The sequence below is a fragment of the Euprymna scolopes genome, chromosome 29, assembly GCF_053919585.1.
Source record: "Euprymna scolopes isolate OS-2025 chromosome 29, ASM5391958v1, whole genome shotgun sequence".
Lineage (NCBI taxonomy): Eukaryota > Metazoa > Mollusca > Cephalopoda > Sepiida > Sepiolidae > Euprymna > Euprymna scolopes.
The window spans coordinates 1,792,599-1,864,687 of record NC_136510.1 but is presented as its reverse complement, the minus strand read 5'-3'; the positions used below and the strand labels follow the sequence as shown (position 1 = coordinate 1,864,687).

Below are 72,089 nucleotides of genomic sequence, written 5' to 3'. Positions count from 1 at the left end.
CACCTCCCACCACCATTAGACATACACTGCCATAACTCTCCTTTTCTTCTTTATTTATGTTATTTATTTAAATCATAACTTACTTTCCTTTCATTTTACCTATTGTTATCTACCTAATACATTACTAATGTATTAGGTTGAGAAGAAAGTTCTTGCAGAATTTTTCATTTTGATTTCAAATGATAGGTTTTCAAATAAGTTTTCGTTATAATACCTTTACTTTATATATCATTTTAAAATGCCTGTTTCGCTCTATCCAATCGTTTAAATTACAATCGTTTTAAAACAATTATGTTTTCTTTTCAGAACTTTAATACAAAATGGAAAAAAAACAAATTCACACAATTTTCTTATTTCAATATTGTGAACTTTTTCAGCAGCTTTTCGGCCTAGCTTGAAAGCTAGGCCGAAAAGCTGCTAAAAAAGCTCACAATATTAACAAAGCGTTTGGTCCAGGAACCACTGCTGAATGCACAACACAATGGTGGTTTAAGAAATTTTATGGCGGCGACAAGAGTTTTGAAGATGATGCCATCGGATGTTAACGATGTTCAATTAAGAGCCTTAGTCGAAGCCAATCTATGCACAGCTGTTCGGGAACTTGCTTATGAATTAGACATTAGCAACATATACAATGATTTTCAACCACTTGAGAGAGATTGGAAAGACAAAAAAACTTGACAAATGGATGTCTTACAAATTAAATGCCAACCAAAAGAAAAGCTGTTATGAAGTGTCATCTTCCCTTCTTTTATGCAACAAGAATAACCTGTTTCTCGACTAGATTGTGACTTGCAATGAAGAGTTCTTTGCGACAACTGGCGATGCTCAGCTTAGTGGTTAGACGCTGATGAAGCTCCACGACACTTCCTAAAGCCAGAGTTGCACCAAAAGGAAGATCATGCTGACTGTTTGGTGATCTGCAACTGGTATCATCTATTACACTTTTTGCAATGCAGGCGAAACTATTATGGCGGTGAAGTACTGTCAACAAATGAATGAAATGCATCAGAAACTTCAACAACAACACCCAGCATTAGTCAACAGAAAGGGCACAATTCTCCTCCACAACAATGCCTGATCACACATTGCTAAACCGACCCAGCAGAAGTTGAACAAATTGAGATACAAAACTCTGCCTCATCCGCCATACTCTCCACACCTCTCACTTTCCGACTACCACTTTTCAATCATCTTGACAACTTTCTGCATGAAAAATACTTCAAAAACTTTAGTGCTATTGCAAACGTTTTCAGCGACTTCATCGCCACCAGAACGCAAGATTTTTACGTTACTGGCTTAAAAACACTCGTTTTGCATTGATAAAAGTGTGTTGATTCTAGTGGTGCTTATTTCGATCAATAAATTATTGGTTGAGACGAGATATGTTCATCTGAATTTAAAAGTTAAAAACTGCAAGAATTTTCTTATCAACGTGATAATTAACAGTAAATTTTATGTCAAGCAATGTTTAGCAATATGAAAAACATTTTTGAATAAAATAAATAATAGATAAGTCTATGTGGCATGTGTATGCAAATATGGTGATGTCTGGAAGTGAAACTGTATGGGTTGTGGACATGTGTTGCATGAATAGAAATGCTATGATGATCATGTAACGTGAGTCTTAAAGATTTAATGACCTCAGAGGAAGATTAAATCTGGACATTATAGGGAAGTGCAGAACAGGAGACTTTGATGGTATGGTCACGTCGAAAGAATAGATAAAAGTTTGGGAGTTAGTAGATATAGGACATTTGAGGTAGCAGATTCAGTTCATAGAAAAAGGTCAAGATAAACATCGGAAGAAGTGATAAGAGTTGAGGAGGGATCAATAAAGACTTGGTCAGAGATAGTCTAGTCAATTTTTACAAGGCATTTAAAACATGTCAAACTGCTGCTGCTGATGATGATGATAAGAAGAAGAAGAAGAAGAAGAAGAAGAAGAAGAAGAAGAAGAAGAAGAAGAAGAAAAGTTTGTAGTAACATTTATGTTTCTGGATTTTTGAGATTAGGATTTATAATCTATAACAGACACGAGGGGAAAACGAATAAACACATACCCAAAGCACTGGCAGAGGAAGACGCCCAGTCTGTAATGAAATGGGGACAAAAATGGATGATCACATTCAATGCTGCCAAGACTAAGTGACTTTCCTTTAATAACAAGAAACCTCAACCACTAATAGCCATACATTACCCGAATATACTTTATTCAAACTCCCCAGTTTAACATTAACAGGGAACATGAGTTGGAACAGATACATTGAGGGTATTGCCAAGGCTGCTGCTCTCTACAATGCTAAAATGTTACTTACTCTTGAAAGTATACTGTACGTCTACAAGGCCACCATTCGCCCATGTATGAAGTATTGTTATCACACTTGGTGCATCTGCTACAAGTCTCTCACTCCTAGACAGGGTTCAAAAGAGAGTCGTCAACCTAATAATAGGTCCCACACTGTCAACTAGATTTCAACTGCTATCCCATTGCTGAAATATTGTATCCCTCTGCCTGTTTTACAAGTGTTTTAATGGTAGGTGCTCTAATGATCTACAAGCCTTTGTACCACTTCTACATAAATACCACTGACAAACCCAACAAGCAGCAAAATCCCACCCCTACACAGTAGAGATCCTCAGATGTAAGAAAGCCTTCTACTCAAATAGTTTATTCCCTAGGACTGTTAGACTTTGAAACTCCCTTCCAGACTCCTACTTCCCCAACTGTACTGACATGCAGAAGTTCAAGTGTAATGTAAACAGACAATTTGCTGCTCAACTCCCTGCATAGTACCGCTACAAATTATGTCCAAGATAGTATCAGCCTATATCAAAGTGGCCGCTGTGCCTTGTTTTTGGTGAAAATGCAATAAAAAAAAAACAATTTGGATTATTCAGACTTCTGTTCTGATCTCAAGTGTTTTTCCCACAATTTTCCGGTTGATGTAACCTCCAACCTTCTCCAGGTGTATCTTGTCGAACTCAGAAATCTTTCCATTAAACTCGAGAATCTGTACAGAATTTCAAATGGAATTCTTCACTTAATCAACAAGGGTTGCATATTCTTGTTCTGTCAGCCATGACTGAGTAAAAATTTTAAGTATTTAACAATTGTATTGTATCACTCACACTGAGGATTGAACCTTTAACCTCCTGAAGACTCTCACTTAGAACTAATTATGACTTAGTACTTTATCCGTTACGCCACATAATATAGGGTGTCGTTTTTTTAAGGCAGCAAACACTTGTCTCGCTGAAAACACTATCAATAATTTCCCCCTACTCTTTATCTGTGCCTAAGCCTAAATCTAGATTCCATGAACAAAGTTTTTTTCTTATAACTGCACACCTGTAAAACTGTCTTCTGTTTGCTTGCTTTCCAGCTGACTACAATATGGTCGTCTTCAAGTCCAATGTGAACAAGTACTTGATGAGCCGTTCCCCTTAACTTACCAAATGTCCACTACTAATGATTACTCTATTGCCTACTGTACACTCTTTAACCCTTATCCTCGAGTAGCTTCTGGGCCTTGATAAGTGGTGATTCATATGTAAAAAAAAAAAAAAAAAAAAAAAAAACTTTAAATTAAAATAAATCACAGAAAAAATATTTCTATTATTCAAATATGTGGTTTATTCCAAAGATTAATTTTTATCATTTACAACCGATAATTGCTAAATCTGCAATTAAAAAAAATACGATTGTCATTTAAAGTTTGATGCCTTAAAAAAAACATGCTATATATTATGAGAAACGTTATAAAAGTAATACTTCCTGTTTTTTTATTCTGTCCAAATAGATCAGAGATGATTACAAATTGCATTATTATGATGACTGAACTTATGCATTCATGACCTGAAAGTTTCATCTTTCTGTTGCAGATATTGATGATATGAACCCCTGTCATGGATGTGTGTCAGAAGCAGAGATACGCCATTGAATTCCTCTATGCAGTAAAAATTGAACTGATCAACATTCATCGAGGCCTTTTGAACATTTACGAAGTTGATACAGTTGATGTCAGCACAATTAGGAGATGGGTTTGTTGATTTCAGAGTGGCAACAGAGATTTGAGTGACAAAGTGTGCTCCGGACTTTCACAACCAAGGCATCAAAAAAGGCTGGTAAAAGGGCATTGAGAATGGTTGTGTAGAAAAATAGATTTGAGAGCACAAAAGGTCACTCGTTTTAATGGTACCTCTCCCGTCTCCTTGCTCTTCAATATTTTATTTTTTTAGTTAAAAAATAGGAGGCCTTACTTTTGGAACGATTTTCGTAGTAACATTGTTTCTGGCAGTATAATTAGCTTATTGTTAAGCTTTACCAGATTCTTAAGCTGCCTGAGGAAGAAGTATGGCAGACAATATTGGCCTGGACAGATCCATTAAGAGGATTTTTTTTGCTTCTGAGCTTGATTTGATTCAACATCTTTTCTGTTTACCAAAATCGCTTTTTCATCTAAAAAATTGGTAAAAAAAACATGCCTTCTTCTATGCACTCTTTAGCGATTCATGTAATGGAAATCACATCAGACAAGGTATGAAGCCACTTGCTATAAAAAAGTACTATTTCAAAATACAAAAAATAGCTATGTTAGATGGATTGATTCCATTCCAGAAAACAGAAATTCTTCCTCCTTTGTCAGAAACATCACTCATAGAATGTGAGAACTAAAGGACAAAATAAAGGAAGGAAAAATGATGAAATTGCTGAAAGTAGGGACAAAAATGGATGGTCACATTCAATGCTGCTAAGACTAAACTTCTTTCCTTTAATAATTACAAGAAATCTTCTCAACCACCAATAGCTATGGTTAATGAGACATTACCTGAAAGTAATCCGTTCAAACTCCTCGGCTTAATGTTCACAGGGAACTCAAAATACAATTGCAAATTATGTAAGACTTTTACTCATGGCTACAGAATGTTATAAAATAACACGAGCGTATGGAAGCAAGGAGAACAAACGAAGTAATTTGGTTTCAACCTTTATTGAGGGTCAAAGTGAATAAGCATATATATCCTCAATCAAAGCCGGAACGGTCAGCCGGGCGTCAGGAAGGCCGGAATAGGGGTTAGAGAGGTAGGGATCCTGGCCTGATCAGGTTCGGGCAGGTACAGGGGCCTAGAGGCTGGTACGGTCTAGGGATGACGTCCGGGACTGGAACGAGCGGTGATATGGTGACTAGGCGCTTTGAATCAAACTGCTGTCGCTGAGCTGCCGCTGCTACTGCTGGATGGAGCTGAAGGGAACGGCTATTGCTGCTGCCGCTGCTGCTGCTAGAAAGTTGAGGGGAACGGCTGTCGCTGCTGCTGCTGCTGGGAGGAGCTGAAGGGAACGGCTATTGCTGCTGCCGCTGCTGCTGCTAGAAAGTTGAGGGGAACGGCTGTTGCTGCTGCTGCTAGAGGTTGAGGGGACGGCTGTCGCTGAGCTGCTGCTAGATGGAGCTGAAGGGAACGGCTATTGCTGCTGCCGCTGCTGCTGCTAGAAAGTTGAGGGGAACGGCTGTTGCTGCTGCTGCTGTTGGAAGGTTGAGGGGAACGGCTGTCGCTGAGCTGCTGCAAAGAATTGAGGGGAACAGCTGTGTCCGCTTCTACTGGTAGCGAGGCGACCTGCTCTGGCCAGCGATCTGCTGGAAAAACTGACTTTCTCTCTGACGGCCGGCTTATTTATACAGCACGTGCAGACGTAGTAAAAGGCACATCGGCTCCGGCGTCAAAATGGCCGTCGTATTTTTTATTTGTGTTTGTTTTTTGTGCTTTAATGAATTGTAGAGAATTATCTGTTTGGTGTGTGTATGCATGTGTTACATCGATTTAAAGCTGAGAAAGTTGTGAATGTAACCTAGTCGGTGTCGTATTGTTGGGGTGTTTTGTGGAATCATTATTTGCGTTTTTATGCTATCTGAGTTGCGTTTACGGTAGTGTCTGTGATTTTTTATTTAGGTTTTTTCTTTTGCTGTGCAACTTTCTCTGGAGGTTTTCTATGTTGAAGTAAGGTGCGAGTTATTTTAATGATGTGTGTACCTAAAGAGATGGGATTTAAAATTGTCCTGTGTATTTATTGTGTTTGACTACATTGTAACGGCGAACAGATTTGTCTTAGGGTCGCCATTGTTGCTGCCGTCATTGCCTTGCTGATTTCCGGTTTATTCATGGAAATGTGGAGAGATATGCGAATATAACAAGAACAAAAGCATGCTCCCTTTGCAATTTTTACTCCTCATAGAATGTGAGAACTAAAGGACAAAATAAAGGATGGAAAAATGATGAAATTGCTGAAAGTAAATCCAGATGTCAATTTTTATTGTCCATAATTCAGTTATTGTTTCATCCCAAAGCAACATCACAGTTCTCCATCAAACATCATGCCAGAAGTAGCAGCACAAAAGAATCAGCATCATGGAAGAATGATGAAGAAGACAAAAAGTCCAAATCATTGAATAATATGAACATGTAGCGCCTACCCCGGAACTAAAATTTGACAGGGACTTTTTGATATGTCACCGTTTCCGGAGAGCTCTAAAAAAGAGAACAAAAAAAAACTGTAGCGCAAAATTTGAGGTGTTTCTCTTCCTCTTTCTTTCCACTGGGCTTCATGAGATAAGACATGCTTTTCACCACTGCGGCCTTTTTTTCGCACGCACCCGAACCAGAAACATTATGATAATTTCTTCTAAACGAAACAAAAAAAAATATTTTCTTTATCTCTTTGCTCCACTTTTTACACGAAATGCATTCACAAAGAAAAACATTAATTTCTCTTTTCTCTTCTAATTATTTTACACTCAAAAGGAACATTTACCCAGTCCATAAGGATTTCTTTGTTTTCAATGGACACAAACATATGAGTGTAACGGAACGCTGAGAAATGTTAAATAAATTTACACTTCCTTTAATGTACCAAGTCTGAATATTTATTTTTATTAATTTTTCTAAAAAATTATTTTAAGGGAGTTGGTCGTCATTTTGTCTGGCGACCAGCTCACTTCAAACATAATTAAACATTACCAAGATGATTATACAACATCACCAACTACTTGATGAGCTGTACTCAAGCAGCTTTTGACTTTTGTTTTCAGTCCTGTTTTGAATTTTTGAGATGAGGAGTGATAAATTATATTATTCAGATTCTTCAGACTACTGTTCTCATCTTGAGTGTTGAGTTTCTGAGCTGTTCAGCGACACACAGACTAATAAGCTAACACTGAGTTATCGGCCCCTAAAGAACTACTTTTTGTGAATCATCAGTCAGGACGGGACTTCAAGCCAAGCAACACCTCTCCTCTCTCGTCCGCTGTCCACCGGACACCTTTCCATAGCATCGACAGCCTCCACTGGGGACTTTATTTACTATTGGGAGGTATATAGAGAAGGTTCGTTTTGTGGCAGAAGAGAATGTTCATGAATGTATGTGAGAAAATCAATAGAAAGAATGTTCATTGGGTTATATTTATCGGTTTGGGTGGCGACAAAGTTGGTTTGAATTTATTTCGGTGTCTTCCTTTTCTGGTTTGCGTGAATGAGGCCGTGTTTAGTCATTCAAGGCGTTCGGACCATAATGTGGGGCCAGTACGTCGTTTTTGACTTTCATAACCTGCAGGTTCCTTATTGTTTTTGTTTACTGAACAGGTTGTTCATATATGACTATCTGGGGTTCATCCAATTTTTGACGTTCATCTCTTTTTGGGGGCTCCTCCGGCCGCGTGGAAAATTAACCGTCTTACTTTTTTCTTCTTCAAAACTACAGAAAAACGCGCCAAAAACCAAACTTCCTTTTTCCACCGGAAGTCCCGCATTTTCCAGTCCGCAGTCAATTCTTAGTAATCCCCAAAAGACAAATGCTATTAATTAGGGATGACAGAGCGAATATACTGACTGACCGACACAGACCCCAAAAAGCACTTTCTATTCCTCCTTCTTCTACCACATTCCTGCTTTTAACTGTGAAATAAATTACCCTTTTCATTGTTATTGTTGAAAAGAAGTTTTTGTTGTTCATTTCATGCTGTGTTTTTCATTAAATATATTTTATTAGGGATAAAACATAATTTCTAAAAAAATAGTGACATCGGAATACTCAGCCTTTGGTGACTTTGTTTGGTTATCTACGTTTTTCTTAGTCTCTTAAAAAAATAAAAATACTTTCAGTACTGCTAACACTTCATGTTACCGCATAACATTTTTTTCTTTCAAAAATTTGGTTTAACTGCATGCTCGTCACAAAAAAAACAAAAAAAAAACAAAACAAAACAAAAAAAAACACGTTTTAACAAACAGGCACGCTTTTCACAGAAAAAAAAAAAAAAATTTATTGAATACTTGTCCTAAAAAAAAAGGAGCATGCTTCAAAGAAAAACATACGGACACACTTTTCACTGAAAAGCAACAACATTTTCAAACGTCACTTACTCATCACCAAGAAGTCACTGGAATACGGTTCGACCATTGGACATCCTTTTCCCCGAAAAGAAAAACAAAACATTCTCATCGGACATTTAAACCTTAAAAAGCTGAAACGTTTTCAAACAAACAATTATCAATAATAAAAAAAGCTAAAAACGTTTTCAAACAAACAATTATCAATAATAAAAAAAGCTAAAAACGTTTTAGCTGAAACACATTTCACTAGAAATACTAACAAACCTTGCAACCGGATACTTTTTTTATATACATAGGAGTCACCACTTATCAAGGCCCGGAGGCTACTCGAGGATTTGGGTTAAAGAGTGAACAGTAGTCAAAGGGACAATATCATAAAATCGTTAGTAATGGAAATTTGGTAAATTGGATTACTTAAGGGGAACTTCTAATCAAGAACTTGTTTACGTTGGACTCGAAGGCGACTATATTGTAATCAGCTTGAAAGCAGGCAAATGGAAGAGAGTTCCACAGGTGTGCAGTTCTAAGAAAGAAGCTTTGTTCATGGAATCTACATTTAGGTTTAAACACAGATAAAAAGTGGGGGAAATTATTGATAGTGTTTTCAGCTAAACGAGTGTTTCTCATGAAAGTTTGGCGAAGGAGGACCATAGATTAAAGCTCAGACGAGCACTTGCCATGAAAATAACAATAAAGCAGAGACAGGCTCACAATGTCTCTTCTGTGAGAAAGAGGTTGCAAGGAAAAGAAAAGGGCATCCCCCACTAGGTTACAAAGTTTATTTTGAACTCTGTCAAGGCAGGATAAAGTCTTTCTAGCAGCTCCTGCCCAGATGTGACAACAGTATTCCATCCTTGGACGTACCTGGCTCTTATATAGGTAGAGAATTACATCAAACAAAACAAAGAAAAAGCATCTTTTCTTTCACAAAAGCTACATAAAAAAAAAAACTTATAAAAAGAGTGAACACTTTTTTTGTGTACGAAAACATTCTGGCATGAACTTTTACTGCTTTCATGCTGCTTTTTTTCTCTGACAATCTCCCTGCCGTAAACGCACACCTCGGATATTGAAACAAATGTTTGTTCACAAGGGAAAAAAGAACACCAACAAAAAAAAGAGAAATATAAATATGTATATATATTGGTTGGTCACATTCAATGCTGCTAAGACTAAACTTGTTTCCTTCAATAACTACAAGAAACCTTCTCTACCACCAATAGCAATGACCAAAGACTCTTTATCTGAAAGCATATCCTTTAAACTCCTCGGCTTAACGTTCACAGGAAACATGAGTTGGAACAATTACATTGAGAGCATTGCCAGAAACGCTGAGAAAAAGGTAGATTCTCTATACCGTGCTAGAAAGCTACTAATGCCCGAAAGTATCCTGTACTTCTATAAGGCCACCATTCGGCCATGTATGGAGTATTGTTGTCACATTTGGGCTGGTGCATCTGCTACTAGTCTCTCACTCCTAGACAAGGTTCAAAAGAGAGTCGCCAACCTAATAGGTCCTGAACTGTCATCTAAGCTTCAGCCTCTGTCCCATCGACGTAATGTAGCATCCCTCACCTGTTCTACAAGTATTTCAATGACGAATGCTCTGACGAACTGCAAGCACTTGTGCCCCCTCGACATAAGTACCCCCGACAAACCCGACAAGCAGCTAAATCCCACCCCTACACAGTAGAGATCCCTAGATGTAAAAGAGCTTTCTACTCTCGAGTAGTTTCTTCCCCAGAACCGCTAGACTTTGGAATTCCCTTCTGAGTTCCTGCTTCCCCAACTGTACTGACATGCAGAAGTTCAAGCGTAACGTGAACCAACATCTTGCTGCCTAACTCCCCACATAGTACCCCTGTAGCTTATGTCCCTAATAGTAGCCCCTTACAGCAAAGTGGCAATGTGCCTTGTTTGGGGTGAAATTGCAACAAAAAAAATAAAATTTATATTGCATGGTCCTGTACAAGTTCGTCCACGTAATCTCGAACATTTCCGATGATGTGGCACGGCACGATTCCAAACAATACCGTCAACTCGACATGACAACACTATCGATTGACACAATACAATCCCAAATAACACTGTCGATCGACACGATATGATCCTGAACAATACCATTGAATTGACACGCCACAACCCCGAACAACACCATTGATTGTTACGACATGATCTTCAACAATACCGTTGAATTGACACGCCACGATATGACACGATCATGAATGCAATAACACAGAGCAATCTTTTTCAACTGCACCGAATGACTTATTAGCTTGTTTTTTTTATAGCTGTTGGGCGAAACTCAATCATAGCTGTGGGTAGGATGGATGGAGTTCATTGGTAGACTTTTGAACTTTGATTTGCAATTGAAAGGTCTCGGTTTCGATTTTCACCACAGGTAAGCCCAACTCATACACTGGCACAGAATTCTTACATGCTCGTCACAGCAAACAAAAAATAAATGGATCAACTTGACGCCATTAAACGCACATGATGTAAATATCCATGGCAATAAAGTAATCTTCCTGCATTAATTTTACTCCAGAGAATATTGAAAAAGTAGAATGGGTCAACTTGAGAACATTGCGTAAATATTCTCTGCGACAAGAAACAGTTCTCTTGCACACACAAAAAAAATTCTTTTCACTGAAAAGCAACCATTTTTTTTTTCTTCACAGAAAAAAATAAATAACTGTTCAACGAACATTCGAGTCAAAACAAATTCGTTACTGGCGACTAACTATTCAAAATAGCCTTCACTGAAGGACACTCGAAACGTTTATTTTTTCACAACCTCCACCGGAAGTAATTTCTGAAGTAAACTTGTCAACAGAACAATTTGTCACCGACGTTTAACAATGAACAAAACCAAATAGTTCAAATTTAAAGAAATTTTATACAATTCTACAAAACAAATTTGAACATGGTCACAAGCAACAAGTCTCGTATTGATAAAAACTGATTTTAAAAGCAACTATGTATATACAAAATCGTCACTATTTCGAATTTTCTAATATACAACTTACTGTCACAAATAGGCATACATAAAAGACGCTTTCTTTTATTTCCATAAAAATTTTTGGTTTTCAGAAGAAGAAGGGGGTATTTGTAGCAGACGGATTTGCAATTGCAACAAACAAAAGCAGGAGCGAATTCTCACGGTTGGAGATTTTGAATCCACTTTCTTCCTGGCTTATCCAATCAGAAGCCAGCTTTCGGTCACATGAAACTGGCAACAGACTCTTTCTTTCTTTCCGGTTCTTGCTTACAGCACACCTCTCCGTTGGAGCGTGACCTCACTTGGGCCATTTAGCCCCAGGCTAGCATGAATACAAACATGGCTGTTCCCACATGCAGTAAACACACAAACTTGTGCTATAGGACTGTCCTCATCCATACATGGACGCACGCTTTAACTACCAACTTCAACACGTATACACTGAACTCTTCTCTCTTTCAACAGGCCTGTCTACTATTTAATCTACGTTTCGACAAGAACATTTTCAGCTACTAACTTGTTTCTCTCTTCTATATTCTTAATAACGAAGATAAGCAATAAAGTTGATTTGAAATGTTACAATGAGAATCCTTTTCTTGTCTTCATTTTTAACTAAATGCACACCTGGAACCATCTCCATCTACTGCGCCACGGGCCCATTCAGTTTCAAGCTTCTTCTCTCAAACTGCTAAAATTTGAAATTCCTTTCTAGGTCGTTGCTTCCCTAACTGTACTGACATGCAGAAGTTCAAGTGTAATGCAAACAGACATCTTGCTACCCAACTCCCTACATAGCACCCCTGCAAATTATGTCCCTGATAGTAGCTCCTTACATTAAAATTACACTATGTTTTGTTTGGGTGAAAATGACAAAAAAAAAAAAAAAACTTTTTCATACAAGTCATAATAATCAATAAATTTGTTATTAAATGTTAAAATGGACTTTGTCATGATCTATTCTACAAAGGTCAGTTACCAGGAAGAAAGGTCAAGCAAAACATGGGAAGAAAAAATAAGAATAGACTTTGTCATCATCTATTCTACAAATTTTTTACATAAAAACAAAAATCTGTACTGTATATCGATACTCTATGGCTGACTGGGATAGCTTCCGTACATTCATATCTGACCTACCTCTGCATTCCATGTTTAAAAAGAATGTGTCCTCTATAGTATTAGACCTGACCGAATGGTTAATTGTAGGCATAAACCGATTCATACCATCCAAACAATTCCAACAAAAACCTAACAGCCAGCCATGGTTCTCCCCTGAATGTGCTGCTGCCATCGCGCACAGAAATCACTTTTTCCATAGCTACCAACGTAATAGATGTACTGAGACTGAAGCTGCTTTCAAGATTGCCAGCAACCACTGTAAAAGAGTAATAAAAAATGCAAGACAGCTATATGCTTAGTCTGTCAAATCCAAAGTAGATGAGCAGCGGCTTGGTTCCCATCAGTTTTGGCAAATAGCAAACAGGATCTTGAACAGAAGCGTGCGTTCTATCCTAACAATTATCAATGGACCTGAGGTCATCTCGTCAGTATCAGACAAGGCCAGACTATTTGCCAAGAACTTTGCAGCTAATTCTACCCTATGCGACGAAGGCCATCAACTCCCCGTATTTCCTCCTATAACAGACAACACGCTATGCAACATATTAATATCTGTGCGTGAGGTCGCCAAGCTAATCAAGAACCTTGATTCCAGTAAAACAACTGGCCCTGATGGCATTCCAGTTATAGTGCTGAAAAAGCTCCAACCAGAACTTGCCCCCATACTTACAAAACTGTTTAAGCGTTGCCTTAAGGAGAAGTTCTTTCCAACACCCTGGAAAACCTCATCAGTATGCCCTGTATTTAAGAATTCAGGTGAAAAGTCATCTCCCTCTCAGTACAGACCAATAAGTCTCCTGTGTGTCATGAGTAAGTTGTTGGAATCCATATTAAATAAAGAAGTAGTTAACCATCTCAACAGAAACAACCTTCTTAGTGACATGCAATATGGTTTCCGCTCTGCAAGATCTACAGCAGATGTGCTAACGGTTATATCTCATAGGATTAGTGAATCTCTTGACAAAGGTTTCCTTTCCAGGGCAATTGCTCTTGACACATCTAAGGCCTTCGATAAGGTATGGCATAAGGGCCTACTTCACAAGATTTTCAGCTACGGTATTACTGGAAATGTTTTCTCAATCATTAAATCATTTCTCTCTGATAGGTTCAATAGAGTAGTGGTTGATGGGCAGAAATCAGAGGCCCACAGTATTAATGCTGTGCCCAACTCTCTTCCTGATCTACATCAATGATCTCCCAAAACACATACTTAAATAATTCGTTGACATCTATGCTGATGACGCGACCATCTACGGCAACACATCAAAGGCCGTAAATGACAAAGTTCTCTCTAATTCTCTCTCCTCTGATCTTGAGCACGTGGTACAATGGGGGAAGAGGTGGCTGGTCACTTTTAATGCATCCAAAACCAAGCTTCTATCTTTACATCATCAACGCTCTGATCCCCATCTGGCATCAATTGAAATGGATGGCTCTCATCTTGGGGAGGCTCAATGTTTTGACAAGCTTCTGGGTTTGACCTTTACTCCTGATCTTAAATGGAACATGTACATCAAATCTGTTGCCAGGGACGCTGGGAAAATGGTGGGATCCTTCTACTGCTCCAGAAGATATCTCACTGCTGATGCAATTCTCTATCTATATAAAAGCCAAGTACGTCCAAGGATGGAGTACTGCTGCCACATCTGGGCAGGAGCTGCTAAAAACAGTCTATCCTGCCTTGACAGAGTACAAAATAGACTTTGTGGTTTAGTGGGGGATGCTCTTTTCTCTTCCCTGCAGCCTCTCTCCCACAGAAGAGATGTTGCGAGCCTGTCTTTGTTTTATCGTTATTTCCATAGCAAGTGCTCGTCTGAGCTCTAATCTCTCGTCCCTCCTCGCCAATCTTTCATGAGAAACACCCGTCTGGCTGAAACTACTGTCAATAATTTCCCCCACTCTTTATCTGTGCCTAAATCCAAATGTAGATTCCATGAACAGAGCTTCTTTCTCAGAAGTGCACGATTGTGGAACTCTCTTCCATTCACCTGTTTCCCACCTGACTACAACTTGGATGTCTTCAAGTCCAACATAAACAAATTCCTGACAAACCGCCCCTTAAGTAAGACACTCTATCAAATCTCCAATACTAATGATTACTTCAATACTATCTCATTGATTACTGTACATGCAATGACCCTTATTCCTGAGTGGCTTCCGGGCCTTGATAAGTGGTGACCTCCATGTAAAAAAAAACAAAAAAACCCTAAGTTTTAAGTAAAAACAAAGAAAATATTTAAAATTTGAATTTACATGTTGCAACATGTTTTCGCATAATTTTTGTCAACGTGAATTTTTGTGATTCAACTTTTGAAAATATTAAGATAACGAATTGGTTAGATTTTAACCTGAAATCTCAAGTAGTTTCTTTCTGATAAGCCTTTTATCTCCCTCCCCTTGTTATAACGATAAAGTTTTTTCACGCACGATTGCAAAAAAATATCCTGTTGCATAATGCATTGTTCACTTGTGATTAAGTTCTGCTGTTGTTGTTGTGGATAAACAAGTTAGTTATGTAGTTGAACACGAACATGTTGATATTGTGTGCTTTGTTTAATTTTTTTTTTTTTTGCTTTACAGCATATCAACCCTTTTTTTGGTTATTAAATGCTGAATCTGCATCGACCGAAACATTGTGAAAATGACAAGATGAGAACAGTAATATGGATTTTATCAATTAAAACATGCAAAATAATTTTTATAAATTTTTAGAAAGATAATTCTTCTTTTCATTTAACGCCACCCTTGTTCGAGGCTTAAATATTTCTAATATTCAAAAAAAATCATCCTTCAGTTTTCACTGTTCAGCAGGTCAACTACCGACTACCACTTTTCCAAGCATCTCAACAACTTTCAGCATGAGAAATACTTCAAAGCCTAAACGATATCTAAAACGCCTTCAGTGACTTCATCGCTACCAGAACGCAAGATTTTTACGTCACTGGCATAAATACACTCGAGATATATTCATCTGAATTTAAAAGTTAAAAACCGCAAAAACCTTCTTGTCAACCTGATATATACCTACATATGGCAAATGCTTTGTCTTTACAGACGTTAGCCATCCCAACCACATCATACCCTCATCACCAACCTCATCATAGTTTTCTGGTTAATTGTCAGCAACACCCAAACCATGTCCATGGGCCCGAAAATGACATTTCAGGCCAGCATTTGACTTGCAGTTCACCACGAATGTGGCAGACAAAGTTGTGTGTTTTTTTACTCCCTCTGCTCATAGCATTTCTTTTTTGTGCTTAATGTAAGTCGCTTTTGAGAGGAGCTCGCGATTACAAGCCTCACATTTCCAACTGTTCAATTCAATAAGTAAAACGAACGCATTGCCTTTCCAAAGGTTTCTCTTGAGTTCAGCATGCTCGATTCTTTCCATCGCAAAAATTTCAGATCCCCCCCCTCTAACTAGCCTCCTCTATCCAGGCTGGCAATTTGCCAAGGTCTCCCAGTTCTGAACAGGAATCTTGAAAGCTTTAAGATTGTCTTTTATGCAATCCTTGAAACGCTTCTTTGGTCGATGTTGAGGATGTTTCCCAGTCTTAAGCTTTCTGTAAAACAATTGCTTAGGCAACCTCACATCCTCCATCCAAGCAACATGACCGACCTAGTGCAACTTGTTCCTCATCACCATTGCTTCGATGCTCAAACACTCAGCCAAAAATATCCATGTAAGGTGTCAGTGATTGCCATTTCACATTTTAGAATTCGCCTGAGGAATTTCTGATGGAATCTCTCGAATTGCTTCAAGTGCCGACATTGTGTTGTCCAACATTCCGAGGAGTAAACTAAAACAGAAAGTATACAAGTCGAGTAAACACTGATCTTGGTTTTCACAGAGATGCCACGGTCACATCACAACAACTTTTCTAGTGCTCCAAATGCTGTGCTGGCTCTCTGGATGCGACGACGTATCTTCGCATCCAGTGAGCCATCTCTTAAGACCGTGCTACCTAAGTACACAAATGTGTCCAACCTACTTTCCCTCATATAGATATTTGGTTCACTGTATGAAGCACTAAATGCAGGGGTGAACATCACTTTTGGCTTCTTAATGCTGATAGTTAAGACAAAGGCGTCACATGCTGCTGAAAAACAATTCATTATATTTTGCATATCGTGCTTTGAATGAGACACAAAAGCAGCATCATCAGCATAGAGTAGTTCTCTAACTAAACCTCTAAAGGTTTGTGACTTGGCATTACATCTTCTTAGATTAGATAATTTGCCAATAGTCCTAAAGTGGAGAAAGACACTTTTACTGTAATCCTTAAATGCGTATACAAAAATCACTGCAAAGTAAATTAAGAATAGAGTTGGAGCCAGAATATTCCTCTGTTTCACACCATTGTCAACAGCAAACTCCTACACATACATATATATATATATAAATATATATATATATAAATATACATATATATATATAAATATACATATATATATAAATATACATACACTCCAATGGACCCGTGATGGGAAAAGGAAATAGAACTGGAAGCAGACAATTGAGAGATTTGATAGCAATGGGAAGAAATTCGAAGGACATTGCGGATCCGGATTCACAGAAACCAATGATGTACTTTGACTACCTTATGCCATATGCAACCTAAAGTCGTGGCAAGATTCATCAGGAACAAAATAATTTTGTCTAACACCCAACACCAGTATTAGAGATGCAATTCAGTTAACAAAGCTTTGGTAAAATCTGAAGACATTTGCACCAGGATCACACAGCCTCTTGTCATGCGAATGCAGCTGCGGACAATCTGCAGTAAGTGTGTTCAGTTATCTACTGCGCATGTGAAACCACCACTCAATGCTGACAGATGATGAACTTCTTTGATAATTTCAAATGCTGGTCCTTATTGTTTTTTGTGTTGAGGTGACCTGAAATACGGTTTGTGAATTGCTCCAAATTTACAAAATTTACTTTCATCAGAATGAGACTGTTGCTACTAGATCTGGCTGTCTGAAGATACCGGCTTCCTAGGCTAAAATGTACCAAATATTGATGCTATTTTTTTATTTTCCCTTTGCAAAACTCAATCATGTTCTGCAAAGCCCAGAACAAAAATAACAATTTTCCTCTACAAAACAACCAAAACGAACAGCATGAATATTTAAAAATATAAAAACTTGAAGCATAAAAGCTTTTACCAAAATGACTGGATTAGCATTAAATAACCAAAAAAGGGTTGATATGCTGTAAAGCAAAAAAAAAAAAAAATCAAACCAAAAGCAGACAATATCAACATGTCCGTGTTTAACACTTCACTCGGATTAAACTTATTTATCCACAATAAAAACAGCAACACTGCATTATGCAAATGCACATTTTTTTTGCAATTGTGTGTGAAAAACTTTATTGTTATAACCAGGGGAGGGAGATAAAAGGCTTATCAGAAAGAAACTACTTGAGATTTCAGGTTAAAATCTAACCAATTCGTTATCGTAATATTTTCAAAAGTTGAATCACAAAAATTCACGTTGACAAAAATTATGCGAAAACATGTTGCAACATGTAAATTCAAGTTTTAAATATTTTCTTTGTTTTTGTTGAAAATTTAGTTTTTCAGATTTTTGTTTTTATGTAAAAAATTTGTAGAATAGATGATGCCAAAGTCTATTCTTATTATTTCTTTTCATGTTTTGCATTGACCTTTCTTCCTGATAACTGACCTTTGTAGAATAGATCATGACAAAGTCCATTTTAACATTTAATGACAAATTTATTGATTATTATGACTTGTATGAAAAAGTTTTTTTTTTTTTGTCATTTTCACCCAAACAAAAGCACAGTGCCACTTTGATATAGGGGGGGGGGGGCTATTATCAGGGACATAATTTGCAGGAATACTATGTAGGGAGTTGAGCAGCAAGATGTCTGTTTACATTAAACTTACATTAAACGAACTGCAATCACTTGTGCCCCCATGACGTGAGCACCCTCGACAGGCTGCTAAATCCCACCCCCACACTGTAGAGATCCCTAGATGTAAAAGATTTTTTTACTCCAATAGTTTCTTCCCCAGAACTGCTAGACTTTGGAATTCCATTCCAGGTCCCTGCTTCTCCAACAGTACTGACGTGCAGAAATTCAAGAAATTCAAGTGTAACGTGAACCAACATCTTGCTGCCCAAATCCCTACATAGTACCCCAGTAGTTGTTGCCCCTGATAGTAGCCCCCTACACCAAAGTGGCAATTTGCCTTGTTTGTGGTGAAAATGTAATAAAAAAAAACAAAAAAACTTGAACTTCTGCATGTCAGTACAGTCAGGGAATCATTATCCTTGAAGGGAATTCCAAAGTCGAGCAGTTTGAGAGAAGAAGATTGAAATTAAAGGGGTCCGTGGCGCAGTAGATGGAGACATTGAGTTACTACAGTTCTAGGTGAGCATTGTCTGAAGATAGTGGTTTAATTCCTACCTAAGCAAGCCAGAAGATTAGTTGGCCAAAAACGTGGTGAGACAACAACAGCTATGGAAGGCAGTAATTACTGGGGATACAGTTATAAGACTCAACATTTCTATCCCGTCACAGTTAATCACCTGAAGATGGCCAAGGAAGAAACTATTAGAGTAGAAGGCTTTCTAGCATCTAGGGATTTTTACTGTGTAGGGGTGGGATTTTGCTGCTTGTCAGGTTTGTTGAGGGTATTTACGTCAAGGTGGTACAAGGGCTCGTAGTTTGTCAGAGCACCTACCATTAAAATACTTGTATGGATGTAGATGAAAGATTAAACGGACATGTTGAAAGGGAGTTCATGGATGTGCGTTGAAGTTAGCAGTTCATGTCCATATATAGACGGGAACAAAAGATTAGACAGTCCTATGGGAGAAGGAGAGTTCATGTATGTGTGGTTGAAATTATCATTTGGCAGTAGCCACGATGAATTCTTTGTCTTCTCGTCTTAGTCAACCCCTAGGCTCAAAGACCTCATCTTAGTCGACCTGCGGACCTAAAGGCCTGGGTGAGTTCTGTGCCTCCCATGAGAGAAGTTGAAGACAAATCTGAACCCTGAGAAGAGTGTTGCTGGTCCGAGAGCCGGAACGGAAGAGAGAGGCAGAGTTGCCATGGTTAAACCTTTACGCACTTCGTCACAGTTCAGCTTGCCAGAAAAGTGACGTCTGATTGAGTAAACCAAAAAAGAAGTTGACTGCTAGCACCAATCAACACTGAGCTCACAAACCAAAGATATTCAAAATCAAAGGATCACTGACACTGCTGTCACAAATAACCCCCTGCTTGGCTTGGTTCCGATAGGAAATCCAAATCCAAAGAAAGCTTTTCCAAACAGTTTGTTGGTGTGAGTGTACGTGTATGTCCATGTGTGACGGTAAGTTTATATGTTCAAATTAGTATTTTGCCAGTGGAGGAAAATATGAAGTAAGGATTTTGAATTTATCCATCTGTGACATCATTTAGCTTTTCATCTCTTGATAAAGCTCCATGCAACAGTGGGAGAAATGTTAAGATTTTAGATCTTCTACATTTTTATTTTTCATGTCTACGATCAGATTTATTTTATTCTTACACACACACATATATATATATATATATATATATATATATATATATATATATATATAAATAAGAGAAAGAAAATTAAAACTGTAAGTTGAACTTTATAATCAAGATTTATTGTTCGACTGAATGACTTTGTAAATTGTTTTTTGAAGTATTCAGTCAAACAATAAATTTGGATTGTAAATTTCAACTTACAGTTTTAATTTTCTTTCTCTTATAATAAGCTCTACTCTCTATTGCGTATTGAGCTTTTTTAAATTCGGTTGGGATTAAATTTTCTATATATAAATACTGTTATTTATATTAGTTTGAAGTTTACCATTGCGTATATCAGGTAAACACTACATCCTTTTGTTTTCATTTAATATATATATATATATATATATATATATATATATATATATATATATATATATATACACACACACACACACACACACACACACACACAAGGGTTATTCCAAAAGTAAAACCACCTATTTTTATAACTCCAAAAGTTAAAGAGCTATAAAAAACGAGCAACCTTTTGTGCTCCAAAATTTATTTTTCTATATAGTCAAAATCATCCTCAATGTGCTTTGTGCCAATGAGTATGCTTTGTCATACAAGTGTTGTGCCAAAAGTAAAGCCTCTTATTTTTTATTCAACTCAAACAGTTAAGGAGCTATGAAGACGGGGATTATACCTTTAAAACAAGCCACTTTTTGTGCTCCTGAATTTGTTTTTCTACATAGTCACCAACATTCTCAATGAACTTTTGCCAGGCATTCAGTCATGCATCTTTGCTACTGACACACGGCCATGACAGGGGTTACTTTCTTAGAGTCTCACACCATCAATATCTGCTACAGAGAGATGAAAATTTCATGTCATGAGTGCATAAGTTCAATCATCATAACAATGCAATTTGCAATCTCCTCTCATCCATTCAGGCAGAATAAAAAGTAGGAGGCATTACTATTGGAATGCATCTTGTATATATATATATATATATATATATATATATATATATATATATACACATATATATGTGTGTGTGTGTGTGTGTGAAATAAATACATCTTTGGCTTTGAGATCTTTAATATATATATATATATATATATATATATATATATATATATATAAATGTGTATATAGTAAACATCTCAAAGCTAAACATCTATTTATTTCACAATCATAATGTTTTTTTATTAATATATCTTACACGTGTTTTGTTGAATGGTAGAAATTCACAAAACCACTGTGACAAAATACCCATGCACAGCCATCGTTCATCATTGGCAAAAGTGCATTGAGAATGGTGCTTCTCCGATATTTTTTTTTATTCGATTTCTATTTTCATTAAATGACTCGCCTCAAATAACACCAGAGGTCTCTTGTTGCCTAATGATGTCGTCTTTTAAAACTGAAACAGTAAATTTATTGTTGTGACTTATGGTAATTTTGTTTACCTAAATGTGTTGTATAGGGAACGTTCATATCGATTAGGGGAAGACATAGAAGAAAGAAGGCGGACAACATTTATACATTTTACTGTCTGTGGTTCTTATAACATATATTTAGAGAGGAGGGTTATCAATTCTTCTGACACAGGAGAGAGGGGACAGTCATTACTTAGATGGAGAGGGGGACATATTACTTAGATGAGTTATACACAAAGTTCATTATAACGATGAGGGAGACAATGTTCATGTAGATGAGAGGACACAAAGTTTAACGATTAGTTCACATTACCTTCAATTTGGTAGAAAGATGACACAAGACGCAGTTACAAAATATAATGTGTTCTTTTATTAGATTTGATCGGTCGCAATGATTATGACTTCCAGGAATTCAAAGTCGACCACATGATCAAAACTTCCTCCCTCACTTCCAAAAGGACCCTGCTCGACTGTCTCTGGTCTCCAACTCAGTCTGTCTCCTAAAACTAGCAAACTATATTGAGAATTCATTTTCTGCTATGACGTCATGTATGGCTTCAAACACGTGCTACACACACATGGGAAACTCACGTGGGTTAAACATGCATGGTTCGCACATGTCCAAACCAATTTCTGCAGACAAAGAATTCTTCTAACCTATTTTTCGACCTAACTTATTTTTCAACATATTTAAATTTGCTATTGTTCGTTCTTCTAACTGACCTTATTTTAATTCAGTTTTCATGAAAAATAATTGAACAATCAAAAGTCCTTTTGCTCAAACATATCTACTATTTTATATAAAATTGAACAACGTGAAATTCTACATTCCATTTCTGAACGTTGCTTACAAGGTTCGAATCTCAGTCTATCTAATCTCATTTTTACTCATCTAATGTTTTTCTTACTTACAAGAAAAGGGGAACTTTTCTTCTAACATTCCTCTCCTTCTTATTTTCAAAAAAATGTCCGCATTTTTAAATTCTAGTACATTTCTCTCTATATCTATACAACCACTTGGCTAAGAAAGATCAGGACCCCCCCCCCAAATACTCCTTTAGTCAGCCCTTTTCAACTGACTTATTTTTTTATTAGATCAGAATCTCTTTGATCTTCCTAGCAATTATTTTTTTTTTGGTGTAGGGTATACCTCCCCTGATCCACGTCAGCTGCTTCATCCAGCCACCCTTATGCCGTAAACTGAAATGGGGTTAAATGGTAATAAGAATGAAGGAACACAGGATTTTAGGAAACGAACATGTATTCACATAAATTACAGGCAAAGCGAGTTGAGAAAATCCATTCCTCAATGGTAGGACGTTTGCACACATCCAGCTTGGTCGCGTGCCAATCTCAGACTGCCGGGCACCGGTCTCGTTACCGGAAGTGACGTCATGAAATAGTCCATTAATCCCATGGAGGGGCGTCTCCAACACTAAATTGAATAAAATAGTCTATATATATATATATATATATATATATATATATATATATATATATATATATAGATAGATAGATAGTGATTGGAAAGTAACTCCCTAATATTAAGTGCTCGTAATTTATTACCAAAAAAGAATTCTTGCAGGAAATGAATGTAATAAAGAAATATATAGCAAGATGTTTTATTTAGAATTCAATATGGCTGCCGGCATTCAACACTGCATCAACTGATTTTACAAAGATTTTTTTTCTTTTTTTACTGAGTTAATCCTAATCAAGGCTAAAAACTCATTTGAAAATTAGGGTTAATGAGATGAATAAATTGACAGATCAATGATGATGAATACTATGAGAGGATTTAAAATCTCCACATATCACCAACTGAAAGCAACAGATGAGCCAGAAAACATTTTTTTCATATCATCAAAAATATCACTTGGGGAGAACTCAAGGAAAAAATAAAGAAGCAGCCTCATAACTCTCGCTCCTCCAACTCTCTAAGTTCTTGTTTCACTAATGAATTTCAAGTACAAAAGGTGTGTGTATGTCTTCCCCTCTTTACATAAATTGAAATTGGCTACAATTACTGATCATCTCGTCATGTGCAACTTTTAGCTTTTTATCTCTTGATAAAGCCGAAGCAATAGTGGGTGAAACGTTCAGTGTTTATTAGTGATTGGATGATTAATTGGAATCAGAAAAATAAAAAGTTTTTGGGAAATTGGTATCGAAATTGGAAAATTCGTGTCTATTTTCCAATGCCGATTCTTTTGTTTGCTTGTTTGTTTTGTTTTTAAATTTTTTTGTTTTCATTATTGATTATAGTGATGATGAAGTGATAAATATTTGTTTTTAAATACTTCATTCATTATTGATCATAGTGAGGGATGGCCTTTTCTCTTACCTGCAACCTCTCTCCCACAGAAGAGACGTTGCGAGCCTATCCTTCTTTTATCGTTATTTCCATGGCAGGTGCTCGTCTGAACTCTAATCTCTGGTCCCCCCTCGCCAATCTTTCACGAACAACACCCGTCTAGCTGAATCCACTGTGAAAAATTTCCCCCACTCTTTATCTGTGCCTAAATCAAAATGTGGATTCCATGAACAAAGCTTCTTTCTTAGAATTGCACGCCTGTGGAACTCTGTTCCGTCTGCCTGCTTCCCACCTGACTACAACTTGGATGTCTTCAAGTCCAATGTTAACAAATTGCTAATGAACCGCCCCCTTAAGTAAACACTTCATCAAATCTCCACACTAACGTAATGTACTTGCAATAACTGTTATCCCTGAGTGGCTTCCGGGCCTTGATAAGTGGTGAACACTGTGTAAAAAAAAAAAAAAAAAAGAAAATGATAAAGTGATAAATATTTATTTTTAAACTGCAAATAAAACTAAAATCTACAGATCACCCAACTCCCAAGTGTATTTGTACGTTTGTGAAAACATATGCACATATTATTACATGGGCTTTTGTGATAAACAAAAACTTCAAAAAATAACAATTCAAATTCAGCCGAATATTTAGAGATTTCAAAAGAATTGGAATGCGTATTTTATTAAAATCAGGAAAAATATAAACAAAAAAGATAATAATAAAAAAACAATAATAATAAAATATTATCTTATAAATAATGAATCTCCAGTTTCTGATGAATTATGGGATTGATAATGACTACACGAAAAATAATAAAATTATTAATTTTTTTCTTTTTATTTCGGACCAAGGAATGTTGAGATGAAGACGCCATTGTTAATATTCAACGTCGCATGCCACCAACGATCAGGAAAGTAAATTGCCTGAAAGAAAAAAAAAAATATTTATGAATAAAAATTTAAAAAATAAACGAAATTAATCTTTAATAGATGAGTTTTCAAAGGGATAAACAGGCTTGCTTCAGTTTGACAATGCTTTTTTTTAAATCTCTTTTTCAACCCAAAAAGGTATATTGTTACCTGGAATCTATCATCGAGAGCCACATCTTCTGCTTGGTGCGGATTGCAAACCTATGTGACATATTTTTCGCCATTCCTTCCAATCCAGGGCAAGTTGGTTGATGGCCGCCCAATTGTCGATCAAAAACATTTTCTCTCCATCTTCTCTTTGGCTTTCCTTTGCCTCTTTTGCCTTCGAACATATCCTCATACTGCTCAACTCCCCACAGTCCTCGGTTAGATACAATCCCAAATACTATCACCTTACGTTCCAGGTATTCACAAGCGGCCTACCTGGAATGTAAGGGGATAGTATTTAGGATTTTATCTAACAGAGGACTGTTGGGAGTTGAGCAGCGAGATGTCTGTCCACATTACATTTAAACTTCTGCAGGTTAGTACAATCAAAGACGCGGGAAACAGGGAGGAAATTTCAAAGTTTAGCAGTCCGAGGGAATAAACTATAAGAGTAGAAGAATTTCCGGCATCTAGACAGTGAATGGGGCGGGATTTTGCTGCTTGTGTGGTTAGTCAGGAGTATTTATGTTGAAGGGAAACAACTCATAGTTATCAGATTTAAATAAAATTCTACATAATGTACTATGACCCCTTAACATTTATTGTTTTGGGCTCAAATCAAGTTATTAAGTTAGATCCATGTCCAAGGAACCTATATCTAAAATTTCAATTGTTTATACCCAAAATTGGCGAAGGAGTTTGGTAGAGTTCTCAAAGGTCAAATCGTTGAACTTCGACCCCTTAACAGCCAAATTTCTGGTGGAAAATGGATTACAAAGATTTTCTCAAATCTTAGTACCCTGTATATCAAATTTCGAGGACAGACATGTTCACTTTTATATATATATATATATATATATATATATATATAAGTGAATGTGTCTGTTTGCCTGTGTACATTTCCCTACACAATAATTCTGTTAATTTTAAGTCTACAGACTTGATATACAGGGTACTGAGATTTGGAAAAATCTTTGTTATCCGTTTTCGGCCAAAAATTTGGCTATTAAGGGGTCAAAGTTCAATGATTTGACCTTTGAGAACTCTACCAAACTCCTCCGCCAATTGAAATTTTAGATAGAGGTTCCTTGGGCATGGATCTGACTTAATAACTTGATTTGAGCCCAAAATAATAAATGTTAAGGGGTCATAATAGAGGTCAAAGTTTAAAAAATTTGACCGCTTCGGTCTCTACCAAATAACGTAGACAATTTCTGGTCTAAACATTTGAAATTTTACATAAAGGGTATTCACAGATAGAGCAAGCTTTTTAATCAGTTTGGGTCGAAAATTTTAGTTACCAATATATAAATGTATGTATGTATGTCTGTATGTTTGCATGTCTGCCTAAAACTTTTGACAGAGGCGACGGATTTTTACAAGATCAGTATTGTTTTGAAGTTCGACCTTTCAGACGACAAATATTGAAAACATGGCTAAAAACATTAATATTTTCACCTTTAACTGTGCACTTTTCTACGGGGGGGGGGGGAGGTCGCTTTTTTCGCTGATATTTTCGAAAATCATTGCCTCTTTTCGATTGTCTAGCCTTAATTAAAACCTATGTCACTTCTGGTTTGGCGGTGGTCATAACAGCAAAGACGTCGGGGTTTTTTTTTCCCGTTCTTTTCCTCCTTTGCAGTACGGGTTCGAGCCTGCCTTCCTACTACCACTTTTTTTTTTTGCTCAACCTACACTTCCAAACACCCAGGCAACGCCAGGCACCCATGCTAGTATATATATATATATATATATATATATATATATATATATATATATATATATATATATATATATTATAATAGAAAAATGTGAGCATGAAAAGTAATATGGTTAAGCTTAAACATGGAAAAGTAAAGGACAAGATATTCTAGTAAAAAAAAATTAAATTTATAACTTAAAATATTGCAGCATTAAGAAATGATTATATAATATTATAAATTGAATTAAAAAATTTTTTTTCTTTGCAGAATTCTTTGGAAAACAAAAGAAAGGAAAGATTATATAAATATACTAGCATGAGTGCCCGGCGTTGCCCGGGTGTTTGGAGGTGTATGCTGAGCAAAAAAAAAGGGGGTAATTTTTTAAACTTTGACCCCTATTATGACCCTTGAAAATTTATTGTTTTGGGCTCAAATCAAGTTATTAAGTTAGATCCATGTCCACGGAAGCTATATCTAAAATTTAAAGTGTGTAGACCCAAAATTGTCGGAGAAGTTTGGTAGAGTTCTCAAAGCTCAAATCGTTGAACTTTGACCCCTTAATCGCCAAATTTCTGGCTAAAAACCGATCACATAGATTTTTCCAAATCTCAGTACCCTGTATATCAAATTTCGAGTCTGTAGACTAAAAATTGACAGAGTTATTTCGTAGGGAAATGTACACAGACACAGACACACACACACACACACACACACACTTTCACTTTTATAGATATATAGATTTAAAATTTGAGTCTGACAGAATGACAAAATTATATTGCAAACCGATATATTAAACAAACGAACTTCAAAGAGACAAATGAACACATAAGTAAAAACAATTTGTATTAGAAAACATTTATTATTCCACGTCTTTTTTTTACAGACCTGACGACTGAGGTTCGCTCTTAATAAAAATTGTTTTTTATAGTCTTAATTTTGACTTCCTTTTTCATAAAAAACTAAAAAAAAAATCAAGAAAGAAAAGAAATTTAATTTTATTTTTTCATTAATTTCTTTCTGTGCAAAGCAATTCTTTCAAACTTACTCTGTTTCCAAAATGTTTTTATTTTATTCCCCTCCCCCTTCATTCATTTTCCTCCGCATCCTGGAACGATTACTGTACACATAGATTCGAAAAAATAGTCAAAAACAAATATATAAATAAATGTTATCAAAGGCAAGATAAGTTACTTTTCTACCTAACTGGATATCTTTTTTGTGTTTTTATTCAATGTAATATATTTATTCAGCTCGAAAAACATACAGTGTTTACCGATGTGTTGGAAAATTCAAGATGGCGTCTCACACCCTCTTTAACACCGTAAGTTTGGGAAAAGGTGTTATAAATAAAAAACTATACAAAATACTATTAAAAACCCGCCGAATATATGTCAACCTATGTCACGGTAACATATATTGAGCGAGTTTTTAACAGTATTTTAACAGGGCACATCGTAAAAACTGACCCATTAATTTTCCTGAAGTAAAAACTATATCGTTTTTAAACTTTTAGAACTGTACATTATAAAAAGAAAACTGTTCGAGTGATTTTTTTTTTTTTTTTTTTACATGGGTGTCACCACTTATCAAGGCCCAGAGGCCACTCAAGGATAAGGGTTAATAGGTATACATTAGTCATTGTGATTTTAGCATAGTAAACAGTGGGAATTTTGTAACTTGGATTACTTGAAAAAGAAAACTGTTCGAATGATTGAAAATGAAAACAAAATAACAATGTAAATATAAGAAAAAAACAAAAACAAACGAAGTTTCCGTTTCAGGAACCCGAGTTTAATTTTATGTCGTAATCATTCAACTCGTTAGCGGTTTTATTCAGCGATTAGGGATAACCATACGACATATCTAATTACCAAAGCGATTTTTTTTTAATTTTTTTTTTTTTTTATTAAAACTAAACCTGTTTAGTTTTAATGAACCAATTTTTTTAAAGCCAACACTTTAGTTATTTTGAGAGCGTGCAACTGCACCCGAAAGGTTGATTAGGAAACTCCAAATCCTTTTATGACTCGGAAAAAAAAGGGCTTTTTATCGGCTTAAATGATAAACTAATGTTAAATATTAGTATTTGCCATCGATTCTGAAATAAAATGAAATCCTGACATTGTGATCATTTTTGCAGGTGTTATGTGCCAAATATTGAAATAAGAATGTTTAAATTCAATTATTGTAATTTAAGTCTTTAATTTTAAAGTCGATTTTATTTATAAAATATCTTTTTAGAAATCAATCTCAAAAACAATCTGAACAATAAATCTCTTTTGTTATGGCTAAGTTTTTGTCAAGGGTAGAAATTATAATAGACAAGTATTCATCCATGATGACATTTTACCGATTTCCTGGTTTACAGGTATTCTTGCTAAATTTCTTCGAAAGAATTGACATAAACAATACTTCAACTAAATACGTATATTTCATGCAATAATGACTTTTATTTCTTCTGACTTTTCCTAAACTAAACATAAAAAATCGGTTAGGGTTAGTTTAAAATTCTGTAAAAGTACCTTCCGTTTTTTTTTTTTTTGTTTTTTTTTGTACTTCTGCAGAGAAGGTAAAAAACCAATAAAAACTGGATATATTTTTCGTGTTTTTATTCAATTTAACATGTTTATTCAGCTCGAAAAGAATACAGTGTTTACCGATGTGTTGGAAAATTCAAGATGGCGTCTCACACATTCTTTAACACCGTAAGTTTGGGAAAAGGTGTTATAAATAAAAAACTATACAAAATACTATTAAAAACCCGCCGAATATATGTCAACCTATGTCACGGTAACATATATTGAGCGAGTTTTTAACAGTATTTTAACCGGTTTTTTTATTTATTACACCTTTTTCCAAACTTATCGTGTTAAAGAGAGAATCGGCCGCCATCTTGAATTTTCCAATACATCGGTAAACACTGTATGCTTTTCGAGCTGAATAAACATGTTAAATTGAATAAAAACACGAAAAATTTGCTTTAGATAACATTTATTTGTTATATATTTGTTTTTTTGCAACTTATTCGAATCTATGTGTACAGTAATACAAACCCGAAATGAATTTAAGACCACGAGTGAAATGAGAAAAAGAAGTCAGCGGGTTTGGTTGCCATAACAACGTGACGGTAGTGAACGTGTGTGTGTGCGTATGTGCGCGTATTTCGTGTAGTTTAGTTTCGTATAATAGTTTCGTATTTTTTTAATTTGTAAATAACAAGTTATTAAAAAATTAAACCCTTCCAAGATGGACAATAAATAAAGCCATAATATTTTATGGTAAAGGTAAGAGCGTAGAAACGATTGTTTTTTAGGAGATGTGATTATTGGATTAACCAATCAGAAATCGTCTGTGGCACACACACATCTCTGTTTTTATAGATATATAGAAGATAGATATAGATATAGATAGATAGAAGATAGAAGATAGATTAAATGTTAAATAGATTTTGTAAATAGTACAGTTGAAATGATTAGAATATTTCCAATATGTAATAAGGTCGAGGTAATTAGTTAAAGAGATTTAATATAATGTGATATGCAAATGAGCATAAGTCATTCGATATGGGGGTGGTTTGTAGAATAGTATATAAAGAAATTAGGCAAAGATTCTTATGTCTCCTATAACAGAAACATCCTAAAATGGGTTCTAATGTTTCTCTACCAGGAGAGATCTACCCTCTTACCTCCTTTATATTTCGTTGATGATGGAGAGCTGTACACACAGACAGAAACACACGAACCCTATTACTTTATAAAAATATAGAAGATGGCCATTATAAACACACATGTGTCCACACCTATATTTATTCCAGGTAGGGAGATATCCAAAAACGAAGAGTTATTGAATTTCAACGAAGGTCATTGATAGTGCTCAATCAAAGAGAGCAAATTATATATTTTTATTATTCTTTATGATTGTATTTACATAAAGAATAATAACTTAATAAATCCTATTTTGAAAATAAATAAATAATTGTTATAATTCTTTTTCTATCCTTTGCAAATGATTCAAATTTTAGTATGCAGACCAACATCCTAAATTGATAGCATTTTAACTATTTTTTTTTTAACGTTGGTACCCACCTAATCACAACCCAATACATCATTCTATAATACTGTAGAAAGGTTACAAAAAACTTGGGGAAAGCTCGATCAAAGGGAGATAACTTTGTTAAGGATAAAATTACATCACCTGCTATAAATATATAAGGATAAATAGAACTTTTTTTTTCAGAATTCTTTGGAAAACAAAGGAAATTGGATCATGAGATTATATAAGATTGCCATTATAAATACACATCTCTCCACATGTAATATGCTCCTATATATATATATATATATATATATATATATATATATATATATATATATATATATATATATATAATAATTTATTTCAATACTATGCATTACTCTACATTACAGTGTTCTTGAATCTTAAGATTAATTGATAAAACATGGATCTAATATTAATACTACTAAGACTAAACTTCTTTCCTTTAACAATTACAAGAAATCTTCTCAACCACCAATAATGATCTCCCAAATCACATTCTTAGATCATTCGTAGACATTTATGCAAACGACATCACAATCTATGGCAACACTTCAAAGCAATGACCAAGATCTTTCTGAATCTCTTTCTTGTGATCTTGAGCATGTAATGCAATGGGAGAAAAGGTGGCTGGTTAATTTCAATGCATCAAACACCAAGCTTCTCTCTTTTCATCATAATCACTTTGATCCCCTATCTGGCCTCAATTGAAATAAATGGTTCTCGTCTTGCAGAAGCTCCATGTCTTGACAAACTTCTGGGACTGACCTTCACTCCTGATCTGAAATGGAATACATACATCAAATCTGTTTCCAAGATCGCTGGAAAAATAGTTGCATCATTCTATCGCTCTATTACGTATCTCATTGCTGACGCGGTCCTCTGTCTGCATAAGAGCCAGGTACGCTCTAAAATAGAGTATTGTTGCCACATCTGGGCAAGAGCTGCTCGGCACACCCTATCCTGCCTTGATAGAGTTTAAAACCGGCTTTGAAACCTAGTCAGCAATGCCTTTTCTCCTCCCTGCAATCTCTTTCCCACAGAAGAGATGTTGCAAGTCTGTCTTGGCTATAATGTTATTTTCATGGCAAATGCTTGTCTGAGCTCCAATTTATGACCCCTCTTTGTCAGTCTTTCACAAAAAACACTCAACTATCAACAACCACTATCAACAATTTCCCCCACTCACTATCTGTGCTTGAATCTAAACACAGATTCCATAAACACAGCTTCTTTCCTAGAACTGCCTGCCGGCTTTCCAGAACTTTCTGAGTCCTTGATATGACCTTAAACTATATCCAATGGTGAGGCTCCAGCTTGCAGGCTTTGGGGAGTGTGGAACCACTCTTTAATTGTCATTACTCCCAGGTCCACTCTGACCCGGAGTGGTAGTACCTGTTAGGGTTCCAACTATGGGTTGAATAGAAACCGACTTGGAAAAACCAATATATTCTATTAAAAATTTTTTCTTCAAAATCACTGGATTCAGCATTAAATAACCTGGAAAGGGTTGATATGCCGTAAAAAAAAAAAAAAAACAACCAACCAACTGGTACTCTCTGGCTGACTACAATATTGTAGCCTTCAAGTCCAATGCAAACAAGTTTTAAAATAATCAAATTCTACCCAATTTACACCATTAACGATTACTACACTACTAATTTACATTAATTAACTCTTATTCTTGAGTGGCCTTCAAGCCTTGATAAATGGTAATTCTCTTGTAAAGAAAACATAACTAATAACACCTTACCTGAGAGCTTATCCTTCAAACTTCTCAGCTTAACATTCACAGGCAACGTGAATTGGAACAAATACATTGAGGACATTGCCAAGGCTGCTGCAAAGAAGGTCAGTTCCTTTTACCGTGCTATAAAATTGCTCACACTTGCGAGTATTTTGCATCTTTAGAAAACCACCATTCATCCATGCATGGAGTATTGTTGCCACATCTGGCCTGGGGCATCTACTATTCGTCACTTTTTTTTTTTTTTTTTTTTTTTTTTTTTTTAAGTCTCTCGTCTAATAGGTCCCAGACTATCAACCAAGCACCAACCCCTGTCCCATCACAGTAATGTTATATCCCTGTGTATTTTAATGGAACGTGTTCTGATGAACTCTTTGCATTTGTACCCCCTGACATATTTTAAAGTGCCAAGCTTAGTAATTAATTAAAAAAATAAAACTCTTAGCTGATAAAAAAAAAAAATAAAACCAAAGTTTTAACCAATTTTTATTTTTGTAATTTTTAATTAGTCATGCATTTTGCAGATAATGATCCATGTGTACATTTAAAAAGCCGTACATTGCTGAACTGTTCGACAAACTCAGCAGATATGAACAAACCCACCTGCGACAATTTGACAAAAATACTTTATGTACTTTTCAAAAAATCAAAAAAAAATTCAAGCAGAAATATTCTGTGTTATTTAATAGTATGTCTTAATAAAAAATATACTGGCTAAATACACACACATACACACACTCTCTCTCTCTCTCTCTATATATATATATATATATAATATATTCATTTGTAAGGAAGGCAGTTCTTCCTTAAATGTCAGGGGAGGTAACTCATACCGAATGTAATTATCACTAGAAAAATAACAACAAAGACACAATATATGTATATATATATATTATATATATATTATATATATACATATATTGTGTCTTTGTTGTTATTTTTCTAGTGATAATTACATTCGGTATGAGTTACCTCCCCTGACATTTAAGGAAGAACTGCCTTCCTTACAAATGAATAGTAGCCCCATAATTTAGGTCTGTATGAATGCATGTATATTTAAATATAAACACGTGCACAAATATATTCATACATAAACATCCATTCATATCACATATGATTCATATTGCAAATTTTATGCACAAAAATTGCAACACAAACACAAGATTATAACTGATACGTATTATTTGGATTAATTCTTAAGTTTTTATTTTGAATTTTTCGCAATATTTCGATTGATGTAATTTCCAAACTTCTTTATATTAATCTTTTCGAATGCAGAAATCTTTATGTCTAAATTCTGTACAGTTCCTGATTTTGACAGAAAGATTCCCGAATCTGGAAAAGGTGCATATGAAGAAAATTGAAGATTATATTAATTGAAATGTGAAAGCAAATAAATCACAAACCAGGATGAAAATAATCCAAATTATCAATCCTTATCTAAAACATTACACTAACTCATACCGAATGTAATTATTAGACTTCGTGGCTTAGTGGGGGATGCCCTTTTCTCTACCCTGCAACCTCTCTCCCACAGAAGAGACATTGCGAGCCTATCCTTGTTTTATCGTTATTTCCATGGCAGGTGTTCATCTGAACTCCAATCTCTGGTCCCCCCTCGCCAATCTTTCACGAACAACACCCGTCTAGCCGAATCCACTGTGAAAAATTTCCCCCACTCTATATCTGTGCCTAAATCAAAACGTGGATTCCATGAACAAAGCTTCTTTCTTAGAACTGCACACCTGTGGAACTCTGTTCCGTCTGCCTGCTTCCCACCGGACTACAACTTGGATGTCTTCAAGTCCAATGTTAACAAATTCCTAATGAACCGCCCCCTTAATTAAACACTTCATCAAATCTCCACACTAACGTAATGTACTTGCAATAACCCTTATCCCTGAGTGGCTTCCGGGCCTTGATAAGTGGTGATCACTGTGTAAAAAAAAAAAAAAAAGAAAAAAAAAAAAGAAAAAGATTCCAAAACATAAAATTCATTCTAAAAATGCTCACCTGTCCTGGACTAATGGTGCATTCAAACGGTTTATCTTTTTTACTCAGCTTGGGATATTCATTAAAAAACCACTGCAGCGTCGTTTGGTTGGGATGGAAATCAGGAATTTGGTCAGGAGGATAAAGGAACCATCTCTACAAGACAAAAATAAAATATGAGATGCCTTAAATAAGTTTCCATAAATAGCTGATTGAATTTTTCATTTTGAAGATAAAAAGAAACACAACCATAAAAAAAAATGTCCTAGAAATTTATCAGTGGTAAAAATGGATGATAATTAGAAATGAAAAGATCGTTGAAAAAAATGGTTGGATCATTCTATCACTCCAGAAGGTAATTAACTGCCGATGCAATCCTCTATTTGTATAAGAGCCAAGTGCATCATAAAATGGAGTACTGTTGCCACATCTGGACAGGAGCTGCTCAGCATACCCTATCTTACCGTGAGTCCAAAACCAGCTTTGAAACCTCGTAGGTGATGCCTTTTTCTCTTCCCTGCGATTTCTCTGCCGCGAAAGAGACATGGTGAACCTGTCTCTGATCTATCGTTATTTTCATGGCAAGTGCTCGTCTGAACTCCAATATATTGTTCCCCCTTGCTAAACTTTTACAAAAAAAACACTTGACTAACTACAACCACTATCAACTATTTCTCCCACTCACTATCTGTTCCTAAATCTAAATGCAGATTCCATGAACAAAGTTTCTTTCCTAGAACTGCCACTTGTGGAACACTGTTCTACTGGCCTATTTCTCAACCAATTACAATATGGTAGACTTTAAGTCTAATGTAAACAAGTTCTTGTTAAGCCGTCTCCTTAAATAATCCAAATTTTACTTAAACCATTAATGATTACTACACTACCACTTTACATTCATTAACCCTTATCCTCGAGTCGCCTTTGGGCCTTGATTAATAGTAACCTCTTTGTAAAAAAAAAAAAAAAAAGAAAAAAAAAAAAAGAAAAAACACTTAACACTATCAGAAATCGATATCACAAGTTAAATTTCAAGAGTCCAATGGAAGCTAGATCCAAACGTTAAAAATTGATATCGCAACTAAAAAAACTCAACTATAATCACACAATAATCACTTAGAATCTTAACTTATCAATGAACTTAGTTAATCTTTTTCTTGAGTGGCCTCCAGGACTTAATAAGTGATGATTACAAAGTATAAAAAAGTAAACTTCTCCACCATCACAATCAAACGGATTTTTTATTCTCAAGGTCTCTGAACAAACAATCTCTAGGAAAATTTTTATTTTTTGTACTTTATATATCCTGAATGCATACATAATATTTTGTGTTTTCTATACATATTTTTATGTTAATGATATTTAAATTGTTATTTGCCAACTTAATGTTATTTTTATTTAATTTAAATTTTAAAAAAGGAAACACAAATAAGGGACGAGTTTCGTGTCTGACTAACGGAGAAAAGTAAAGTTTAACAAAAGATTTATAAAGTTGTGGTGGATTAAAGTTATCGAGTTGGGGATGCCAACAATATTTTACAACATGAAACTCTGACGTGGGATAATATTTTAATTGGCATCTTTGGAAAACTAATGTCAAAATGGACATTACAAAATAAATATCTCATGATTTGCCAATCACAATGATTTAGAAAAGTAAATAATTAATTTCCTGCACTGAAAATTTTGTAAACCTGAAACACTAGTGTCTTTAAGTAAAAAAAAAAAAATATTTAAAATAAAAAAATATTATACGTACGAAGTGCGTTCAATAAATTTCCAGACTTTTTTGTACAGCCTTTAAAATTGTCGTAGACTCTTGAAAATTCAGTTATTGCTATATATCTTATGAGATGACTGACCAATTTTATGATTTCAGGTTCAAATCAACAACTACAGCAGGAATTGGAATAGATCATGGCTAACAAAATGAGAGCCCCCCCACCCCCCACGGGGATTAATAAAAGGTTCTGTTTGAAATTTCTGTGCAGATTCCCGAGTTTAACAGAAAAATTCCTGAGTTTGACAAAAAAGATTCCCAAATTTGACACCTAAACAAGGTTGGAGGTTACAGATGAAAACAGTTGTCCAAAGAATCCAAAGCATCACACCTCATCTAAAAAAAAAAAAAAAAATTAAAAAATGTTAAAATGACTTTTTTCACAAAATCCGTTTGAAGATGAAATTAATGTTTTAGAAATCGGAATCAGAATCACTTACTTTCTGGCCGTACACCATTTCAGCAAATCCGGGACCATGGAAGTGAAACGGAACTCCAGTTCCAGCAGCTGAAAACAAAAAACAAAAATCAATTCCAGTCATCTTTTCCATAGTTATTTTCAGGTCCTGGACTTGATACTAAACTGACTCAAACGATCTTGAGCAAAAAATTGGAAAATTTTGAATATTTTCATTTGATTTATTGAAAAACTTTGTATTTCTTGTGTGAAGTCAATTTTTTGCAATAGAAAAATACAGTTCTAAGCAAAAAAGAATGGCAGTGTAAATCTTGTTAAAGAATTTCTCCCAACCAAAGAATTAATCCAGTCATGATCAGCAGAAGCATAGTGATCTTCTTGTTTTAACACAAAAAAGATAATGCTGAAGAAGTCAACAAGACTCAGTCTATTTTATGAAGCTGCTCTGGCAGCTGATTTGTTCGTTCTCACCATGCACGATTATAAACAGAATTGGCTAAATCTTTAAGCTCAAACCTTCCCTTTATTTTTTATGTTGGAGGATCAGTCTTCTTGCTGCTTCAGTTGCTTGGAGACTTAAATAGACAGTACCAATCGAGAATCCGTTCTTGACAATCAGCTCTGTTCTCGATTGGTACTGGCTCAGTACCAATTAGACTGAGGTATGCCGCCTGGGTATTACCTAGGAGGTCCACTCTCCCAGGCTTTGCCACCTGACTTCTGTGTGGGGCAAGTTTATTGCTTATTCCCTGAGGCACCTTACTGGAGAATGCAGATGGGGATGCACAGGCAATTTTTTGTTAGGCTAGAGTGCCACTCCTTTAGGGGCACTAGCTGAACATCCACACTTTCGGACCTTGTGTCACATCTTGCTGAGAAGCAGCAAGTAAATATTTATTCATTATGCCAAAAATACCGCAACAGTATTTAAAAAAAAATTAATCAATGCACTAATTACAATTACTGTGTTATTCATGCTTATTCGCTTGATATTATTATAATAAACATTTTGTGTCTGTTTAATGTAGTAAGGTGGAGCTCTGATTGGTCAAGGTGAGAGAGCATATTTGTTGTTCAAAGAAATCTATATTTTTATAAAATATGTCTTGCTGCTTATATTATACAAGGATTCAATTTTCAGCAACAGAGAAGCCGGCCCTGCCATTTAATGCCGATGACAGATGTTACCCGTAATGATGCAAAAAAAGACTCAATGTTGATCATACTTGCCAGCTGATTATAGCTAATGCCATATCAACCCCTTGATGTGTCTAATATTTGATTGTGTTTAAAAGCTGGGGAGTTGGTTGCCATTCCAAGAACGTAACGACAGTTTCAGAAATGTCCACATGACAAACCAAATATCCCCCCCCCCCTCTCCCCGGAAAATGATTCGGCCATAAAAGGCTCTGATTAGTCAGGAAAAGAGGGCACATTCGAGAGTTAGAAAACACTTTGACTTATGAATAATTTCTTTTGGAAATTTCAAATAAAGTTACTTCTGCTGACCTCATAAAGTTGTCCTCCTCGACATCCGGAGTAAGTTGCATAGCAGCTGCCCCAGGAGCATCATGTTGAGTCCCCATCCTGCCCTCTCTTACCCATAACAACAAACCCATCATCAGATAGATGTGCAATATGAAATTTTATCAAACCCAACATTTTATGTCAGTGCATTTACTAAAACCACTACATTTGACCAACACACAGGTTATTGTAAAAACGAATCAGTATAGCTGGCATGATTATGTGGAGTAATCAAGCTACTGGATAAAACATTACAGAAACATGGATGTCTTGAATTCTATGAAGATTGGCTGACCAAGAAAGACTTGAAGGTAAAGGATTGGACAAGACTGTACAGTTTGAAGAGAGTTGTGCCTCATAAGCATGAGAACTGGAGAGTAAACTTGTGGAATATCAAAGGAAAATTGATGGTTAATGACTGTATGGAAAAATTATTAATATTGATTGAAAACATTAATATTAATTGAATTCTGTAAACGTAAAGAGAGTATAAATATTAATATTTATAAGACAATTCTAACCAGATGAAAAAGCTCAATATTCGAGGTAGAGCATTGATACAAGGAATTCAACAAAAACTCTGTAAATTCAAAATTACAACAATTATTATTCGACAATAATAGACATTTTAATTTACTTCAAGCATATTGTTACAAAAATTTTTTTAAAATACATTTATTCATTCATTTTCAGGTTTATTAAACCATCATTCATATTTTTTTCTGCAATATTCTCAGCCATGTTAACCAGAAAACAACTTTCTTTTATCAACAAAAAAGAAGTAATCTTCCATCATGATAATGCTTGTGTTCATACAACATTATCATGATGGAAGATCTAAGAGAATTTGGTTTGGAAATCTTGCCTCATTCTGCATATAATTGTCGAATAATAAATGGTTGCAAGTTTTAATTTACAGAGTTTTTATTGAATTACTTATATATATATATATATATATTTAAAGAAGTGAGGAAGCATGGCTGTGGAAATCAGCATGTTAAAAATATACCATTTGTTGTAAAAATCTAATGGATAAACATCTGAAGAAGTTGGTGGGGACAGGATATTTTTACGGAAACATAAATCGTAAAATTGCCAACTCATTAATGAAACAGCTGTAATGGAAAAATCCAGGAAATAAATAAAGGTTATAAAAAAAGAAAACGTGAGTCTTTGAATTTTCAACAAAATTTTGCACTATATATATATATATATATATATATATATATATATATATATATATATATATATATATATAAAAGCTTCCTTATCGAATTTCTTTATATATATATATATATATATATATATATATATATATAGTCTAAAGAAGCTTTGAATAAAAAAAAATGTAAAAAAATACTAAGAATGTAGTTTGAATTCCCAGAAAAAAAAAAAAAAATTTAATTTATTACACACTTAGCACCTATATAATCCAACTTCTAAAAAGTTTATAACTACAAAAGAGAATTCATTTATATCAGGATAAAAAAAAGGCATTAACTAAAATTGTTAAATAGAAATAGACTTAGCTCTTGCATAAGCCGACTTCTCAAAAGTCTTCAATTATAAAAGAGAATTTAGCTACATAAGGAAAAAAGAAAACCTTACCTAAAATTTTTTTAAATAGTAAATGAGGATCCTCAGCTGCTTACCATGTAGCTGTTTCTGAGATTTAAAAACAGGACAGCTGTTAAATATATGGCTCTCCAGTGGATAATACTACTTCCCCAATAAGAAAATTTAGAATACGGTTACTATTTATACTAATATATATATATATATATATATATATATATATATATATATATATATTTATATTTTGTGTACAGAAAGTTTTTAGTTGAGACAGATCATTGGTACCGTCGGTTTCAAGCCCGATAATAAGGCCCGTTTAAGGTATCTTTATCAAGCTCTCTTCAGCCAATATTCGTCAATTTTACATATATATATATATATAAATAAAAAAAAACAAACAATAAAATAATACATGTAAGTAATTTTAACAAGATTACAAAATCTATTCTGTGACATGTTAGCTAGCATATAAATGCTATTAGAATAAAAATGCATAAAAGCTTAAGTACCTTTGGTACCAAAAAGGCAAATAGATAAGAGAAAGGAAACCTAGCCATACATATCTAAAAACCCAATATATATATATATATATATATATATATATATATATATATATATATAAAACTACTTCATTTACTCACATAAAATTAATATATATAGTATAAATTTATGCGTAAACTTTAAGTATTTACTTCAAAAGTGCTCAAAATATATATGGCGATTAAGCGACACAGAATATTCCGCGTTTCATCCACTCTAGGACTCTTCAGGCTTATGCGCATAAGCCTGAAGAGTCCTAGAGTGGATTAAACGCGGAATATTCAGTGTAGCTTAATCGCCATATATATTTTATAACTGACTATAAATATATATATATATATATATTTTTTTTTTTATAATTATTACTATAATAATTTTGTAAATACCTACAGACACTAGTGTTTCATCCTTTGCGAAATCATCAGTGCAGGGTGTCATGATTACTGCCGGTTGAGAGATTTGAACCTGGCAAGGAACAAACCCATACGGCCAACTTTAACCGCAAGAAATGTTGTTGAAATTTAAACATTTTTAAATGTCGAGACGTCCATCCATAGTTATCTAATGATTATAACATCATGATTTCCATATGCAAGCTTAAGTGACCGAATTTCATTTCGACTTTAGAGTGCTCAACAATAACAACTGAGTTCTTAAAGGGACTGACATAATTATTTACTATAATAATTATTTAAATACCTACATACACTAGTGTTTCATCCTATATAACAAATAAATGACAAAAGTCTACATTCCAAATTTCAAGATGTTGACATCTTACCATTTATTCTTTTAAGTATATTCGACATATACAATTCTTGACATCACCTGTTTTTGTAGCGCAAAATCATTCATTTAATTATTATATCAATCAATGAATTTATTCTGCCCTTAACTCATTAGAAGAAAAAGCTCCTATCAATTCATTAAAAGAAAATGCATATGGACATGATTGAAAAATCCTAAAAATTGGGAGAGAAATGACCTTTTTTCTTTTTATTACGCCATCTTTGTACCAGAGAAATGTCTAAAGTACTTAAAGTCAGTATTTCAACAATGTCCAACAATCCAAAGCCAATTGGTTTTATGAAATTTTTTCTTCATGAGATTACTAAATAAATGTACTTTAAAAAACCTTTTGTAATCGGACATTTTTTTCTAAACAAGCAAAGAATTTATATGTGAGGCAAAGAAAAGATTCAAAATAAACTAAAAAAATAAACAAAACAAACAACAAAAAAGAAAAGAAAAAATCTTTTGTTAAATTGGATGCATGCAAGCATTTACCTGCTGCACCAAAACTGTATGCTGGAATCATTCCAGGCAATTCAAAAGGAGGAGGTTTATAAATATTGAAGAATGCATTCCAACTCGCATCGTTGTCGCCAAACCAATAAAGCGTTTCTGAAAAATGAAAAACGTCTTTTATAAATTTTAACCAATTTTTTTACTGTAAGGTGGTAAAGTAAGGCAGATAACTTATATCAACGTTGTTTAAGAATCTTTTTCCAGCAATTGATTTTAACAAATATTTTCTGTAGTTTGCTTGAAGCATTGTGTATGATATGTACAGAAAGAAGTTTAAGAAGGTTATCACAATACAAACAATTGAAAGAAGTTTTAGAAGGTTATCACAATACAAACAATTGAAATATGAGGTGCCTTAAATAATTTTACATATATTTTTGTACAGACATTTAAAACTATCGTAAACTCTTGAAAATTCAATATCTTATTGCTATACATCTTATGAGATGACTGACCAATTTTTATGATTTCGTTCAAATGAACAGCTACAGCAGGAATTGGAATACACCCTACTAAAGCCAGATTGCCACAGCTGGTGAATTTCAAAAATGAAATCTGGACGTGAGAACACTTCAGAACGATATGCAATAAAATTCCGTTTTAAACGTGGAAAAAAATGCCACACAAATGTATGGAATGCTTCAGACTGCTTTTGTACTATCTTGCATGAATCGAGCATCAGTTTTTGAGTGGCATAAGAGATTAAAGGAAGGCAGGGGGTCTGTGAGGGATGATGAGAGGTGTGAGAGGAGTTGATTTTTTTTTTTTTTTTACATAGGCATCACCACTTATCAAGACCAAGATACCATTCGAGGAAAAGGGTTAAAGAGTGTACAGTAGAAATTGGACAATATAGTAACCAAACAAAGAATTTCAAGGACCATTGTGTATCTATAGAGGCAATAAGATGTCAGTGTGGGAACTGTACACACAATTATTCATGAGAAACTGAAGCTGTGGAAGATTTGCGCAAAGTTTGTCCCAAGAGTGCTTAGAATAGATCAGAAAGAAAGACGTTGTCATGACAGCAGGGAGATCAATTCATATGCTGCAGTTCTTGTGACCTGCAATGAAAGCTGAATCTACAGAAGCAAGAGACAGAGTTCCCAGTGGAAGCATGCTGGCTCTCTCAGACCCAAAAAGGTCAGACAGAGCAAATCCACCCAGAAACAATTGATGATTCTTTATTTTGAAAGTACATGATCTACATGCACTGGGTTCCCACCGGACAAACAGTCAACAAGGAATATTATGTTGAGGTCTTAAGGAAATCCAGGAAGAGATTGCACCAGAAAAGACCAGCAGTCTTCAAATTGGGTTAGTGACATTTCCACCAGGAAATTCCATCCTTGTCACAGACTATTTGATCAAGATGGATATTAGACAGTTCCTCATCCTTCTTATAGTTCAGACCTTGCTCCCTGTGACTTTTAGTTATTTCCTAAGCTCCAGGAAAACCTTAGAGGCTGTTGTTATGAGATAATTGGGGAGATGAAAGAGGATGTGATGAGGGTCATTGACACGCTCACACAAGAGGACTTCTGTGAAGCCTTACACAAGTTTTTGAAATGTTACAACAAGTACATTGCAACCGGAGGAGATTACTTCGAAGGGGATTAGAGTTTTGTGTGTACTATCAATAAAAGTGCCCATACAAAAAATGTCTGAAAACTTATTGAAGGCACCTCATATCTGGAATAAAATGGTTAGATCACTTTAGCTAATTACAAAAGCTTCTACAATTTACCAAAAACTAAAAAAAAAAAGAAACATGGTGTAGCCTAGATGACGAAAGCATTATTTACTGCTTTTTTTTTTTACAAGGAAATCATCGCTTATGAAAGTTCAAAGGTCACTCAATATTAAGGGTTTTTGCTGAAGGCGGATTTAGAGTGTATGAGAAGTTCAAGGAATGTGTTTGATTACAAAGATGTAGATTTTTAGAAAGTGATAATAATAGCTTATTTAATGAAAAATATATTTTGTAATTTTATTCATTAAAGTCTCCTTCAGTTTGTTAACTGGAGTCTCTTTAATGTTGTGATGTGTTGATATGTGTGTGTGTGTGTGTGTGTGTGTGTGTTTTATCATTTTGTGATCGTCTAGTTTCTAGAATGTGCATATAGCATCTACTGATCTCGTCTCGTGTTCATGTGCGGATATTTTTATAACAGTATTTTTTTTTTTTTTTTTACATAGGCATCACCACTTATCAAGGCCAATGTATACAATAACCATGGACAATGATAAATGACACAAAGAGATGAATAACATTATCAGTGGGAACATTAGTAAAAGACACCTTTTTCAAAGATGTTTTTCTTTCGAAAAGGGGAAACGCCAAGATGTGGATTATATTTTGAGACCCAGTATGGAAATAATTCCATGCTGGGTCCCTTCTCAGAGTTGAGCACGCTTCAGACGTTTACATTTTGCTATTTCACCCCTTTTGAATTCCACGGACATCAAATCCAAACCTCTGTCCGTTTACTAATGTGTTGAGTACTGAAACTGATCTCTCCTCACTGGCCACGTTTATATCTATCTAAATCCTTTCTTTCTTTGGTTTTCTGACATCACAAATAAATCATCTTTATTGTTTATCTAAATTCCTGTTTACGTTTATAGAGATGTATTGTCAGAATTACTATCCAACCTTATTTCGCATGCAGTAAACACACGCACACAATGTACAACACTTTCAGTTTGAGACATACATGGTTATCACCCCTTATTCCCAGCAGTTGCATGTTTCAAACCATAGGTGGCGACATCAATTCCTCTTCTGTCTATCGCTCTCTCTCTTTTCGCTATGTCAAGCGACACTAATGGACGAGCCTCATGCACTCACGCAAACCGACTCAGTAATGAAAGAACTACTGTGACTAATACAACCTTAAAGAGGTAAGCTAAACTTACAAAAAATCATGAACAAACGAATGGTACAATCACTGAAAACTCTGTAACCATATTAAAAATATGTTAATCTCAATCCACTCATGATCACAGAAATCAACAAACTCGCATATACACAAATATGGTCTTATACATTTTCCCCCAAAAGGTACTGTCTGTATAAAAGATTTATAAATGTTTTTACTCATTTTAAATAAAGTCTACAGTTGTAAATAAATTACCTCGGTATCAATTTTCATTAATTCATGTCATCGAGCGTGCAAATGCTATTGCAATATGAAAAGTAAAATTCCTTTTCACCAAATTAACATTTCTGGTATCTGTTTTAGCATAAATATTTTATCTTTAAATAATTAATCCACTTCGATAACATTTCTTCTGTTATTCAAACATTCTGTTTTGTTATCGAAATGTTTCTACGAACCAAACACTTACAATTGTCCACAATTAGGCTACTCAGAATTTTATGGAGAAATAATAACGTAACAAGTTTTGATAATGGGTTTTATATGAAGAATCATTTGCATGCTCAGATTAGATGATCCTCATTCAGATTGGATGCACACACACACACACACACACAAAGAAATAACTGTTCTACAACAGAGAAGTTAAAACGATCAACCATTCACTGTTACTTGTGCGATCATACCATCAAGAAGGAGCGTAACAATAAAGAGGAAATTATTTAATTAATTGGTGTTAAGTTTTGAGACATTGTGTTGAACAAAGATGGCGGCGTAGTTCAGATCAGTAACCAAGATGACGACCAAGAATCAAATGCGGTTCGTGGCGTAGTTAACCTCTTAAGTTCTGAGATATTGTGTTGAACAAAGATGGCGGTGTAGTTCAGATGTGTAACCAAGATGGTGGCGTAGTTCAGATCAGTAACCAAGATGGCGGCGAAGAATTAAATGCGGTCCGTGACGTAGCAAACGGCGAACTGATTGAATCCAAAATTCGACAATTTTTATAATAATTTTGCGACGTTTTCATTGGTTGTTTAGCACAGCCGTTGGTTATAAAAATGATTGGCGAATCCATTCATCTCATACCCCCATCAAAAACATTTTACAATTGGAATTCTTTGGGGACGAGTAATTTGTATTTTTTATTCATTTATTTATTGCGGACTATCATCCTCATCTTTTAGTTGTTGCTTCACAACATTTCGGCCAACTATTCCTCTGGTCTTCGTCAGGAGGTTAACAGTGACGGGATAGGAATGTCGAATCTCCTAACTTCATTCTCAGCAATTACTGCCTTCCATAGTTGTTGTTGTCTCACCGCGTATTGGCCAACTAAGTCTCTGGCTGACTTTGTGTAGAATTGAAACTGCTATCTTCAGACAATTCTCACCTGAAACTGTAGAGATTCAACATCTCTATCCACTGCGCCATTGCTAACCACCTGAAGAAGGCCAGAAGAATAGTTGGTTGAAATGTCATGAAACAATCAAGATGAGGATAACAGTCTGCAATAAATAAATGGATAAATAAAGAGGACATCTTTTTGTCTCCATTCTTAAAAAAAAAAAAAAAAAAAATCTGATTTGCAGATATAAAAAAATACATGGTTAATCACATTTACTTACCGTTTCCAGGTGTTTTTAATCTTTGTGGTTTCAGATAATGTGAAATATAATCTTGCAAACTAACATCAACTGAAAATATATTAAAAAAAATTTGGTCAAAATGCTATTGAGTACCAACTAAAGACTTACCCTTCAAAAATTAATTAAACGTGTGTTTTGAATAATTATTTCAAAATGTTGTTGACAAGTTTTATGATATTAAGAAATTTATTATCCAATGTATTCTTGAATGATTTTCAGAAATTATTAAGTGTTGTGAAGGAACATAACTGGCTATACACCGGTTACAAACTGTATATATATATTGGACTGTTTGGCAGACAGCGGCAGACAAGCAGTCGCAGTAAGACGGATAGTCTTACGTGTTGATTACCTAGACTTTCTTCCCCATACTTGTTACTATGTACTTCTATTTACCTTAGGCGAGCAGCCTTACGTTTCTGTATTATAAATAAACCCCATTACACATACCACTCGGTGTAACTCACGTTTGTCTTTATTTCCTAAGTATTTAGGAATATAACAATGGCGACGAAAGGATGTTCTTTCTCTTAACAGAGATAAATTACCGTACCAAGGACTGTGTACAATGCAAGGATTTTTTGTTTTACGAAAAAAACAAACTACACAAGGATTTTTGACCACGTGCGTCAATGAATTTAAAAATTTTTCCTACCTAAAGTAGCGAAAAGTACGGATTTTTCTTCGTAAAGAACTCACAAGAAATTATAGAAACATGTTCAAGGTAAAGTGGAATTTATATTTATTTTGACAAGTAAAAAAAAAAAAAAAAAAAAAAATGGTCGCAAGTTGAATTCGAAACTACACTAAAGGATTACGAGTTTCGAAAGAAAAAATATAAATACAACGACTATTGTACCATTTTATGCCACGTGGGAACGGCAGCCATATATTTTTTTTTTTTTTGGAAAATTAATTGTTTGTTATTGCCTTTATATAAATAATTGGAACTATTTGTCGTGGGAAGTAAGAAATATTTTGTGTATGAACTTACGTTGTTGAAAAAAAAAAAAAAAAAAAAAAAAAGAATTATTTTACAAAGCCTGTTGAATTACTATGGATGAACTTTGTTGAAACGTGTTGTGTCTGCATATTGCTACTAATTTACGATATACGTAAATTTACGATTTTTCTTTGGAATTATTGTGTAGAATTCGAAAAGACATTTTTGTACTAGAAGCTAACATGGAACAATTAGCAGAGTTAACTAAGGCTCTAGCCCTTAGCATCCAGGAACAGACAAAGATGACTCAACAATTTTTAGCGCAACAACAACAACAACAACAAATTCAACAACAACAGCTACAGCAACAGCTGCAACAACAACAAGAAAGAACACAAAAAACTTTAGAGGCACAACAAGAACAAACAAACATACTACAACGACAAATGTCGACACAGCAAAAGAATTTAGAAAAGCTAATTCTAACGTCGACCGGGAAGAAGACTAATTTTTCTGCCGAGGGTATTTCAAATTCACTAACGGAATTTCGTTACTCCCCGGATACTGGTGTTACTTTCCCTGCATACTACAGAAGATACGAAACAATTTTTACGAAAAGATGTTTAGACTGGACCGATGAGGAAAAAGTTACCCTGCTACTACAAAAACTGGGTACTGATGAAAACACCAAGTATGCAAATCTAATGCTACCAAAAAAACCGGAGGAGGTTTCGTTCGAGGAAACAATTAGTACCTTGTCGAAAATATTTGATAAAAGGGATAGCCTATTTCACTCTAGATACAAATGTTTGAACATTCAGAAGGCAGAAGCTGAAGACTATCTAGAATATGCTTGCACTGTGAACTGTTTATGCGAATCATTTAAATTGAATGAAATTTCCGCAGACCAATTTAAATGTTTAATCTTTGTACAAGGTCTCACAGCACCAAGGGACAAAGATATACGTTCACGGATCCTAACAATTATGGAGGCGGATCCTAACATAACATTGCAAAAAGTCACTGAAGAGTGTCAACGTCTGATTAACATAAAGAAAGACAACACTCGCATTGAAGAGAAAAATATTTTTAAGGTACAGCAAGTAAAAAGGCAAGGGACCACAAGAAAGTCCAGGTTCCAAGAACACAGGATCCTTAAAGGATACAAAGACCCAAAGCTAAAGTGTAAATGTTGTGGTAGTTTAAGACACAACAATAAGACCTGCTGGTTTAGGAACAAAATATGTTATGAATGTGGTCTCAGAGGTCACAAGGGAACATACTGTGCCCAGAAGAAAAGACAAGGGACCGATAATGTAAATACGCTTCGCATGAATAAAGAAAAAAGCTGCGAAAGACGGAAATATGTTGATGTTCGGATAAATGGACATCTGGTTACATTGCTTCTGGATAGCGGTGCAGATATTAGTATTATAAATGAAGATATATGGAAAAGGATAGGTCGACCTGAATTAACGAAAACCAGAAAGACGGCGAGAAGTGTGTGCGGCAAAAGATTAGAGTTCAAGGGAGAATTAAAATGCAAAGTGACATTCGCTAACCAGACTCATAAATCCAAAGTGTACGTCGTACCAGGAAAGAATACATGCCTGTTTGGGGTAGATTGGATTGTCCTGTTTAATTTATGGGAGAAACCCATAAATTCGTTTTGTAACGTTTTAACTGCAGAAAAAGCAAACCAAAGGGAAGACTTCCTGAAGGATTTGAAAACTGAATTTCCCAATGTTTTTGCCGAAGGACTAGGACTCTGTATTAAGACAGAGGCAAAATTTGAATTAAAGAAAAATGCCACTCCAGTATTCAAACCTAAAAGGAATGTGCCTTTTTCAGCGATGGACGCAATCGAAAAAGAGTTGGATAGACTTCAACAACTGGAAGTCATTGAAAAAGTTAACCACACAGATTGGGCAAGTCCAACCGTGTATGTAAAGAAAAAAAATAACAGAATAAGGGTCTGTGGAGATTTTTCAACGGGTTTAAATGACTGTCTATTGGACCATAATTATCCCCTTCCGTCCGCAGAAGATCTGTTCTCTAAGCTTAACGGAGGAAAAATTTTTTCTAAGATAGACCTCTCAGATGCTTACTTGCAAATTAAGATCAGCGATGAATGCTCCAAATACTTAGGCATAAATACTCATAAGGGCATTTTTAAGCTAAAGAGGCTTCCTTTTGGATTAAAGGTTGCTCCTGCTATTTTCCAGCAAATTATGGACACGATGCTGGCAGGGTTGGAATTTTCAATGGCCTACCTTGACGATATCCTAATTAAAAGTGAAAATTTGCAAGATCATAAGAAGCATGTAAAAGAAGTATTCAAAAGAATACAGGAATTTGGTTTTAAATTGAGCCCAGAAAAATGCGATTTTTTTATGAAAAAAATTAAATATCTAGGTCAAATAATCGACAAAGAGGGTCGAAGACCGGATCCACAAAGGACTGAAGCAATTGAAAAGATGCCTGCTCCAGATTCAGTGACAAAATTAAAATCGTTTTTGGGATTAGTTCAATACTATGCAATTTACATCCCTAACATACATAATTTAAGAGCTCCTCTTAACGAGTTACTGAAAAAGGGTGTTAAATGGAACTGGAATAAGGAATGTGAATCTGCTTTCCAAAATATCAAAAGATGTCTACTGTCAGACTTAGCATTGGCACATTTCAATCCAGAAAAGGAACTAATACTAGCAACGGACGCCATTGATTACGGTGTTGGCGCTGTATTACTTCACAAGTATGAGGATGGTAGGACAAAAGCTATCGCCCATGCTTCAAGAACGTTGGTTGCAGCGGAGAAAAATTACAGCCAAATTGAAAAAGAGGCGCTGTCGATAATATTTGGAATTACAAAGTACAATCGATTTCTCCATGGACGATCTTTTATTTTGCAAACCGACCATAAACCCCTACTTACCATATTTGGATCAAAGAAAGGCATTCCCACACATACTGCGAATCGATTACAGCGATGGGCTGTAACCCTCTTAAACTATCAGTTTAAGATGGAACATGTATCCTCAAAAAAGTTAGGACACGCAGATGCATTATCACGGTTGATCCCTAAAAGAAGCGAAAGTTTCGAAGAAACGGTAATTGCTGCGCTTAAAGACGAAAGTGAATGTACAAGTTCAATGTGTAATATGATACGTGAACTTCCGGTAACTTTCGAAAAAATAAAAAAAGAGGCAGTAAATGACATTTTCATTAAGAAAATGAAAAATCAATTGGGATGGATAAAAAAAAATAAAAAGGTAGATCAAACAACGCCTTTTTCCATCTGTGAAGATGTGCTCATGTATGGTGAGAGGATCGTAATTCCACTAACGTTACAGAGGAAAATTCTGAAGGAATTTCATACAGGTCATCCGGGCATTTCGAGAATGAAATCCCTTATGAGAGGATATGTGTACTGGCCTGGTATGGACAAGGAAGTTGAAAAATGTGTCAAGACATGCAGAGGATGTCAATTAGCAGCTCGAGATCCTCCAGTAAAAACGACGCCATGGCCAAAGACGGACCTACCCTGGTCACGTCTGCATATTGATTATGCGGGACCTATAAATGGTTATTTTTACTTGATTATTGTAGATTCTTTTTCAAAATGGCCAGAAATATTTAAGTTTAGACATCCAACAGCAAAAAACACTGTGAGTGCGCTTAATGAAATTTTTAGCCGTTTTGGAGTGCCAAAAACCTTAGTGAGCGATAATGGAACAGCATTTACTGCTCATGAATTCAAAGAATTCTGTGACTCACTAAATATTCTACATATGACAACACCTGTGTACCATCCACGATCGAATGGGTTGGCCGAAAAATTTGTAGATACGTTTAAAAGGGCACTTAAGAAAAATCTTACTACGGACACAGACGAACAATGTATTCAAACATTTTTAGCAATTTACAGGGTGACACCAAATCCTAATAATAATGTCAATTCTTCCCCGGCTGAGCTAATGTTTGCAAGAAAGATAAGATCTGTCTTCGATAGGCTGCTACCAGAGAAAAAGAAAGTTTTCAAAAAAGAAAACCTTAATACCAAGTGCTTCTCCCCAGGTGAAAATGTATATTTTAAAAATTTTCAAAATGGACGAAATCAGTGGGTTGAAGGTATTATCAAAAAAAGGATTGGGAGCATGGTCTATACCATCCAAGGATTAAGTTTTGTCTGCAAAAGACACAGAAATCAAATACGTCCCAGACTGTCTCCAAATGTGGAAGAGACACCAATGAAAACATTGTGCGATATTTTTGATATACCAAAACCAGCGTGTGTACCGCAAACAATGAATATTTCGCCTGAACCGACCATACGGGCTGGACAGAAACCTTTACCCCGGGTAACGCTGACCAGAAGGAAAAGCGCAAGAAAGAGAAAAGTTACCAGGAGATTAAGCCCTGACCCTAAAAGGAAGAGGTATTTAAGCTAAAATCAGGAAGATTTCAGCTTCAGGGGGAGGTGTTGTGAAGGAACATAACTGGCTATACACCGGTTACAAACTGTATATATATATTGGACTGTTTGGCAGACAGCGGCAGACAAGCAGTCGCAGTAAGACGGATAGTCTTACGTGTTGATTACCTAGACTTTCTTCCCCATACTTGTTACTATGTACTTCTATTTACCTTAGGCGAGCAGCCTTACGTTTCTGTATTATAAATAAACCCCATTACACATACCACTCGGTGTAACTCACGTTTGTCTTTATTTCCTAAGTATTTAGGAATATAACATTAAGAAAATATGCACAATGGTAAAGCATGAATTGGAAAATAAAAAAAGTAAAAAATATAGGAAAATTTATGTAAAAAATAAGAATAAAATGGCATTTTCAACAAGCAATTAACAAATTCATTCCTGAAACAAGAAAAAAAGAATACATCTTTGAAAATTCATGGATTAAGGTTTTTTTTATTATAATTTCCATTCGAATTTTATGAATTAATGAATGGTGTAATTTATTCAATTTTAGTTTGAGCATATATTTCTCCTATTTATTTAAATGCTCTATTTAGCATATTGAGTTTTTTATTATTTTGATAGGTTCGAAATTAAAAGAGAACATTATTTATCTTTATAATTCTCTCTCTCTCTCTCTCTCTCTCTCTCTATATATATATATATATATATATATATATATATATATTTGTAAAATTTTAATAAATAAATATGCTTATTTATTAAAAAAAATCTGCACTTGTTTCGTCTTTAAACCGTTAAATTTTGAATTTTTCATTCCATATTAACAATGCTTATAAACAGTAGGCTTTTTATTACTCAACAAATACACGCCCCTCGATCATCATTTTCTACTTTCTTGGACATTTGAATCTTACACTTCACCAACGTCTGAAGGAAAACATGCCAAGCAATACCACCATCGTACATTAAAAAAAAAGAAAGAAGAAAGACCTGTATTTCCTGATGAGAGCCCATCTTCTTTGCAGCGGCCCTGGCAATGTTCTCAATGTATCTGTTGCAACTCATGTTCTCTGTGTGTGTTAGGCCAAGAAGTTTAAAAGAAGTACTTTCAGATAATGTATCGTTAGCCATTGCTATTAGTGATTGAGAAGGTTTCTTGTAATTATTATAGGAAACTAGCTTAGTCTTGGCAGCATTGAATGTGACAATCCATTTATGTCTCCATTCCACTGCAGATTGGAGGTTTCTGCCATTGCCTCGTTTTCCCCTCATGCATGTTATAGAGCATAGTGTCATCAGGAAATATACCCACCTTAGAGACAATTTTATCAAGGAGGTCATTTATGAATATTAGGAATAATAAAGGTCCAAGGATAGAGCCCTGAGATATTGCAGCATTTATATCATAGATGCAAGATTCTTTTGACAAATGATTACACAGCCTGTGACAACCAAATATCTACATATCTTCATTTGGAGATCTGTGGAGAGATGCAACTTGACCTATAACAACAAATGCTGACAGTGTTATACAGGGTGTTTCAAAAGTCTTGGGAACATTATGAGTTATTAAAAATCGTTATGTTCCCAAGACTTTTGAAACACCCTGTATAACAAAAGAAGATAAAATAAAGACAAGGACATAAAACCAGACATTTTAATCTGAAACAAACCTGGAAGAACTGTTATCATTGATGTAATCGCCCTGAATAACTATGGCTTAAATAAATAAATAAATTACAAAATATCGGGACCTGAATGAATGACTTGAAAACATGATCCTTGAAAAATATAAGCATTATATGGGTTGAAGATGGGGCAAATGGCCTAATAAAAAAGAATCTAAAAAAATACTCACGATTCTTGGAAAATCAAGCTGCTGTAAAGTACAAATACCAGTCTTTAAAAAGTCAACATCTATTCTTAGAAGAACGTTCGGATACAAATTTAATGCATGGCGGAATGAGAACATCGCCAGGACCTCTGCGAAGAAGGTGGATTCTCTCTACCGTGCTAGAAAGCTATTAACGCCTGAAAGTATCCTATACCTCTATAAGGCTACCATTCGGCCATGTATGGAGTATTGTTGTCATATTTGGGCTGGTGCATCTGCCACTAGTCTCTCGCTCCTAGACAAGGTTCAAAAGAGAGTCGCTAATCTGATAGATCCTGAACTGTCAGCTAAACTTCAGCCTCTGTCACACCGACGAAATGTTGCATCCCTCTGTCTGTTCTACAAGTACTTTAACGGTGAATGCTCTGACAAACTGCAAGCACTTGTGCCCTCTCAACGTAAATACCCCCCGACAAACCTGACAAGCAGCTAAATCCCACCCCTTCACAGTAGAGATCCCTAGATGCAAGAGAGCCTTCTACTCCAATAGTTTCTTCCCCAGAACAGCTAGACTTTGGAATTCCCTCCCGGATCCCTGCTTCCCCGACTGTACTGACATGCAGAAGTTCAAGTGTAAAGTGAACCAACATCTTGCTGCCCAACTTCCTACATAGTACCCCTGATGCTTATGTCCCTGATAGTAGCCCCCTACAACAAAATGGTAATGTGTCTTGTTTGGGATGAAAATGTAATAATAATAAAAAAAAGTGTTGATCCAAGGAGTTTTAGGGAGGGTGTCCCTTGACCTTTACTATTATAAAAAAAAATGAACTCTGTGTGTGTGTGTGTATGTAGACTCCACAACAGCAGGGCTGATTTTAATGAAATTTCACACAAATATATCTGGCAGTGTTCTTAGATAGGTTTTATATTGGAATGTCTTCGATGATAATCGATAATCGAAAAAATCCAATGAAAGAAGGAACAGACGATTTTGACCAAAGTTAACACCTTATACACTTTAATATCACAAGTGCATTTGAGGAGTTTTATTGCCACACAAGCAGAAAAGCCCGGCATATAACATCAACAGTAGGTTCTTTGATATGACAGGGGCATGTCTGAAATGAATGTTTCTGTTTAGAGCACAGCTGGACCATGATACTTGACTTTTGCATTTTAACTTTAATTCAAGCCATTATATATAAAAATAATTTTATAAAATCAACAGTAGGTTCTCTACAGTGCAATGTAGACTACAATATATTGTTGACTAAGTCATCTGGAAGACTGTGGTCTAAATAAATAAATAAATAAAATATCTTTTAAAATATTCACAATCTTTGGAGAATCAAGCTTCAGCAAAGTACAAATACCAGCTTTAAAAGGGTCAACATTTATCCTTAAAATTGAAGTTTGATTTTTCAGATTAAATGCTGTTTAGGTCCAATTTTTAAAATCTGATAATGCCTATAAAATAGATTAATCTATAAATATTCGAAGATGTTAAGAACTTGAAACATTAAAAACTTTTCACTAAAAATTGATTGAATTTGGCATTATCTCCCAGATGGCTTGATATGCCATAAATCGAAACAGCAAAATTGATCTTTTAAAAAACATTAAAAAAACTATTTGTCCACCTTTCAGTTAAGTTAACTGCAATTCTCCAACTTATACTTTCAGATGGAAATTTAATTCATAGCAGAATCATGTGTTAGCCCCAGGAGTGTTAGGAAGGAGCCCTTGATCTCTTAAAACTTGAACTAAACTATAAAAGAAAGAAAAAAACTTGTCTTCATATAATCGATGACTTACCTTTTTCATATGAATAGGTATTCGCTGTACTCAGTCGAATAATTTTTTCCCCATAATTTTTAATGAGATTTTCCTTTGTACAAGCCTTCTGAAATTTCTAAATGAAAAACAAAAAATATGAAAATGTAAATATACCCAAAGAGAGACCAAATTAGGTTTCTGATTTTTTGAGATGAGGATTGGTTATTCGTATTATTTGGAATTCTCGGACTACTGTTCTCATCTTGAGTGTGATTTTCACAATGTTTTAGTCGATGTAACCTTCGACTTTCTTCAAAGTGTATCTTGTTGAACTTGGGAATGTTTCTGTCAAACTCAGGAATTTGGATGGAATTCCGTGGTGCAATGATTAGAGTACTTGGAAAAATCAATTGTAAAAGCGATATTCTTCTGAAGGTTGAAGGATCAATTATCAGTGTGGGCGACCGAAAAATACAATTGCGAATTACTTAGGACCTCTATCAAGTCATGGCTGATGGAACGAGAGCATGCTACCCCCATGAAATAAATAAAAGGTTCTGTTCAAAATTCCATCCAAATTCCTGAGTTTGACAGAAACATTCCCAAGTTCGACAAGATACACTTTGAAGAAGATCAAAGGTTATATCGACTGAAACGTTATGAGAATAACACTGAAGATGAAAACAGCAGTCTGAACATTCCGAAGAATACAAGCGAAAATTAGGTTATACAACATAATCAAGTCAACACACCAGATCCCATTAAATCACCAGAGTTAAGCAACACTGAATCTGGTCAGTACCAGATGGGTGACTATTTGAGAATACGAGATGTTGTATGTGAGAAAGTGATGCAAAAACTCACATCAATCATCTTCCATGCAGCATAAATATATTTTTTTTTTACATAGGCATCACCACTTATCAAGACCAAGAGGCCACTCGAGGATAAGGGGGTTAAAGAGTGTACAGTAGAAATTGGACAATATAGTAATTGTTAATAATGGAAATTCGGTAAATTTGTTAACTCATATGGAACGGTTCATCAAAAACTTGTTTACATTAGACTTGAAGACAACCATGAAAATAAAGTTACTTCATCAATTTACGTGATTTTTGGTTTATGCTATTTTCTTTCTGTCATGCGTACATACATCATAAAGATTAAAAAAAAAAATTGTTTTCTTGGTGCAGGGGAATTCCAGACAAGCACTAAAACTTCTTCCATAGCTCACATGAGGGTGAGAAATGGAGTTGGTTCAACCAGTCCAGCACAAATACCACATATATTGTAAATCATATGTTAAAATTAATTAATAATTTTATTCATTAATTTGTACCAGTTTCTTTTATGCACTAAAAGTTTATTGAGATAAAAAACTTGATCATATACCTAAATGCTCTGTTTCATCTGCGACACATCATGGCAAATAAAATGCTGGAGAATTGCTTTCTACATATATCTCCAACTGAAGCTGGCTAGACATGCATCTTGAAACAATGAATCTGCTAAAAAAGTGCTCGTGTGGTTCATAGAGGTCAAGGTGTTACAAAATGGATTGAGAGAGAGAGAGAGAGAGAGGTGAGTAAACGTGGAGTGTAGACACGTTTACCAGAACCGAAGGTCAGCTGACCAGATTACGTATGAGTGACGTGGTTAGGTTGGCTAGATCTGGGAGATTTGATTTAGACACAGAAGACAACAGACGGCTTCCCGTTGTCTCCTCCTCTCCACGGGGGGGGGGGGGAGCTGACGTGTGTAGAAGAAGAACCCACACAGGCCGATTTCACTTCCACCTCCTGCAGGACCTCTGGGGAAAGTGAAATAAAAACTATAAAACCCATTCATCGTCTTGGAGTGATAAATCTTCGTCAATTTCCAGATGGTCCAACATCGAAGAAGCAGAGGTAGGTTCTGAAAATACATGTCACACACACGATTCCCTTTATGATAATCAAACACACAACCATTTATATTAGAGACAATCATACACACACGGAATCCTTTTATTTTATACACCAAACGTAAATGGTGCCCCTCAATGATAACCCTATGTAACAAAGGGACAAGCTGGAAGGCTTCATATTACAATCAAGACTGGAGAAGAACAATTGTTGTATTATCCTTTTTATGTATCTGTGTCTATGTATGTCTAGATGCATATAACGTATACGTGTTTCTGTAATCGATTCTCATGTATCGTCTAATGGTCAGAATTATAAGGACAGTTACTTTTCTTTGTATATGTAGTGCCTGTACATTTTGATCTGTTACATATATATATATTTAATAGTCTTTCTATGTGTACGTGGGTGTTTTCACATATTCATGACAATAACGAACAGGACGACAATAAAATAATAACACTCTTATTTGCTTGACACCCGACATGGTCACATACCTTATTTATTGTCTTTCTCTCCTCTGGCAGCAGACACCTGAAAATGAAGGCATCTTCTTCCGAACAGAACACCCAAAATACTGTTATCATTTCCAGATCTTTATATCCAAATGTTCCACGTCTTGGAGTTTGCAGCTCTTAATCTTCTCCCTTACATTTTCCTTAGTTGAACCGTAGCTGCTTCCATTGGACCACAGAGACAACTCCTGTCTGCTAGCTAACCCAGTGGCTAGCTAACTCCCAACTTGTCTCTTCAACTTCCAGTTACAGACTAACTCCTAATTCTGATTTCTCCTGGCTTACCTCACTCTGACGTTAACAAGAATGGACAATCTCTTCATTCATTGCCATGCAAACCACATCATTGTTTACTAAACCAAATTCCTAACTAGCTTTGTTTATGTTTTTCCTCTATTCATAACAACATTTTTTCTTGAGCCAAAATTCCCGAGTTAAATATGTAACATAAATATTTTAGCTAACATTCTTTTCTTTCAAAACATTTTTCTGAATGTCTTTTTAACCTAAATTATTTAACAATTAATCAAAGTAGTTGTTCTGACCCTTGGCACTGCCAACCACAACATAACACTACTACTACGCTGTGATTATAGCCAAAGGGCCACCATATAACACACTGACCTTTTGGGATTAGAGCTTCTGGCCGCAATTAATGAGCAAGCATTGCACGAACTTTGTGAATATTTCATCATCAATTGATGATTCGACAAGAAAACAAATACGAATTTTTAAAGTTTCTAATGATATAGTTTTGAATTGATATATGATGCCAACGTTCTGTCTAATTCTGTATCATCTTGTGCACTGCACTTCAAAACTGGAATTGGCTCTCCAGATGCAGACCTGAGCAGTTGATAAGAAAACCTAGGTTTGCCCAGTTACCAGGATTCTCCTCTTGGCATTGCAGACAAAGCCTGATGGAAAGTCAAGCCAATACAGTCAGAGCCAGCCGTGCTGCAGGAGTTGCAGTGCTTCATCATCTTCCTATTGGGACCCCAAACCGGATTTTTTGTTGGGGTTTACTTTCTTTTAGCCTTTGCCTTTTCCAAGGCACCCACAAGACAGTGGAGTTATTTACCCATAGCTGGTGAAAATTTGAAAATATTTCCAATTTTGACCACAGACGAGGAGAGTCAAGGAGGATGGAAAGATTGAGGAGAGAAAGCACTAGCCAGACATCTGCTGGATGAGTGCAAAGAGGACACTAAACCTTGGGGAGGCTTTTTCAAGAATAGCACAAATGTGTCTTGAAACCAAATCCCATGGAAAGTGACCGGAGAGATATCCAGAGAACAATAGTAGATGCGTTCTTGCTGGGTTGAACACCATGTCCAAGTCCTTCATTCACTCAGATGCAAAAAAACAAGCAGCGATTGCGGGTATACGAATGTTATATGAGAGTCTGGGTATGACACAGAAATTTGTTTGTCATTGGTGTAAGAGCTTGGGAACAGAATCAAGTCATCACAGTGAAAATTGATGTTGCACTGTTCATAGATGTCAGAACGTTGGTGCAATAACAAAATAAAATATTTTTTCAATGAAAAATTTGAGCAACATTTAAAAAAAAAAACACAAACTTTTGTTTAGCACCTTCCAATGATTGCTACAAGTTGCCTGGATTATGCCAATGATAACGTGGTCCCTATTCCATATGAGTACTAAGAAGAAATAAGTGGATTATCATGATCGGAAAAATATTTGATTTTTATTACATTTTGAAAAAAAAATTTTCTTTCATTTACCAGATTATCCGATGCTTGGTCGATTCGAAAAGGTTTTTTATATGCAAAACTGAAATGAGAAAAATATACATAAAAAATAACCAAAAATAAAAATTAGTTTTGCTTTTTTAAAAAACAACAAACAAACAAAAATGTATGAAATATTTGAAGATGAGATTTTGTTATTATGATTCTGGATTTTTGGGATGAGGATTGATAACTCGGATTATTCGAACTACTGTTCTTATCTTGAATACGATTTTCAAAACATTTCAGCCGATATAACCTCCGAGCTTCTTCAGGTTTCTTTTGTCAAACGCAAGAATCTTTCTGCTGAACTCAGGAATTTGCATGGAATTCTGAACGGAACCTTTCATTTAATCCATGGGGATAGCATGCTCACAATTGTATTCTTAGTATTGTCTGCACTGAGGATTGAACTTTTAACCACCAGAACATTGTCGCTTAAAACTGAATTTGACTTAGCACTTTATCTGTTATGCTATGTGTCCTTGCAAAGTTTGACAAGACACACAAGAAGAAGGTAAGAGGTTACATCAACCAAAACGTGAAAATAACACTCAAGATGAGAACAGTAGTTTGAAGAATTCGAATAATACAACTAATCAGAAGAAGGTTGTGGGGTTACATTGGCTGAAACATGAGAATAACGATTAGGATTATTATAGTAAGACCAATCATCATAATATTCATAATTTGGGTGTTGTTCCAAGTTTGAATCCAGTTTGTTCTACAAAAAATCAATTTCACTTAGGATGTTAGCAATCTTCTCATGATCCCTCCCGTAAGTACCCGATGTCTTTCTATAAAAAATTCTGACTAGAAAAATATCGGGGAAACCAATGCCAACAATAGAATCTTGGGATTCATACGATATAAACGATGATGATGATTATGTTCATCATCATCATTTCATAAAATATAATAACAAATCATCATTGCATCAAGTTACATTGGCTGAAGTGTTGTGGGAATAACACTCAAGATGAGAACAGTCAGACAAAGAATAATCCGACTAACAACTAAGATGAGGATAGTAGTCCAAATGCTACATCTACCAAATGTTACACCTACCAAATGCTACATCTACCAAATGTTACATCTACCAAATGTTACATCTACCAAATGTTACATCTACCAGATGTTACATCTACCAAATGCTACATCTACCAAATGTTACACCTACCAAATGCTACATCTACCAAATGTTACATGTACCAAATGTTACATGTACCAAATGTTACATGTACCAAATGTTACATGTACCAAATGTTACATCTACCAGATGTTACATCTACCAAATGTTACATCTACCAAATGCTACACCTACCAAATGTTACACCTACCAAATGCTACACCTACCAAATGCTACATCTACCAAATGTTACATGTACCAAATGTTACATGTACCAAATGTTACATGTACCAAATGTTACATCTACGAAATGTTACATGTACCAAATGTTACATGTACCAAATGTTACATGTACCAAATGTTACATGTACCAAATGTTACATCTACCAAATGTTACATCTACCAAATGTTACATGTACCAAATGTTACATCTACCAAATGTTACATCTACCAAATGTTACATGTACCAAATGTTACATGTACCAAATGTTACATGTACCAAATGTTACATGTACCAAATGTTACATCTACGAAATGTTACATGTACCAAATGTTACATGTACCAAATGTTACATGTACCAAATGTTACATGTACCAAATGTTACATGTACCAAATGTTACATGTACCAAATGTTACATCTACCAAATGTTACATGTACCAAATGTTACATGTACCAAATGTTACATGTACCAAATGTTACATCTACCAAATGTTACATCTACCAAATGTTACATGTACCAAATGTTACATGTACCAAATGTTACATCTACCAAATGTTACATGTACCAAATGTTACATGTACCAAATGTTACATGTACCAAATGTTACATGTACCAGGTCCTTGTTTGCATGATTCTTTTATATGAGTATGAAACTTGATCAGGAAGTTCCAATGGTTTGTGTAAACACTTCATTGTTCACCAACTGATCTAATTCACAGGGAAACAGCACCAACACGAAGATGAGGTAAGAAGAGTGGTGGCCAAAGCTGACCTGAAAGCTATGATTGGCATTTGTATCTTTGGTGTGCGATGATGGAATTGCGAATGGCTGACGTATACTGAAGAGTCAGCAGCAGACAGACCTAGATGCATTGCCTTGATTGGTGATGCAACAAATTCACTTGGAGCCAGCTCAACTCACCCCAGGTGAATGGCATTACAAGTACAAGTTAGTAGTCCAAATAATCTTTCCTATTTTCAATAAAAGCAAGATTTTACAAGGAATTTAAAAAAAAAAAAAGGAGAAAAGAAAAAACTCACTAATCTAAAAATTTTTCTTGACTGAGCGATCCATTTATAAATGCAATGTTGCAAGGCCCCGGTTCCACAAGAATTGCATTTGGCGCAGTGAACCTAAAACAGAAGAAAATGCAGACAAATATGAAGAATTCACCAAAGAATGTTTCAATGAGAAAAATATTCTTTTAATAATTGCGACAACACAATCGTATAGTCACAAGAGTGTATTTATAGACTTCTCCTTTCCGCTGGATTCAAGCAGTGCTGATTTGGAAGAGGTGCTGTTAGAGATTGCATATGCGGCCATCCTTTGTGCATCAAAACTGAAAGGAAGGCATATATTTACAAAAGTACAGAATAGTATGTTACAGATAGTCCATGTTGGATACTGTAGCTATGACTGCCAAAATATTTCGTAGCTCTATATATAGTGTCTGGAAGAGTCCATCTATTCTTGAAATAAGGTAGGTTAACAGCACATCATAAGAGTTGCAAAGTCCCATACAGAAAAATCTTGTATGCTCTGTAATAGATATTGTCATGGAAGTAATAATCGATTCGTCTAAAATAGGGATTAGCAAAGAAAGTGAAAATATTTTTACTTTTGTCTTAACCGAAAAAATAAATTCGCAATTGAAAAAAAAAATGTGCCAAAAAAAAAAAGGGAATTATCTAATCTTTTTTCTTTATACTAATAAGTCACTCCTCATCAAAGGCCAAAAGCCACTTGAGGATAAAGGTTACTAAGTTTATCCGGTGGATGTTGAGAGAACACGTTCAGAGAATTGGTAATGATGGTTAAAACTGGGCAGAATTTGATTATTTATGGAGGCTTGACAAGAATTTGTTAATATTGGACTTGAAAATGAAAATGTTATAGTTAGCAACTCTAGGATACTGTATTCTATATACGAATGTTGTATTGTTTGTTTCACTGTAACAATTTATCTGTTCATCGCTCACGTATATATAATCATGTTTGTTGCACTCCTACAAAAATGCGTGCTGCTAAATAAATATATACACTCTAACTTGTTTCACTGTTTGACAATCAAACACAGAGACGGTTTCATAACAAAACTTTTATTTATTCAATTATTATTTTGCCTGCAGTGATTATCGGATATATCGAGCAAGGGTGAAAAGTGAGGTTAGGGTTAACAAGCTAATGATGTAATGATCGAGCGTCTCTCTCTCTCTGTCTTTCATTCTCTGTCTTTGTTCGTCAAACCTTTTGCTTTTATTGACAAATTCTTTCTTTGTTCCATCAGAGGTCAATATATGTGTCAAAGTTCGACATGGTATTTTCTTTGTTTCATCAGAGGTCAATATGTATGTCAAAGTTTGATATGGTATTTTCTTTGCTCTCTGCTAATCTGGAATTTGTGTTTGTGTGCACAATCTCCAAGTTCCTTTATCCAACATGAGTAGTTCTTATAGTTCATATACACACACACACACACATATATATATATATATATACATACATACATAACATATATGCATATTTACTTATCGATATTGACATATCTACACACACACACACATTCATTTTTGTCCCGATTCAATTACAGACTGGACATTTTCCTCCAGTGTTTCTTTCATTGCCTTAGATATGTGTTCATTCGTTTTCCCCTTGTATCTATTATAGAGCGTGTCGTCAACAAATATAACCATCTCAGAGACAATTTCATCAGGAAGGTAATTTGTGGATTATGAATATGAAAAATAATACAATAAAATCTATTTACATCCTCATGCTGACACATTTGAAAAAAATATTATTTCTTCTCGATTCGCATGCAAAAAATGAGAAAATTTTAATTATAAATATTACTTCTTGTGAGAAACCCTGAAAATATGAGTGAAAAAAAAAGAAAAGTTAAGACAGCTTTTCATGGAAAATGATACAAAAATCAAAAAATCAAATGTAAAAAAAAATGTCTTGTGACCTTTAAATATTAACTACTTTTACAAGCAAATAAAAAATCAAGCCGATTATAGAAAGCCTATCTGGCCAGGCTCCTTGCCCAGACCAATGTGACTCTCTCTCTCTCTCTCTGGATTTCCCTGTCTTCCATCAGCTACCTCAGATCTTAAACTATATCCGATGGTGAGGCCCCAGCTTGCGGGCTTTGGGGAGTGCGGAGCCACCCTTTAATTGCCATTGCTCTCAGATCCACTCTGACCTGGAGTGGTAGTAACTGTTAGGGTCCCAACTATGGGTTAAATAGAAACCGACTCGAAAAAAATAAATATATTCTATTAAAAAGCTTTTCCTCAAACTCACTGGATTCGGCATTAAATAACCTGAAAAATGTTGATATGCCGTAAAACAAAAACAACCAACCAACCTAGAAAGCCAGTTTGAACAAATAAAATAAATGACTTTATGTTTTTAATTCAACATTAAAAAATGATCGCGAATTAGTTAGAAAACCTTTGATCTTTGAACAAAGTGCTGAACTGCGGGTCAATGCTATTGTTTGAAACACAGCTCAATGTAATTCCCGAGAAAGATGAAAAACTACATAAGATTTTTTATCTAATGCAAACATTTTTTTAATGGTCTGTAGTGGAATGGGGACAAAAATGGATGGCCACATGCAATGCTTCCAAGACTAAACTTGTTTCCTTTAATAAATACAAGACACCTTCTCTACCACCAATAGCAATGGCCACTGACTCGTTATCTGAAAATACATCTTTTAAACTCCTCGGCTTAACGCTCACGGGAAGCATGAGTTGGAACAATTATATTAAGAGTATTGCCAGGACCGCTGCAAAAAAGGTAGGTTCTCTCTACCGTGCTAGAAAACTACTAACGCCCGAAAGTATCCTAAACCTCTATAAGGCCACCATCCGCCCATGTATGGAGTATTGTTGTCATATTTGGGCTGGTGCATCTGCTACTAATCTCTCGCTCCTATACAAGGTTCTGCCTGTTCTACAAGTACTTTAACGGTGAATGCTCTGATGAACTGCAAGCACTTGTGCCCCCTCAACGTAAATACCCTCGACAAACCCGACAAGCAGCTAAATCCCATCCCTTGACAGTAGAGATTCCTAGATGTAAGAGAGCCTTCTACTCCAGTAGTTTCTTCCCCAGAACAGCTAGACTTTGGAATTCCCTTTCGGGTCCCTGCTTCCTCAACTGTACTGACATGCAGAAGTTCAAGTGTAACGTGAACCGACATCTTGCTGTCCAACTTCCTACACAGTACCCCTGATGCTTATGTCCTTGATAGTAGCCCCCTACAACAAAGTGGCAATGTGCCGTGTTTGGGGTGAAAATGTAATTAAAAAGAAAAAGCATATACGGGACATTCGGTTTTAATTGAATCATTACTTGTATTTATGCAGCGTTTTTCAGGTGGAAGGTTAGGGTTAGGGTTAAGAAAAAAATAATTCAAATTACAGGCATTTTTAATTCTTTGGTAGCGCTTAGAGAGATTGCTCTATCATCAGTTGTATAATATCGGGATGGTTGTAGTGCCATGCCGTCTATGGAAAGGGTCTCTCCAATCATCTCCGGTGAGTATTCCCAAGGCCACATTCCTGTGAACGAGGCATCGGTTGATGTTCTACTTGTATGGCATGATGGTTTACTTGTGTGGCATGATGGTTTACTTGTGTGGCATGATGGCCTACTTGTGTGGCATGATGTTCTACTTATGTGGCATGATAGTCTACTTATGTGGCATGATAGTCTACTTGTGTGGCATGATGGAGGCTGTGCACATCAAGTTTGTCTAGCGGCTCTCAACCTCAACTGAAAATATAAAATGAAATGGAATGGCGGCTCAGTCCAAAATAACGATCAAACCAAACGCACACTTGAACAACGAGTCACCTCCTCCCTTGAGTCTTGTATTTACAAATATCCGAAGACTTAGAACTAACTTAGATGATGTAGAATCATTTCTTCTAGCAAACTCCCAAGATATCTTAGCACAAAGTGAAACTAACTTGCACTCCTCCATCCCATCTAACATCTTTAACATGTCTGGTTATCTTCCACATTGTCGTAAGGATTCTGACAGACATATGTACATATTTGGAGTCTGTATTCATAACATCCTCCCCATGACTCATGAATCTAAATTAGAATCAGATGACCAGGCCTTCATGTGCTTTAAACTAACTTTACAACATAGCGTTAGTTACTTATAGTTTATCACCTCATTAGCCTCCTCCCCCTTTTCGCTAAAATATTGGAGTTCATAATTAATCAAGCTTTAGTCCACCACCTCACAGCTGCTAAACTTCTATCTGAGCAAAAGTATGGATTTAGGCAAGCCCATTCTACTGCAGATATCCTAACTGTAATCTCTGAACATATATACCATGCACTGGATAAGGCCAGGGGAAGCTAGGGCAGTAGCCCTAGATATATCTAAGGTCTTTGACAGGGTATGCCACGATGGTCTTCTCAGGAAAATCAGATCATATGGTATCATTGGACGGATACTTAACATAATTAAATCCTTCTTAAGTAAGAGAAGAATCCAGGTTTCCCTTGATTGTCATATGTCAAAACAATATGATATAAATGCGGGTATGCCTCAGGGGTCGATCCTTGGACTTTTATTATTCCTAATATTCATAAATAACCTTCCTGATAAAATAATCTCTGAGATGAGTATATTTGCTGATGACACCACTCTCTATAACAGACACGAGGGGAAAATAATGAACACATATCCAAGGTAATGGCAGAAACCCTAGAGGAAGACTAGTGGAATGAGGACAAAAATGAATAATGACAGTCAATGCTGCTAAGACTAAGTTCCTTTACTTTAATTATTACAAGAAACCTTCTCAACCACTAATAGTCATGGCTAATGATAATTACCGGAAAGTATTTCATTCAAACTCCCCAGTTTAACATTCACAGGGAACATGAGTTGGAACAGATACATTGAGGGTATCGCCAAGGCTGCTGCAAAAAAGGTGGGCTCTCTCTACCATACTAGAAAATTACTCACACCTGAAAGTATCCTGTACCGCTACAAAACCACCATTCGCTCATGTATGAAGTATTGCTATCACATTTGGGCTGATGCATCTGCTACAAGTCTCTCCCTCTTAGTTACAAAAGAGAGTCACCAATCTAATAGGTTCTGCACTGTCAGCTAGGCTTCAATCTCTGTCCCATCGACAAAATGTTGCATCCCTCTTCCTGTTTCACAAGTATTTTAGTAGTAGGTGCTCCAACGAACTATAAGCCTTGTACCCCTTCTATGTAAATACTCTTGGCAAACCCGACAACCAGCAAAATCCCACTCCTACACAGTAGAGATCCCCAGATGCCAGAAGGTTTTCTGCTCTAATAGTTTCTTCCCTAGGATTGCTACTCTTTGCAATTCCCTTCCGGGTTCTTTCTTTCCTGACTATACTGACATGCATACGTTCAAGTCTAATGTAAATAGACATTTTGCTACTCAACTCCCTACACAGTATCTCTGCAAATTATGTCCCAGATAGTGGTCCCCTACATCAAAGTGGCATCGTGCCTTGTTTGTAGTGAAAATGCAATAATTAAAAAAAAAAAATGTCTACAATTATTGCTTACTGATAAAAATTTGATTTTCTTCGTTAAAAATAAAATTATTTGATCATTTTACGTGGTTTTTGGAATATGACATTTTCGTTCCATGACGAATAAGTACATCATAAAGATTTGTTAAAATCAGATTGAATTATGAATGAGAACCCGTTTTTGATTATAATTGTTGCTTTTACGTTAAACTGTTTGCTAGCGTTTTAAACACTAGCCATCGTTTTACGGTAAAAAGACAAAAAAAAAAAAAAAAAAAAAAGAAAAAAATCACAAAGTTTTACTTCGGCACCTTCCGGTGGTTTAGTAAATCTGCCTGAAAGATCCCGAGGATAACGCGATCCCTATTCTGCATAAGCACCAAATATTAGAATCAGATTTGATGCATTACATTTGTTGAGCTATACCTTTAAATAACCACATTACCTAAGTTCCACGACTCCTTCGGACCAAGATCACAGTGTAGTATCTGTTCTAATGCCACACTTCATCTTTTCTGTCCTCAGTCAGTGGAGGAGAAATCTTTCATGACTGAGACAATTTTTATTTTTGTTCCTATCTAGAGTGCCACTTTTTGGGGGAGTTGGATTTTCCCCACATTAAAAACCAACCTTGTAGCTAACTCTGCCCTCGTGGGGAGGCAAGTAAATAGGAATAAACACTAAGCTGTTCTCTAAGATAACCGTACAGTCATCGAGTAGCCTTCGAGCCTTGATAAGTTGTGACACCGTTATTATTCCAAAATTAAGAATTAAAAAAAAAATTCCGTTTTTTTTTTTTTTAATCGTTTTTTAGTAAATATTTTTTAAATCGCTAAAATTGGACGCGGCCTCTATTCCGATGCCAGGGATTTATTTAAAAACAGGACTTCAAATAATTTAAGAAAAAATATTTTTGTTTACAATAACAAACATAACAATACTGACAAGCTTGCCCGAACATGACCTTTCCTAACATGTGTCGGTTTTTAACTAACGAAATATTATTGTTTATATTTTATGCAAGGCAGATTATTTACTCGCAGTATGGCTTGAATAATAACGACACTCACCATCCCCCGTCACTCAAACTGTAAACATTGACAATGGATAAAAATAAAGAAATAATCCATTCTGGCAGCATTTTTTTGGGGAAAGACGACGTTGAAATGCTGTCTCTACTTCCTATTAAAAACGCAGCACTTCCGGTTCGGTTTCGTTCATATATATATATTTTTTCTCCATTTTCTTATTTTCACTATTAATAACACGGACGATTGTAAAACTATTAGTAATTTTTATTTTTTCTATAATTATTTTACTATTTTTCCAGCGAGACAAATGAAGATAATATTATCAAGAAACAAAACCGGGTTTATCAAAACTAGGTACTATTATTTGGTGCTTGTTAAAATAGATTTGACAGAGCGATTTCTTTAAATATATCGTTTTTAAGCAAAAGTAATATTACGTAATGAATTGTCATGTCGAAAATAGAAATATATCCAAAAAATTACGAAAATTCATCGAGTAGAAAGTTATTTACAGTTAAAAGTAATATTTACGGAAAATGGAAAAGTGGGTCGTGTCACGGCCACTGACCCGTGATCACACGCAGGGGGCATAACTCGGAACGCAAAATTCAGATTACACTATAATCGCTTTTGACATTTGTAGCCTAAAGCGAGAGACTTTTTTTTTTTTTTACTAAAAACATAACAGTTGTTCTACTTCATGAATTTTCGTAATTTTTTAATATGTTACTATTTTCGACATGATAATTAAGTATGTAATATTGTTTTTTCTTAAAATGACATTTTCATATTTTTTTTTTTGGTATTATTATACAAACACCGTGACAGCGAATTAGTAAAATCTTTTACGTAGTATTCTGTTACGTTTCGGTGTGCTGAACACGAATCTGAAAACTGGGTTAGGGTTAGGGTTAGGGTTAGGGTACATTTTTTTCTACTAATTCGCTGTCACGGTATTTGTATAAATTTACCTTTTTTTTTAAATCGATCTCTCGACTCTATCGTAACAAGCACCAAATATGTTTGCCGTGTCAGTTTTACCGTGGCCTTCGTTATAAAGATGGCCGGCCAGCTGAAAAAATGACGTCATCGCCGAGGTCCCAACAAGCAAGATATGTGGAACTCTTAGACTGTCAATAATGAACAGTAATTTTTACAGACAGCGTTACAAAACTTCAAAATTGGATTGAAATAAAGAAAGAACACGATGATTTATACTGAAACTCATCTAATATTAATAATAAAAAAATAATAAAACACAAGTTGTTTGTTTAAGTATTATAAGCAATTGAATATTTTGTTGTATTATAGATTTTAAAGATCAGAATGCGTTCTTTAATTACTTATAAATTACATTTTTAAAAAGTGAAGGAACACGATTTGATTTGTAGTAAACCTGAAGTTTATTTAATATAATTAAATGAAAATGTTATCAAAGGCAAGATAAGTTACTTTTCTACCAAACTGGACATATTTTTCGTGTTTTTATTCAATGTAACATGTTTATTCAGTTCGAAAACCATACAGTGTTTACCGAATTTAGGAAAACTCGTCCCGGGAAAACTCGTCTCGGGAAAACTCGTCTCCGGAAAACTCGTCTCCGGAAAACTCGTCTCCGGAAAACTCGTCCCCTTTCGCTAGATAGGAAAACTGGTCCCTTATTGAATAAATATCGATTGAAAACACATTTTATGATCGTTCTTGAAGGAGATATTGCTTTTTAAAATAGACTATAGCCCCCTCAATATTTAAAAAAAAATATTTTTATTTGTTTAATGTTTTTTTTTTTTTTTTTTTTTAAATAAAATCGATTGTCCGTTTTCTACCTAACTGGCTAAGTTCTTAGTGGTTTCACTTATTTTAAAGCGTTTATTATGTTCATACAAAGTTAATTACAATTTTTTGGGTTCTTACTTTAACGATTTTTTTTTTTTGAGTCATAAAAACAATAATAAAAAAACAAAACAAAAAAATTAAAAACTGGGAGCGTTACTTTTTTGTTTTGGTTTTTTAATTATGATAGTTTTTTGTTGTTATGTTTTCGTTTTCTCTCATACCAAATGACTCATGCGTTATTTAAAATTATAATTCTATCAGGGTTTGTATTACTGTACACATTGATTCGAAAAAGTTGTATTTTTAAAATATAATTTAGAGAGGGGGGGGGGTTAAAACTATATCTCCCTCCGAAAAACAACCAACAAAAAATGAAATTAAAAATATTCTTGATACACGATAGCGGAGTTTTCAATAAAATTAATTAATAAATTTATTTAGTGATTACTTTTTCTCTTAATGATTGATTTTAGAATTTTGAAGTAAAAATTAAAAATGAGTTAACGAGAGATTGTTAGCACATGGCATCTCTCGCGCCAAAAAAATATTTCGCTTTTAATTTATTAGTTAATTTTTGCAAAATTTGACAGGACGACAATAAATGTTGATAATTGATAAAATTATAATTTTAAATAACGCATGAGTGCATTTGGTATGAGAGAAAAAACAAAACCATAACAAAAAAAAACAAACTATCATAATTAAAAAACCAAAACAAAAAAAGTAACGAAGAATCGAATCGCTCCCTGATTTTAAAAAATTTTTTTGTTTTGTTTTTTATTATTATTGTTTTTATGACTCCAAAAAACATCGTTCAAATAAGAACAAAAAAATTTGGTATTAACTTTGTATGAACATAATAAACGCTTTAAAATAAGTGAAACCACTAAGAACTTAGCCAGTAAGGTAGAAAATGGACACTTAGAAAATCAATTTTATTTAAAAAAAAAAAAAACTTTAAACAAGTTAAAATATTTTTTTTAAATATTATGGGGGGCTATAGTCTATTTTAAAAAAACAATATCTCCTTCAAGAACGATCATAAAATGTGTTTTCAATCGATATTTATTCAATACGGGACGAGTTTTCCTACCTAGCGAAAGGGGACGAGTTTTCCTACCTAGCGAAAGGGGACGAGTTTTCCAGAGACGAGTTTTCCGGAGACGGGTTTTCCCGAGACGAGTTTTCCCGGGACGAGTTTTCCGAGCACCGTGTTTACCAATAGCAGTGTCAGAAATTTCGTGAAAATAGTGAATAATTCCACCCCATCTTTCCAAGCTTATAACTCCTCGAAAAATGTAATTCAAGCCCTAATTTTTTTTTTCAATTAAAGGAGCAAGGACCAAGGTTTTATTAAAAAAAAAACAAAGTGTTTTTTTTAAAAAAAAGGTTTTAAACTTCGGACTTTACAGGTAAATTTCTAAAAAAGGCATTTTTTTTTTTTGTTTTAAATTTGAATATATTATTTATTGACCTTTTCTCTTCAATTTGTGATATATAAAACTCCGACATAAATTAATTATTTACTTTTTAAGAGAAAGTTAAAAATGGGTGACACTTGGGGGGGGGGGCGTGAATTAAAAAAAAAACGTTTGTCTAAAATATTATATTCGGTTTATTGGAAAGAACATAAAATTTCACATTGACCCTGAAAATATCGTAAAAATAGAATCAATAGAAAAATTTTGATAGATTTTTGTAAGTTTAAAAATTGAAAAATATTGAGTTCGGGAAATTCATTACTGTTTTTAAAAATACTATTAAAAAACCACCGAATATATATCAAGTTATGTCACGGTAACTTATATTGAGCAAATTTCTAAGAGTATTTTGTCTAGTTTATTATTTATTACACCTTTTTCCGAACTTACCGTGTTAAAGAGAGAGTCGGCCGCCATTTTAAATTTTCCAATACATCGGTAAACACTGTATGTTTTTCGAGCTGAATAAATATGTTACATTGAATAAAAACACAAAAAATATATCCAGTTAGGTAGAAAAGTAACTTATCTTGCCTTTGATAACATTTATTTGTTATATATTAGTTTTTTGACAACTTTTTCGAATCTATGTGTACAGTAATACAAACCCGGAAATTTCAAG

The 72,089-nt window shown here is 35.0% G+C and overlaps 1 protein-coding gene and 1 long non-coding RNA gene across 3 annotated transcripts in view; one reads left to right on the top strand and one right to left on the bottom strand.

Annotated features, from left to right (window-relative positions):
• LOC145252437 (uncharacterized) overlaps positions 1–6,911 on the top strand; it is a 100,583-nt gene extending 93,672 nt beyond the window's left edge. Inside the window, exon 2 of the long non-coding RNA XR_013863599.1 lies at positions 3,886–6,911. This is a non-coding gene — a long non-coding RNA (uncharacterized LOC145252437). The remainder of the gene's footprint in view (positions 1–3,885) is intronic.
• A 17,509-nt stretch (positions 6,912–24,420) lies between these two features.
• LOC145252436 (jmjC domain-containing protein 8-like) lies at positions 24,421–68,347 on the bottom strand. 2 transcript variants are annotated; one of them, XR_013863598.1, is made up of 10 exons: positions 68,190–68,347; positions 61,600–61,692; positions 59,202–59,250; positions 55,074–55,170; positions 46,011–46,079; positions 41,480–41,596; positions 36,573–36,640; positions 34,374–34,508; positions 24,858–25,130; positions 24,421–24,701 (listed from the first exon to the last, which is right to left on the bottom strand). XR_013863598.1 is itself a non-coding variant. In XM_080111834.1 (9 exons), exons 1-9 carry the CDS (start codon positions 68,258–68,260, stop codon positions 24,615–24,617), a joined length of 786 nt encoding a protein of 261 aa, XP_079967960.1. In that variant the 5' UTR covers positions 68,261–68,347; the 3' UTR covers positions 24,421–24,614. The 2 variants fall into 2 exon arrangements, 1 of the variants encoding a protein (XP_079967960.1); XM_080111834.1 differs by lacking the exon at positions 24,858–25,130.
• Between the last annotated feature and the right edge of the window lie 3,742 nt (positions 68,348–72,089).

Coding starts and splice junctions, on each gene's coding strand:
- LOC145252436 (XM_080111834.1), bottom strand. CDS start 68,260: ATGCTGCCAGAATGGATTATTTCTTTATTTTTATCCATTGTCAATGTT. Junction 61,693..68,189: donor AGTTTGAGTGACGGGGGATG/GTGAGTGTCGTT, acceptor CTTCTGTTTTAG/GTTCACTGCGCCAAATGCAA. Junction 34,509..36,572: donor AAATGGTGTACGGCCAGAAA/GTAAGTGATTCT, acceptor TTTGTCTTGTAG/AGATGGTTCCTTTATCCTCC.